Source organism: Ranitomeya variabilis, chromosome 4 (genome assembly GCF_051348905.1).
Source record: "Ranitomeya variabilis isolate aRanVar5 chromosome 4, aRanVar5.hap1, whole genome shotgun sequence".
NCBI classification, from domain to species: domain Eukaryota; kingdom Metazoa; phylum Chordata; class Amphibia; order Anura; family Dendrobatidae; genus Ranitomeya; species Ranitomeya variabilis.
The window spans coordinates 210,965,011-211,037,099 of NC_135235.1; the positions used below are offsets into that span (position 1 = coordinate 210,965,011).

Consider the following 72,089-nt stretch of genomic DNA (forward strand, 5'->3'; position numbering starts at 1 on the left):
GCTTTTTTTTACATCCAGACAACTCATTTAGAGCACATCCATTTTGACAATTAAAAATCTTTTTTTTAACAAATTCTAGCCTCTTTTTTTTTCTTGTTGCAAGATGACAAGACATACATCTTTTTTAATCAGTTACAGAGTGAATTTGTCTCCCGGACTCCATAGACATACATAACCCTTGTTGTCTTCCGCCATCTTCTTCCTTCTCACCTGGAGTGCCACGAAATCTATTTGGTTCTATAGGTTCTGCCTTCATAACCCTAAGTACACGAGTCTGCCGAGTCAATGCTCTCTTGTTTCTGCAAGCACCTTAACAAAATAAAGTAGTGCTTGCCCGAGGATGGCAGCAATTATGTGTTATAGGATTAACAGATTAGTTATTCGAGATATTCTCACAGGAGGTGTTTGGATTTTTTTGTTTTTATTTGACAAGTTTCAATGGTTTCAGCTTTCATTACTTTAAGGTTAGCTGTAATTTCAAGTAACAATTCAGTGTAGGAACCAGAGTAATAACACTTTCCGACCATCATACGATTTGTGTTCTACATTTAACCAGTTTTCCCCTTTGCAGGCTATAGCTCTTACTTTGAGCTGGTGGGAGACTAGCTGACATGATGTCTCCCATACAACAGCACATACAGACGGATTACCGCTTTCAAATTTTTGCTTCCTAGTTAGCTCACAGACAGAATCAGCAGCAGAACAAAATAAATTATTTGTCAGCACTGAGCTGTGTAGCTGTGAATCCAGCATTGTGATTAGGTAAAAGACTAGTTAGAAAAGCTCAGCTTGATCTTTCTGTGTGTACTTCTGACTGCTATTTTTTTTTAACTCTGCTTCTAATACCTCCTACCCAGTCCCTCCATGACCCTTCACTGTGCTGGCAGTCCCTCTTGACAGTAAGATAAAAAACTATACGTGTTTGCTATCTCCATATTCATACTGACCTGATAATTTGCATTGCCAGGTTATTTTTTTTACCAAACATTGAACACCATAAAAATGAAACCCTCCAAAAACAATTTGTGGAATTGAGTGCTTTGCACTATTTCATCTCACTTTAAGTTTTTTCTAGCACATACATCATATGGTAAAATGAATGGTGTCATTCGAAACCAAAACTCGCCCTGAAAAAAACAAGACCGTATATAACTTTTTTTATCCAGTATTTTTTAAATCTTTGGCCCCATTCACCCTGCATACCAGTCAGTTTCCCAAAACTGGCTGTAATTCCTATTAATATTCACAGTATCCGGTCACGCTCCAGCTTTATGACCTTACCAGTTGACACCTCTTTGCTTTCAGTTTTTCCTCTTTGCTTTCCAAGTGCTTTAACTTATTTTTTAGCATCAGGGCTTGTTTTCTGGGGTAGTAGTTGCAGTCTTCATCAGTGCTCATTTTGGGGTCCAAAGTACTTTTCAATCTCTCTAAATTCCATTTACGGTATTTGGGAGTTGAAGTGACCAAAAAATAACAATACTGTAATTTTAACTTACTTTTTTTCATTTTAACATTCACTCTATGAGATATATTGTAGCATTTCATAAAGTGCGGACAGTTACATGTGTGGCAATACTAAATGGTTTCTGTTTATGTTCTTTTTTGTAGATTTTTACTTTACAGGAAAAGTGCACGATGTGAACTTTTTTTTTCTTTAATATTTACATTATTTTTGTACTTTTTACAATATTTGGTGTGACCTCCTGTTAGGTGTTGAGTTCCCGCTGCACAGGGGGAATCTCAAACCATGTCTGCTGCCATTCTCCCATTCTCCTCCAGCTGCAGTGGAACCTGCTCAGCAGAGACGTCGGTCCCAGCGTCTGGCTCAGCCTGATACAGTGCAAATGGTTATTGTTGTCTTTCCAGGCTCTGCCCTTGTAGCCAGCACTGGTCAGCGGCGAGCAGGCTTTTCTGGGACGAAGTTCTGCTTTTCATGCACTGAGCATGCCCACGGGAGGACCTCCCATTGGAGGTCAGGGGTCACACGCTCAGGCCCTGATGCAGCTCCTATTGGTCCACCAGGAAGGTCCTGTAGAGCTGCAACTATAAAAGGTTTGCATGGCCGCACTGCCATGCGCTAGTATCAAATGTGTTTGGCTTATGCCAGTTGATATTATACCACTCTATACATATGTGGTTTGAGGCTGTAGCTTTGGGACTGTACACTCAGGCAGGCAGCTAGCATCAGTGGGGGCAATTAGCTTTGGCTTAGCATCTGGGTCCTTCATGTGTGCGGTTAGCACAGAAGAGTTCCAGAGCAAGAACAACCCTTAGTTGGGGTAATAGTTTTGTGTACAGCGCGACTCTGTGAGTCAACAGAGATCGCATCCAGTTCACAAGGGGTGAAGCTTAACTCACATGTGAACTCAGAGGTTATCCGCCGTTACTTTGCAGCAGATATCTCTGCACGGTGGACCCCAGGCTGCGAGCGCACCTTGTGGCTACCTATCTATACTCGGTGCATTCCGCTAGCACTGACAGTATACTAGTGCCAGGGTCTGGCTAAGTAATGGCAGACATACAGCGATTGCAGGGGTACATCCAGCAGCTAGAGGGCAGGTTGGCGGCTCTCGAGCGTGCAACCTCAGCTGTGGATGTTACCGCAATAGCTGTTCAGGCTGCTAGCGTGGCTGCAGCAACTTTAACCACTGCCACCCTTGTTCCAACCTTATCCCACCTCCCACTGTCAGAGAAATACTCTGGTGACAGTAAATCATGTAGGGGTTTCGTGAGGCAGTGTGGTATACACCTCGAGCTCCTGGCTGCATGTTTTCCCACAGAGCGGACAACGGTGGGATTCATTATTTCTCTTCTGTCGGACAGTTCGTTGGTGTGGGCTACGCCGCTGTGGGAGCGTGGCGATCATGTGGTGCAGAGTGCTCCTCGGTTTTTGAGCTCTCTGAAACAGGTCTTTTTAGGACCTCGAGTCACCCATGATATGGCGCTGCAACTGCTGGTATTGACTCAGGGTTCGACCATGGTCAGCCATTTTGCCGTCCACTTTCGGACTTTAGCATCCGAGCTCGAGTGGCCGGATAAAGCCCTCATCCCGGAGGTGTCACGAGCGGGATCTAAGTCCCAGACCACTCGTGCACTTAAGGTCTGTCATGTTTGCTGGCAGTCAGGACACCTTGCCTCCAGGTGTTCTCAGCAGTCAGGAAAACGTCAGTGTCTAGTGGTAGTTGGAGGAGGTACACTAGACACGGCGACGCTTTCCTCCAAATTGTCCTTCAAGGGGACAATTATCATAGGCCCAGGGCGGGCTCCAGGTTTCTGAGGGCCCCGGGCGAAAGAGTCTCAGTGGGCCCCCACCCCTCTTACACATACCACGATTCATAATGCACAGATACAGGAGAGAAATATAGCACAGCCCACGTAGCATATAACACAGCCCACGTAGTATATAGCACAGCCCACGTAGTATATAGCACAGCCCACGTGGTATATAGCACAGCCACATAGTGTATAACAGCCCACATAGCATATAACACAACCCACGTAGTATATAGCACAGCCACGTAGTATATAGCACAGCCCACGTAGTGTATAACAGCCCACGTAGTATATAGTACAGCCCATGTAGTGTATAACAGCCCACATAGCATATAACACAGCCCACGAAGTATATAGCACAGCCACATAGTATATAGCACAGCCACGTAGTATATAAATAGCACAGCCATGTAGTGTATAGCACAGCCACGTAGTCTATAGCACAGCCACGTAGTGTATAGCACAGCCCACGTAGTGTATAGCACAGCCCCGTAGTGTACAGCACAGCCCACGTAGTGTATAGCACAGCCCACGTAGTGTATAGCACAGCCCACGTAGTGTATAGCACAGCCCACGTAGTGTATAGCACAGCCACGTAGTGTATAGCACAGCAACGAAGTGTATAGCACAGCGCATGTAGGATATAGCACAGCCCACAGAGTATATAACACATCCATGTAGTATATAGCACAGCTAGTCATGTAGTATATAGTCTATAAGTCCCACCCAGCATCACTCAGATGCCATACTGTAGGTCTGTGGTGGCCCCGTACAGTCGCACCTTGTCCTCCCAGGCTGCATCCCCTGCAATGCTTTGGGACCAGCCTGGAACTTGGAAGGAAGACTCACTGCTTTCACCGTCACTCACGTTGTACAGGAACGGCCCAGGTGCACCGTTCACTGACTGCTGGCTGCTCGTGCTTGTCATCGTCTTCCTGCTTGGCGCTGGACCTAGCTGGACAGTGGACGATCGCTGAGCACCTGAGCTCACCTGGAAGTGACAACACAGACGACCGCCGGCCCGGAAGTGACTCTTCATATCCATGGTGACGGTGTGGTGAGTATTCCAGCACCTGCGCAGCGAAACTCAGTCACAGAGAGCTCTGTGCCGCACCTGCTGCCAGGGATGGCTCCGCCTCCGAGTCCTGGCTGGGAGACGGAGATCACGGAGCTCAGCTGATCTTGTAATACACACACAGCACAGCCGGATGTAGTCTGGCTGTGGGGGCCCCCCGGCTCCAGGTCATCAGTGTAGTACCGTCCGTGTCTGTACTGTTACTACCTTAAATGGGCCCCCCCCGTCTCGCCAGGGCCCCGGCACTTGCCCGGGTACACCGGGTGCTGACACCGGCCCTGCATAGGCCCATCCACTCTTAGGGTAGAGCTTTGCGTGGACTCCGGGGCGGAGGGCAATTTTATGTCATCTGCTTTCGCCCAATGACAAGCAGTACCCCTGGTGATGCTCGCCAAACCTGTGACCGTTCGAGTGGTAAATGGGTCGAAACTACCCTCACAGATTACACACCAAACCATTCCATTCACTCTTTCCATGTCTCCATCTCATAAGGAGATTATTTCCCAACCAGTCGTTCCCGAGGGAATTGATGAGGTCTTGTTGGGGATACCATGGCTACGCTACTACTCTCCTCATATAGAGTGGTCAAGGAAAATTCTGGGATGGAGTAAATCCTGTGAGGGTAGATGTCAGAGGGAGTGCGTTCAGGTTGCTACAACTGAGGTACCCGCAGATCTTTCCTCTCTCCCCAAACACTGTTGGCCCTATGCGGACGTGTTCTCCAAAAGGGCTGCGGAGACCCTTCTGCCTCACCGCCCCAATGACTGTCCTATTGATCTCTTGCCTGGTGCAGAGCCTCCCTGGGGTCGAGTCTATCCGTTATCTCTTCCGGAGATGGAGGCGATGTTCCAGTACATCCAAGAGAATCTGGCAAGAGGATTCATTATGAAGTCAGTGTCACCTGCAGGGGCTGGGTTCTTCTTTGTGCAGAAGAAGAGTGGAGAACTACGTCCATGCATAGACTACAGGGGTCTTAACGCCATCACCGTTAAGAATAAGTACCCACTACCCCTGATATCTGAGCTCTTTGATAGGCTATGGGGAGCAAGGATAATTTACTAAATTAGATCTGCGGGGGGTTACAACCTGATTTGCATCCGTTAGGGGGACAATTGGAAGATGGCTTTTAACACCAGGGATGGGCACTATGAATATCTGGTGATGCCCTTCAGGCTCTGTAATGCCCCAGCCGTTTTCCACGACTTTGTGAACGACATCTTCTGGGATATGCTCACCACCTCGGTCGTAGTCTATCTGGATGAAATTCTCATCTACTCTCCAGATATTGACTCCCACCGGAGAGATGTTTTCAAAGTCTTCGACCTCTTACGGGCAAACTCCCTCTAAGCCAAGTTGGAAAAGTGTGTGTTTGAGCAGGAGTCCTTGCCTTTCCTTGGCTATATCATCTCTGCCCAGGGGTTGGCTGTGGATCCTGCCAATCTACAGGCTGTGATGGACTGGCAGGAACCTCATTCTCTTAAAGCCGTGCAGCGCTTTATGGGGTTCATTAATTACTATCACCAGTTCATTCCACACTTCTCAACTTTGGTAGCTCCCATGGTTGCCCTCACCAAGAAGGGAGCAAATCCCAAATTGTGGTCGGAGGAGGTCTCCAAGGCCTTTCTTGCTACTAAGTCACACTTCGCTAGCGCTCCCATCCTACATCGCCCCGATGTAGATAAGCCGTTTATAATGGTAGTTGATGCCTCATCCGTTGGTGCTGGAGCAGTCCTCTTCCAAAAGGATGCTCAAGGTCAGAAGCATCCTTCCTTCTTCTTTTCCAAGACCTTCTCACCAGCGGAGAAGAATTATTCCATCTGGGACAGGGAGTTGCTAGCTATGAAGTTGGCTTTCTCAGAGTGGAGACACGTCCTGGAGGGGGCTCGCTTTCCCTTCCAGGTTTTTCCAGACCACAAAAATTTGGTGTACTTACAGAGAGCACAGCGGCTAAATTCTCGCCAGGGCAGATGGTCCCTGTTCTTCTCCCGGTTCCATTTCACCCTCCATTTTCTCTCCGGGGAGAAGAACATTCATGCCGACGCTCTCTCCCACTCCGTAGCGTCATCATCAGATGAGGAGGAGGAGCCTTAGCTTATTGTCCCTTCTGAGAGCCTGAGAACTGTGGCTCCGGTTTCGCTAGAGTCTGTGCCCCCGGGCAAGACTTTTGTACCATCAAATTTGTGACTGGAGGTTCTCTCTTGGGCTCATTCATCCAAGGTGGGTGGACATTTTGGGACCAAGAGGACATTTGAGCTTCTGGCGAGGACATACTGGTGGCCGCATATGGCTTGTGATGTTGGGGATTATATTCGGGCATGTGTCTCCTGCTCCAAGAATCGGTCTCCTCGGCAACAGCCTGCTGGGCTACTTTACTCCCTGCCGGTGGCAGACAGGCCCTGGGAGATGGTTGGGATGGACTTCGTGGTGGGCTTACCTAAGTCTTGTAGCTGCACTGTTATCTGGGTAGTCACCGATCATTTTTCTAAAATGGTGCACTTGGTGCCGCTTCCACTTTTACCTTCTGCACGGGCCTTGGTGGTGTTGTTCATTAAACATATTTTCCGTCTACATGGCATGCCTGACAAAATTGTCAGTGACCAGGGTCCCCAGTTCGCATCTCGGTTTTGAAGAGAGCTCTGTCGTTTACTCAGCATTGAGCTGAATCTCTCTTCTGCATACCATCCCGAGATGAATGTGTTGGTAGAGAGGGCCAACCAGACTCTGGTGACATACCTGCGACATTTTGTCTCTGCTAGGCAGGATGACTGGGCATCTTTGCTACCTTGGGCGGAATTTGCTTTGAACAACGCTGTAGCCGACTCCACTGGGCAGACTCCATTTGTCTTTAATTACGGCCAGCATCCGCGTGCCCTTGTACCCATGCCCGTGTCATCTACTAATTCCAGGTTGGCAGACTGGGTAGTGGAGGCACGTGACATTTGGGACCGCACACAGAATGCCATTCGGGCCTCCAAGGAGAGAACGAGGGTTTCTGCCGATCCACACCTGCGCCCCACTCCGACCTTCACTCCTGGCGACTTAGTGTGGCTCTCCACCCGTAACATCAGGCTGCGAGTTGAGTCCACTAAGTTTGCACCTCACTATATTGGTCCTTTCAAGGTTCTGGAACAGGTTAACCCTGTGGTCTACCATTTGGCTATTCCTTTGCACCTTGGTATCACCGACACCTTTCATGTTTCCCTCTTAAAGCCCTTCTATATGTCCTGCTTTTCTGAGTCATCTGCCGGGAGATTGGGTTCATCCACGGATGAGTACGAGGTGAACTCTATCTTGGGGTGCAAGGTGGTATGTGGCAAGTTGTACTATCTGGTTGACTTTAAGGGTCACGGCCCAGAGGACAGAACCTGGGAACCTGTGGAGGACATTCGAGCTCCGTTGCTCATTGCAGCCTTTGAGCGTAGCGAGGCTCAAGGAGGAGGGGGCCATAGGAAGGGGGGTAATGTTAGGTATCGAATTCCCGCCGCTGCACAGGGGGAATCTCGAACTATGTCTGCTGCGGTTTCCCATTCTCCTCTAGCCGCAGTGGAACCTGCTAAGCGGAGACGTCGGTCCCAGCGTCTGGCTCAGCCTGATACTGTGCGAATGGTTACTGTTGCCCTTCCAGGCTCTGCCCTTGTTGCCAGCACTGGTCACCGGCGAGCAGGCTTTTCTGGGATGAAGTCCTGCTTTTCACGCACTGAGCATGCCCACGGGAGGACCTCGTTGGAGGTCGGTGGTCACACGCTCAGGCCCAGTTGCAGCTCCTGATGGTCCACCAGGAAGGTCCTGTAGAGCTGCAACTATAAAAGGTTTGCATGGCCGCACGGCCATGCGCTAGTATCAAATGTTTTTGGCTTATGCCAGTGGATACTATACCACTCTATACATATGTGGTTTGAGGCTGTAGCTTTGGGGCTGTACACTCAGGCGAGCAGCTAGCATCAGTAAGGGCAATTAGCCTTGGCTTAGCATCTGGTTCCTTCATGTGTGCGGTTAGCACAGAATAGTTCCAGAGCAAGCACAACCCTTAGTTAGGGTAATAGTTTTGTGTACAGCGTGACTCTGTGAGTCAACAGAGATCGCTTCCAGTTCACACGGGGTGAAGCTTAACCCACGTGTGAGCTCAGAGTTTATCCGCCATTACTTTGCAGCAGATATCTCTGCACGGTGGACCCCAGGCTGCAAACGCACCTTGTAGCTAAGTATCTATACTCGGTGTGTTCCGCTAGCCCTAACACCTCCTTTCGTCTTCATCAGTTCTTCTAGGTACACTTAATCATGGGGCCACATAGCTGAAGTCCTAATTGGGCTAGAGTCCTTGCCGGCCAGTGTACTAGCCAGTGTTAATAGTGGTGACATTCAGGGACTAGGTACATGACAGCGGTGGGGGGAAGGACCCACATAGGGCTTTAGGGAAGCTTAGGGACAGGCACAGGTTTGTGTCAGGAGATGTCCCATCCTCCACTCCCTACCCTTAGGGCCTTCCCCTCCTTTTTCCATCAAGTCTAATTTATATGCTGTGTCGTCCACCTGACTTACCCGTGTCAGAGCATGACATCAGCCCTCCAAATAGTTTGATGGCCCCCACTCAGCCCTCCAAATAGTATGATGGACCTAACACAGCACTTCAAATGGTATGGTGGCCAGAATGCAGATACAGTTGAAAGGCAGGTGGAAGAGCCCAATGTGGGTATCGCACCTCCCTGACTCACATGCACCTTAGCAGCTGCATGGTCTCCACTATTAGAAGTAAGCTATTGGTTTCTCTAAGTGAAAATTTGGATAAAGATGTGAAAACATCTTTAACTCCTATGTAACTAGTGGAATGACTATGGTCTTAAAAAAGCAGAGGGATATATTTGAAAAGCTGTGCACCACTTTAGATAAACTTTTTTACATACATATTTATTACATAATACTATTGATGCGAAACCAGGACTGAAAATGAAGTATACACTGTTACAAACAAAACACAATGCAGAAAGATTATTCTTTTGGATTAGGCTTGTTCTGTTTTCCACCTGGCCCAGACCACCATGAAGCCTTCTTCCAGCCATAACTTGTGTCTACCTATTTCCAATCTATATAAACTACCCATCCTCCTGATAACCCCGATTCTCTGTATTGCCACATTTATATCACCATAAAATAAAACTACCCGATCCTTATCTCCACTTACATCTACCTGTACAGGCACCCTTGATACTATAGGATCGATTAAGATTAGTGATCTGAAATTACGACTCCCAAGAAATGGGATGGAAAGGCCAAAATAGCTTCCTTCAAGGGAACCTGTCACCACGTTTTTGGAAGATGGGATAAAAATAGCGTTAAATAGGGGCAGAGGTGGGCGTTACATTAGTGTGTGTGTTATGCGTTTATTACCCACCTAAGTTGCCGAAATAACTTTGCAAAGTCTCCGTTTTCGCCTGTCAATCAGGCTGGTCAGGTCGCATGGGCGTTGTCTTCCCCCAGATTTGGCGTAGTTTTCCGTTGGTGGCGTAGTGGTGTGCGCATGCCCAAAGTCCGGAATCCTCTTCCAGGGGATTTAAAATAGCGCGGTGTTCGTTATTGCATTGGTGATCGGTGGGCGCGGCCATCTTCCTTTGGCCGCGCGTGCGCAGAAGCGGCGCTCTGCTGGCCGCGGCTTCAGGAAAATGGCCGCCGCGATATCCATCTGCGCACGCGCGGCATCCCGCGGCCATTTTCCTGAAGCCGCGGCCAGCAGAGCGCCGCTTCTGCGCACGCGCGGCCAAAGGAAGATGGCCGCGCCCACCGATCACCAATGCAATAACGAACACCGCGCTATTTTAAATCCCCTGGAAGAGGATTCCGGACTTTGGGCATGCGCACACCACTACGCCACCAACGGAAAACTACGCCAAATCTGGGTGAAGACACCACGCCCATGTGACCTGACCAGCCTGATTGACAGGCGAAAACGGAGACTTTGCAAAGTTATTTCGGCAACTTAGGTGGGTAATAAACGCATAACACACACACTAATGTAACGCCCACCTCTGCCCCTATTTAACGCTATTTTTATCCCATCTTCCAAAAACGTGGTGACAGGTTCCCTTTCAGCTCACTGATGTGCCTTTTAGTTTAGGTTAAATGAAGTATGTGCACGCTTTTGGTAATTTAGTGTTGGATTTGGAAATATTTTATTGCTTAACTTCCTTCTCTGCCTTTGTTATTTTAGGCTACAAGTAATCAGTTCTGTGATTTGTGGTAAAGGCGAAGGATTACATCAGCCCAGTGTTAGCGGAGGGGGATGTGGATGCAACCTTTGTACTTGTTTCCTAAACCTCTGGACAAAGCCATGATTTCATGTCTAATAATCTACTTATTTCTTGCAATTCCTCCCCCACTGTCAAATAATGGCGACCTTAAGTAAACTTTCCACGGATACACATTAGGAAACATTTATTTCTAGTAGGTCTGTGGCGTAAAGTTACTTTTTGTGGAGCGTTTTAGCCTATGCCATGCTCCCCAGAAAATTTGCAAATTTAGAGAGGAAGAGGACTGGAACTCTAGCGCCACGTATTGGAGGCAGCAATCCTAAAAGTCATTGGCAACTCTCAAAAGGGCCATGGCTTAAAGGGGTTGTCCACTACTTTCAATTAACCCCCCAATGTATCCCCCCAGGGCCCCTGATGAATTGTGCAAATACCTTCCGTTGCCGTTTTCGCCTGTGAGCGGCGCTATGCTGGCGGCTGAGTCTGGGTCACGTGACCCCCAGGCTGCAGCCACCGATTATTTCCGCCAATGTCACATCAATTTCCAGACTCTGGAAATTGAAGTGACGTCATGAGCAGGTGTGAGCCAGCCTCCACAGGCAGCAGTTGGAGGGCCCCCACTGCCGCAGGGCCGAGGGGTACCTGGTACTGGGCCTCTGAGTCTCTGTTCTGGGGTTGTCACGGTGGCTAGACCCGGTCCGTGGTGGTGCGGTGCAGGTCGCAGTAAATAACGAGGACACCAGGTTGCAGTCTCTTTACCTCTTTACTGAAGGCTTCGGGATCCTCAGTCCGGAATACGGTTAACCGGGCTGCGCAAGTCCGGCCGGTCCAATGGCACCTCCAGGGTTCCCTTTGCAGGTGGAAATCTGTGCCTACCTTCTAGCGCTTGTGTGTTTTGGTCCTCCCCTGCTGTGCTTACGGGATAGTCCCCACAACTGTTGTGTCTGTTTCTGAAGTTCCCTCACAACTCAATTATGATGTTCTGCTTCGTCCCCCAGATGATATGGCTAGGACGCACCCGTATGACGGGTAGGCTCGGAGGTCTTCCGGGACCCTAGAGTCGCCCCTCTCCAAATGTTGCCCCCTATGTCTTCTTAGGTGATTTGAGTGAGACAGCCCGCCTATAACTGACTGTCCTGCCGTAGGTTTGAAGTAAGGCCTGGAGCTTAATACTTCCTCGGCGTTCCGGCCACCGGCTGCGCGCCTCAGTAGGATGTTGCCTCGACTTACAGCACGACTCCTACTGGTGTTTCTCCTTGTTCCGTTGATCTCGTTTCTCACTCAGCACAATAAACCTCGCTTCTTGTCCTTTCTTGGGGTACCGCCGCAACGAAGTGCAGGCGCGGTCCCGTAACGTTCTTTCTGTTCGCTAGGCCTCTGTCAGGATCCCACCCCTGACAGGGACCCCCCTGAATCTTCCCCTGCAACACCCTCTGCCACAGGATGTTGCCTGGTTCCAACCCAGTCAGCTTCTGACTAACTTCCTCTCTAACCCCCAGTTTTACCAGATTGTGAGGAGTGGCCTAATACATAGTGCCCATAGCTCCCCCTGGAGGCCAGACTGTGAAGTGTATTGGTGTCTGTGATACCTGGTCAGATGAACTCCTTCAGTGCCATCAGACGTACCATAGCCCCCCTTAGCGGCGGAGCATCAGTACTGCAACGACCAGGACTCTGGGGCGCTGCACAGTCACTCATCAAGAGTGACTGGGCTGTGGGCGGGGCTGGGGCTGCCTGCGGGGCTGTGCTGGGGTGGGCGGGGCTAAGCAGGGATGTGCGGGTGGGGCTAGGCAGGGATGTGCAGGCGGGGCTAGGCAGGGATGATTGTGCAGGCGTCGGGGGTCTGCCTGCCGGTGCTGGTATGTGCGTGCCGGTGCCGGTATGTGCGGGCCGTGCTGGGGTCAGCGGTGGGTCTGCAGGCCATGCTGGGGTCTGCTGCGGGGCGGGGCGGTGCGGTGGTGGTGGTGGCGGCGGGGGTGTCTCTGTGTGCAGGCTTCGTCCGATGGGACTACAAGTCCCATCGGGCTCTGCCTGCTACAGTGACAGTAAGTGACACATTAGCCAATGATGGGACAGTAGTAGTCTCATCATCCGGCTAATGTGTTGAATGTAAAAAAACCAAACGCATACACATATACAGTACATACATACAACACACACCATGTGACATGTAACATGTGACATCATGCGACAACATGCATAATACAACATGGAATGACATGCGACGTGACAACATGCAACATGCGACATGCACCATGCGACATGCAACATAAGACATGCAACATGCGACGACATGCGACATGCACCATGCGATGACATGCGACATGTGACAACATGCGACGACATGCACCATGTGATGACATGCGACATGTGACAACATGCGTCAACATGCAACATGCGGCAACATGTAACATATGACATGCAACGACATGCAACATGTGACATGCACCATGCGACATGCACCATGCGATGACATGTGACATGTGACAACATGCGACAACATGCACCATGCGACATGCACCATGCGACGACATGCAACATGCAACATATGACATGCAACATGCGATGACATGCAACATGCACCATTCGACGACATGCAACATATGACGACATGCACCATGCGGCGACATGCAACATGCGATAACATGCGACACATGCCATGCAACATGCGACATGCGGCATGCAATGACATGCAACATGCAATGACATGCGATGGCATGCAACATGTGACATGCGGCGACATGCAACATGCGATGACATGCAGCATGCGACATGCAATGACATGCAACGACATGCAGCATGCGACGACATGCATAATACGACATGGAATGACATGCGACATGTGACAACATGCAACATGCGACATGCACCATGCGACATGCAACATAAGACATGCAACATGCGACGACATGCGACATGCACCATGCGATGACATGCGACATGTGACAACATGCGACGACATGCACCATGTGATGACATGCGACATGTGACAACATGCGACAACATGCAACATGCAGCAACATGTAACATATGACATGCAATGACATGCAACATGTGACATGCACCATGCGACATGCACCATGCGATGACATGTGACATGTGACAACATGCGACAACATGCACCATGCAACATGCACCATGCGACGACATGCAACATGCAACATATGACATGCAACATGCGATGACATGCAACATGCACCATGCGACGACATGCAACATATGACGACATGCACCATGCGGCGACATGCAACATGCGACGACTTGCGACACATGCCATGCAACATGCGACATGCGGCATGCAATGACATGCAACATGCAATGACATGCGACGGCATGCAACATGTGACATGCGGTGACATGCGACATGCAACATGCGATGACATGCAGCATGCGACATGCAATGACATGCAACGACATGCAGCATGCGACGACATGCAACATGTGACATGCAACATGTGGCATGCAACATGCCACATACAGTACATACATACAGTACATACATACAACATACATACAGACATACAGTACATATAACATAGAGTACATACTCACCATCACTTGTCACCTCGATCCCCGAAGCCAGTGTCATCTGTAAAAAATATTATAATAATAAACAAACACTATACTCCCTGATCCGCAGAAATCCAATTAAGACAAGTGTCCCTCGACGATCTCCTGTGGAGAGCAGGAGCATCAGCTGATGCGACCGCTCTCCAGGGGTTCCAGGAATACAATGATGGAAGGTATCCTTCTACAATGTATTCCTCACAATGTATTCCTACGCCCCTGTGAGAAAATAGTTCCTAGTGTCACTTTATGCCATTGCTGTGTGAGAAATTTTCCCAGGCAACAATTGCCATAAAGTGAGACTTTGTCCTAAGGTAACCTCTCAGTGATGCACTGCAGGAGCCATTGTCTCCTGTCAGTGTGTCACTGAGGGTCCTATAGAGCAGTGACATCACCCAATGTCACTGTTCTATAGGGGAGATCATCGTGGGACACTCGTTATTAATTGGACTACGGCGGACAGGTAGTATACGGTTTATTATTTTACATTTTTTGCAGGCGCTGAAGTATGGTGAGTATGGTTAAATGAAGAATATTAAAATACTTTTTTCCTAATGTGTATGTGTTTTATTAACCCTTTATTACTATTGGATTAATAACGGATAGGCGTCTTATTGACGCCTCTCCGTTATTAACCCGGCTTAATGTCACCTTACAATAGCAAGGTGACATTAACCCCTTATTACCCCATATCCCACTGCTACACGGGAGTGGGAAGAGAGTGGCTAAGTGCCGGATTTGGCACATCTTACAGATGCGCCATTTCTGGGGAGGCTGCGGACTGGTATTTGTAGCCGGGGGGACCAATATCCATAGCCCCTCTCTAGGCTATGAATATCAGCCCGCAGCTGTCTGCGTAGTCTTTCTGGCTATAAAATATAGGGGGACCCCACGTCATTTTTTTGGGGGGTCCCCCTATTTTAATAGCCAGTAAAGGCTATGCAGACAGCTGCAGGCTGATATTCATAGCAGGCTACAAATATTGGCCCCCGGCCGTCGGCTTTCCCCCTCTGGTGCAGAAAATTGCGTGGGAGCCCACACCGTTTTTTCCTTTTTTTATTAAATTAAACGCTCGTTAAGGCCTTTTTTACACTTGCGTCGGTACGGGTCCGTCGCTATGCGTCGGGCCAACGTACTGACGCACGTTGTGAAATTTGTGCACGACGTGGGCAGCGGATGCAGCTTTTCAACGCATCCGCTGCCCATTCTGAAGTCCAGGGAGGAGGGGGTGGAGTTTTGGCCACGCATGCGCGGTAGAAAATGGCGGACGCGACGGACAAAAAAACGTTCACTTGAACGTTTTTTTCGTGCCAACGGTCCGCCAAAACACAACGGATCCATTGCACGAGGGATGCGACGTGTGGCCATCCATCGCAATCCGTTGCTAATACAAGTCTATGGTTAAAAATTTAAATGTTAAAATTCTGTGCGGCAAAAAACGCTGCGGATCTGCAATCAAATCCGCAACGTGTGCACACAGCCTTAGCATTTAGTGAACCTAGCAAAAAAGCCAAGCAAAAAACAAGTGTGGGATTGCACTTTATTTGCAATTTCATTGCACTTTGAATTTTTTTCACATTTTCTGTTACACGACACGGTAAAACCAACGGTGTCAATCAAAATTAGAACTTGTCCCGCAAAAAATAAGCCCTCACATGGCCATATTGACGGAAAAATTATGGCTCTGGAAAGAAGGGGAGCGATAAATGAAAACAAAAAAGTTCCAGGGGTGAAGGGGTTTAGAAACATGGATATGGACATATCTATGGAAATAGACATAGATATATAGATATATCTGTATGTATTCATCTATATCTATCTATCTATCTATCTATCTATCTATCTATCTATTCAGGTGTAATGGAGTGTGGGTTGGACAGATGTAAAAGAGGAGGTTGGACAGAAATGACATCACAAATCTTTTTGAAGATAGAGGGGGGAGAGGAGGGAGGGGTTGGGGTGTGTTTTGGAGTGGGTGTGCCAGGTGCAGAGTTACAGGCGAGTGCAATGCATCATGGAACTTGTAGTATTAGAGCACAATAACTCAGGAGAAAGGAAGCTGTCGATTAACCCCATGAGAGCTGGATCCAGCACTAAAAATGTGCTGCTACTGCATGATAAAAGGTAATATTGCTAAAATAAACACAGTAGATTTTTTCAGTGGCACATAATAGCAAGATTTATAAAAAAAAAAGTTATAGTAGTGGACAACTTCTTTAAGATAAAAAGGTAGTAAAGAAGAAAATAGGGCGCACTCTCACCTAAATACCCAAAGTAATAATGAAACCATTAAAGTCATAGTGGGGTGCAACACCTAGTATGGAAGACTGAATCAATGTACAAAAGAAAAAGACCAAACAAATAAACGGTGTGCACACCCAACACAATATGAGTAGATATATCAGATTAAATTTTATTTGAACACCTAAAGACACTATAAAGATTAAAACCATTTAAAAACAAATGCAAAAATACATAACAATAATGAAACACCCCCTCTAGTCATGACCCATATAGGGAATATACGATACCAGGCTCCAAAATGGAGCTCAAAGATTCGACCAGAGACCGTGCTATAGAATGTAAATGTGCATCAATTAGCCACGATCAGCATGCACATGTCCCAATATGATAATAATCATTCAAGAGAAAAGATGTATCCAAAATAATAGGCAACACATCCCTATATGGGTCATGCTTAGGGGGTGTTTCATTATTGTTATGTATTTTTGCATTTGTTTTTAAATGGTTTTAATCTTTGTAGTGTCTTTAGGTGTTCAAATAAAATGTAATCTGATATATCTACTCATATTGTATTGGCTGTGCACACCATTTTTTGTTTGCTCTTTTTTATTTTGTACATTAAGATAAAAAGGTAGTCAAAAAGTTGAAAGGACAAGGCCCCTTAGCCATTTACAATGTAAGAGGAAGCGATGGTACCCCTGAAGAGTGCCTGTGTGATGTGGTATTAGTGAGGAAAGATTGCCATCTGCTGGCTGGGCGAAACCATGCGGAACCAACAGGCACAAGAAGAGTTGCAGGGGAAACAAGTTAATGTGCAGTATCAGGTCAGGTGCCTTGCATGATGGAGTTCTCAGATACAAAAGTCCTGGGTGCCACACCATGGAGGGATTTGGTGCAAAGGAGAGTAGCAGTGCAGACTTGGGCCAGAGATGACTCTGAAGCCAGCATGACATGCGTGAGCAGAGAGCGTGCATCAGCAGGGTGCTGGCTACCATCAGACGAGGTCCGGACACAAAGACCCCACTTCTTCAAAGACCAGAAGAACCAACCTGTGCCGGTCAAGTCCCAGAGCCCACAAAGTTGTTTTTACATCTTCACTTTATCTGAGAGAATCGGATCACACTGTAATCACACTCTGATTAAACTCTCGTGAGTTTGATCAGAGTGTCATTTACATAATCGACCCGATTTTCTCGGATGAGAAAATACATGGTCGTCTGCACCTGCCATAAGTTGTCCCTATGCCTCAACTGCTTTGAGAAAAATAAAATATGTCGGCAACGCGCCTCAGCAGGAATTTCTCTTTAGGCACCAGCGGACAAGAAAATGTCACACAACTCAGGATCAATAGAAGAAAGGGAAACCGATGTATTTAGAAAGTTCTTCCACTTTTTCTTCATTTTTCTCGGAAGCTTTTACATGTGGAATGTTGTAAATTGTAGTTTTGGATGCATCATCACTTTAATTAGTTAACTTGAAAAGGACAAATTTCATAGAAAACAGATCAGGACAGGAGGGCACAGAACATGATGTCCTCCTCATTATCCTTGTACTGACCCCTCAGCTGCTATCATTGCGGTGCCCCCCTACCGAGTAGAGAGTGCATCCCCAAAATATATCACTTATCCTCAGGATTGATGGTTGTGGGGTTCCAGCTGCTGACACCCCCATAGATCCTGAGAACGGGGCACCCAAAGTCACCTGTGTGAATGTCATGGTAATGAGCATGTGCCACCATCGCTCCTATAGAATGTTCGCACATGCTCACTACTGCTCTGTTAACACAGAAGACTTTTGATTCCCCTGTTCTCAGGATCTATGGTGGCCTCACCAGCGACCATACAATTGTCATCTAGTCCATGATTAGGTAACATATGTTGCTTATGGGACCACCCCTTTAAATATGATTTTCCCAGCGTCGGTAATTATTTATATTGTTTATATTCATAAACTGTACACTTTTTTAATGTACTCTGTATCCGTTCCTTACAGTTCTTAAGATCTCTGGTTGCTGTCATGTAATAGTTGCTGTACATAGAAATCTTGGGTCCCCCCAAAAAATAAAATATTCTCCTATTCTGCATAGCTGGAAGAGTCAGTCATAGAAGAGTGTACCTCCCAATTTTTTTTAACTCCAAGGGAGGTACATGTATTGCAACCCTTTGTGGTCTCATCCACTGCAACACCATTTTTAAAGCCTCCATAATGTCCCCCAAAATTTGCAACTGCAGATGTTTCCAAAATACTACATCAGAGGTGAAACCAATGACTATTCTAATGAAGTTTGCATTCATGTCTCATGAGCGCCCCCTATTGTTCATTACCTGGATAGCATGAAGTTTCTTGCTTCATGTAAATCCATGTCTGACCTCAGGCAAGTTTCTCTTACGTACACTACCTATCTGGCTAATAGAGTTGAATCTAGACATGAGAACTTTCTTAGTCTCAAAGCAGAGAAAATAAAAAGTTGTATGTGAATAGCAGATTTTCTCCCATCAATCGTGTCCTGCTGGTACGGCGGCATGGCTTGTTACAGTGGGGTCTGATCAGAAATGAAAGCCAAAATGCAGCAGCAGATCAGTCACAGAACCGATATTAACAAAGCCTGGTAAACCCCATTCTGGCCGATCACCATCTTAGACGCTTCGGTCAATAGTGACTGTAGCATCTAAGGCATTTGACAAAGGTAAGGGGAATAGTCATCAATGATGTGATTTGATTAAATCATTTCTCTTGTTATACGACTACAACTCTGCACTAGAGCTCCAAGTACACAAGATGTGACCATCAGGACGTTTATCTGTAGCCATCTGTAGAGCAGGTGCTGGGCAGAGCCTTTGCCATTATTGTCATTATTTTGGTCTCACACTTCCCTAACAGTATAAAACATGGTTAAAATGTCATACACATCTCCAAATGATGTCAACAAAAATGGCAAAAAAGAGGGTATGGCTCCCAAAAGAAGGGAACTAAATCCTTACTGGTGGGGCGTCCAAAGTTCCAGGAGGCATCTGGGTCGCAGCTGAATGATCAGCCCCATGCTGTTTTCTGTTGCAGGTGTCATGCCCTTGGCCATATAGCCACCTGGTGTCCAATGAACTCTGAGTCAATGGACTGCACCATAGGCCGGCGTTGCTCCAATTTTGCCTATGTCACCTGCAGCGCCATTGCTCAACCTGACGAGGGCCCATGGGCATGCCCAGTGTCTGTAAACGGGGTGCGAGTGACTAGGACTGTCTGCTTCCCTATCTGTTATTCTCCATCAGGGAAGTTGCTCAAGCTTCCAGATGCTTCTCTCCTTTTCGGCTACTCTATGGCCAACACCCTCGAAGGCTCTTGGATGTGATGAAAGAGTCCTGGATAGTTTAGATCACATCCTATCGAAACATGGTAGAGCATATGACCAGAGGCAAGAGAGGATTGCCTATGTGATGCCCATTTTGAAGGAGCACCTCCTCAAGGCACAGCAAGCACAGTCCAGGATGTATAATAGGTCATCCACGATGAGATAGTTCAACTCAGGGGATCGAGTACTTGTGCTGGTCCCCACGCTGGAGAGCAAGTTCTTGGCCAAGTGGCAGTGCCCCTATGAGGTGGTAGAGAAAATTGGTGAAGTCAACTATAAAGCATATCTGTATTATATCTGTCCCTTACACTAAATAGATCATTGTGCTACCCGGTGTAAATGGCGTTGTTCTCCTGAATCCAGAGCTGTTTTTCTTCTGTTTCTGCTCCTCTCAGTTCCTGAGATATGTCCCTCTCTTCCATATATATAAATGTAGTCTTTTATATTCAATTGGGTGTGGTCCTCAAAAAACACCCACACCGGAGAGTTAAGGATAACGCCTACTTCATTGAACGGTCTAGAATTATAATCAGCGAAGAGGAGGCCATATCTCAGGAAAGGAGGGTCGCAGGAAGAAGAGAAAAACAGCTCCGGATTCAGGAGGACAACTATATTTACACCGGGTAATACAATTACACATTTATGAGTAGTGAAAGGTCCCCTTTAAGCAGCCCTTTCTGTGCTACCGAACACACTCCATGGTAATTGGTAACCAGGTTTTGAACAGAATCTCTGGCAATGACTCACTAAGTACTGAGTACAGTTTGTCCCTGTGGTTACTAGGTATTGAGTATAATCTGACTCAAGTCAAGAATGGTGCAGCCTCTATACTACTGAGAATCTGGAGTAACTCAGCGGTTACATATCTAGACTATATTGGACATTTCTCATGCATGTGTCCCCGCCATTCCTGCAAAAGACACTTCACACGGAGTTGTTTGAGGCTGTTAATAAAACAATAAAACAACTAGTTTTCTAGTGAAAATCTCTTTTTGGGAGAAGTGTTTTGATTCCTGCAGAAGTTTTGAAGAGTTTTTAAGCATTTTTAAGAGTTTCTTTTTGTAACCAACAGATTGGACAGTGCCTAGCTGGGAGCTGGATTCCATTAGGAGCAACTTCCTAGAAATGACACACACTTTCTTTTTTTCCAACCAGGCGTTTTTCAAAACCTGATGTGGAGAAAAAAATACTCAAAAAATTGAGCAGCAAAGAGATTCTAAAATAGAAATGAATAGCAAAAGTCTTTCAAGCATTTTTTCAGATTTTTTTTCCGTGCTCCAAAAGACTTTATGTTCCCATACCCTTAGGCTTTGTGCACAATGAGTCTTTGGGCTGAGATTTTAGAACAGAAACTGAGCGGAAATTCAAGTTTTTAAGAAGTTTTGCATCTTTGAAGAGAACTTTGAAAGATTCCGCTTAATTTCCACTCCACAGACTCCTCAATAAACTCAGTGTCCACATATCCTTCAATGACTTTTCTAAAAGTACAAAAACTTAGCTTCTTCATTCTAATAACGGGAAGAAGCTGTGTCCACGGGTTATTTGTGGAAATGTGGTTTGCCTCAATCCTTTATAATAGGCCTTAGCTGGAAAATTAGGCCCAAACCATGGACAGGTGTGATGTTGTGCCGTGGATGTAGATGACAATCACGATAATGTAATGTATGGCCCCATAAGGAGCAATGAGATGCATTGAAGACCCTCACATGTGATAACTTGTCTCATACTGCTCTATGTACATGCTTCCAGGAAGAGGTTAGTTCTTCTCGAGAAAGTTTCTGTATTACAAAGGACAATAATATGTGATTACACCAGAACAAATTTATGACCCGTGCCCGATAATCTCTGGGATAAACCGGCACAGCCTCATTCTGTAACCTTTGACTAGTCCACATTGGGTCAGCTCAGGGAATAGCGCCATTTCCTGCTAATAAATACACATTGAGTCATGAAGTCTTCTTCCATGATGGATTTACTGTAAGATACATTTACAGAAGAACCGTGTCATATCTTAGTCTACAATATGAATTCTAAAAGCTCTTGATCAAAAGGTTTCGACACGCGGATCCAAATGCTGAAAAACAAACGTTGAACATGTGTTATGCTTTGTTTTATGCCAACACTTTTTTTCTTTTTTTTTAGAGTTCTGGAAAAGTACTGTATTTTCCATATCTGTTGTTTCCTGGACCACTCTGCGGCTTTTTTATCGTTCTTCGATATTGGACTTTTTTGTTTTGAGCGCCAAATTCATCCAACTTGTGAAACTTGTTCATGAATTTTTGCGCAAAATTAAAAATGCTCTTTATTTTTATTTTTTTTAATCATTTTTGCAACTTTTAGAACAAATAGTCTTCAATGGAGTCAAAAATGAAAATCCGCTGAAGGCTTTACTACAGTCAAGGACCGGAGCAAGAGGCAGTAAAAAAATCCGACATTTTAAAAGGTTGCATTTCATGAATCTGTCCAAAACACTTGGAAAAGCAAAGTTGTTAAGAAAAAAATTAAAGAATAATTAAAAGATAGCTTAAAAATCAGTGTATAACGTAATAATAATAATAAGGCGTAAACACTAAAGCCACAAATTACTCCATAAAAGTTGAGAAACAACAATAAGGAATCAGGGCCACAGGCATCAACCAAATGTTTGACTGACAGCTCATTCTGTTGACTTCACCATTAGCGTGCATGCTCTCCTCGGCCAAGCATGCATTTTTATTTCTATGGGAGTAGGGTAACGATCAGCTGCCAGACACCAGTCAGAGACTATATGCCCACAGAAGCAAATAGTTGGACATGTTTAATTCAAATATGCTTCAAGGTGAGTCAGGAGGCATCTGAACTCAATCCATAGTTGGCCCGTTCTGGTTGATTCCCCAATTTTCAATCAATGTGCGCGAGCATGCCAAAAAGGGTGTAGCACTAACTCAAGGAAGACAACTAAAAAGTAATAAATTAGGGAAACTTTTAAGTATAGTGGCCATGATGCTACAATAACGTTTGGAATAAGAGCTATAGCCAAAGGAGTTAGAAGAAGACCTCTTTGGACAACACAAAATTCTTGATGTCTAGGATAAAAGAAAAATGCAGGGATTCAAAAACCGCTAAAAATAATTCCACCATGTCATTTGTGATAAGGGTGTAGATACTTTGCTCTATTAGAAGTAGTTTGTATATTAGTGTGATATCATATGTTGGCCGATGGTCTTCATCTTCAGGAGTCCGTGTTTGCTTTCTCATTTGGAACATACTTACCATGGAGAATCTTGTCCACTTTTCTCTGGAAAGTTTTTTGCTCTCACTTAATATATATTTTATGGTTAACGATTACAGGGATTTGGATTTTCCAGGAATGTTTCCTTCATGGTCTATTCATAGGAGTTTCTAAACCTGGGACAGGAACCAATCAGTCCAAATTAGGTGCAGCGGCACTCACTGGTACACAGTTGTCCCAATTTTGCATTAAACCCTTATAATTGTGACCTTGCCTAGTCTCCATTTGGCCGAACTGGAGTACCATCACTTTGTGCGGGCTGTGCTCATGGAAAGGATGAGATACGAAGAGTATAAGCAAGGTTTCACACCAAGCCATTTCGACACAGGACCAGTAACCACTTGGTCTTTCACCTTGAGAACGGTGCCGAAACACATTGGTGTGAAACCTTGTTTATGCTCTCCAGTTATCATCCTTTTCGTGAGAGCAGCACACACATCGTGATAGTCTCCGTTTTGCCAAACTGTTATCTGGGTGATACTTTTCTCCATCCATGGGTCTGCAGCTACGACACATCAAGTGTTGTGTCCATACACAACCCTTATCAGTGACCGCTACCATCACCCTCACCCAAACCTGTTCCTTATGGTACTGCCCTATCTGTGCGCATTTTTCCCTTCCAGATCTTCCTTGGTATTCCCGTTTAGCTCATTTATGTGGAGCTGTAGCACCAGACTCGGTCACATTTATATGGACGTCACTATGGGGCTGTGGTGCATCAACAAGAATTACTGGAACCATACATAATATACATTGGGGTAGGGCATCATATCCATGAAAACCCCTGTAATGCAAAGGAGCATATGATCCTGTCATGTCGGACGCTGTTCATACCAGGGCGTTCGACAGTCAGCGGTAATTCCGCTTTTGTCCACTATGCGCTCAGTGGCGCCGGCTAGTTTTTATCTAGCTGGTCCGGGGTTAATTTAGCTGGTGCTTGGATTGGAAGCTGGGTCACGCCCACTGCCTTTAAATAGTTCTTCTGAACATTGGGCGTCGCCGATTATAGCTTCTGTCTTGTGCGTGGTTATCTCGGTCTGGAGTGGTGGTCTAGGAGAAGGAGTATCGTATCTGGTGGTGTATTTCCCTTTGTCTTATTTTCTCCTTCCTTTATTTGTATTTTTTTTGCCCTGTGCACTTATAGTGTATTCCTGTGTGACTGCGGCGTGGTGCATATTTTCCATTATCCTTGTCTGTGCTAACTGTGGGTATTGGTGTGTGGTCTCTTCACTGGGCGGTGTGTGGAGGTTTCAGCCTAGGGTTGAAACAGGAGACAGGGTGAGGATGGAGGCCCAGACATGCACACCATCAGTGTAAACTCTGGGAGAGTGTCAGTCAGGGTTTCCCACAGTTGAGGGAAATCGCAGGGGCTTGGGTTATTAGCTCTTGCCTACCTAGGCTTCCCGTGAGAGATCCATAGAGTTTTTCTTGGTAGTGCCAATATAGGAAGACCCTCTCCGCACAAAACATGTCAGCCGTTGTTTTTATTTTAAAAATATTGATCACAATTGGTAAAATCTCTATAATGTACAGCTGACAGGTATTATATAAGTAGCTCCTGGATAGTAGAAGCCATAAGAAGATATTACAAAAAAACACATAAAATAACGTAAAACAATATAAAGACACAAAGTAGTAATAAAGAAAAGCATTAGAAATACTATTTGGGTATGATGAAGTCCTGTACACGGTCGGAGATATCCAGGACACATAGTCATTGAGCTCAGCTTAGTCCACAAAAGTAGGTTCCAGAGGATGCGGTACTATCACTAATGGGGTTGTCCAAGGATTCTTTTAAAAAAATGAACAGATAAAATTAAAAAAAAAAATTAAACTTACCTGTTCAATCTCCTGTAGCTCCAGTGACAATGCTCTGGTGGTCCTCACTGATCTGTGTTTAGTTCCTGGCAGCAATGACATCACCTATATCCATCTGACCGCTGCAGCCAATCACTGGCCTCAGCGGTGATGACTGTGGGTATTCATTGGCTGTAGAAGTCCTCTGGATGTACATGATGTCACCATTGCAGGGAAGTAGAACACAGACCTGCAGGGACCACCCGAGTCATTGCTTGAGATTGAACAGTTGAGTATGTTTTTTCTTTTGATATATCAACTTTAAAAAAAAATCCTAAACAATGCAGTTAACACAATGAACTTAATCCTCATTTAGTTAGCAGTTTTTACTATTGTCCTCAAAGGTACCTAGATGGAGCTCCAGACCTTCACACTCTTGAAGTTGAAAAGCAATGTTCTCCTAGTTTCTTATCAAATATCTTCAGACCCTGGTCATGAAGGGCAATGACTCTGGACTTCAAGGTCTCCACATCTGGAGCGATTAGGAATGTAACTATTTTGCTGGTACATAGTGTCTTTGATGATGAATTTGGTGGGATTGCGGAAAATGTTGGCCTTGTATCTACAGCTTAATGCGGGCTGCAAGCTTTTAGTTCCAGGATTAGCAGCTATTCGCAGAACCGTTACATGTGGGAAACTATGAGTGTAGTGGTTCAAGTCCAAGAACATGGGTCAACATCTTATTGCTTTTTGTTCTGGAGACTCTTGGCTAGGTTTTGAAGCTGGTTACGGAGGTTGTCTATGGAAGGATTGAACCACTTTTTCATCTGGTCGGTCACCTTGTCTACACTGCTCTTCAGATCAGAGGCCATTTTCTTTACTTTGTTCTGGACGTCTTTGGCCACTGAGGCAAATCTATCCCGGAGTTGCTTTCCTTGTTCATCCATGACATCTTTCAGAGACTGAAGACGTTCCTCTCCCTTTTTCTTCAGGCTGGACACATAGGGTTCAATGTTTTTACGGAGGCTTTCTACCTTCTCCTGAGTGTTCTTGTTGAGGTCTTCCCCATACTGGCCGAGCTTTTGCTTAAGATCATCGCTATCTTTTGCAAGACGTTTCTTTAGCTTTTTCATGTACATACTGACTTTTCCTTGAACGTCTTCAATGTTCTGGTCGAACATGGAGCGCAAGTCTCCTGAGTATTGGATGGCCCGAGACTTGGTGTCTTCCATGTCGCTCTTGAGTTTATCAGCCAGAGCGGAGACCTCATCGTTAAACCTTTCCTGAGCATCCTGGGCCATGGGGCCAACCCTGCTCTTCAAGTCATCGGCGTAATTGCTTAGTTCTTCCATCGTGTCTTTGATAAGTCCACTAAAAAACAAAAAGTGTTATGCAAAGGAATTAATAAGGAACACAAGCACTAGTAGTAAAGTAGAGCGAAAGGTCAACAAGTCAAACAAACACATCGTGTATTTATGATGAGTCTTATGAGTTTATTACTTATAATGAACTTGCAAATCATCTATTATCTATCTAACCAAGAAGGAAGCACTCAAATGGATAAAAGCAAAAACCTTCTATTAGCCAAAACACAAAACACATGTTAGGGGTTGAGTTCCCGCCTCTGTACAGGGGGAATCTCGAACCATCTCCGCTGCGGTCTCCCATTCTTCTCCTGCCGCAGTGTAGTCTGCTCAGAGGAGACATTGGCCCCAGCGTCTCGCTCAGTCTGACTCTGTGCAGAGAGTTACTGCTGCCTTTCTAGCTTCTGCCATTGTAGCCAGTACTGGGCAGCGGCGAGCAGATGTGTTTGGGACTAAGTCCTGCTCTTCCCCTTCTGAGCATGCCCAGGGTAAGATCTCTCTTTGGAGATCAAGGGTCACATGCTTAGATACTGCAGCAAATCCCATGGGTCCTCTAGGAAGGTCCTGAAGGTGCTCAACTTATGTGGCAGCCTCCCATTGGTCCTTTCGGGAAGGTCCTGTACATGCTGCAGCTATAATAATAATAATCTTTATTTATATAGCGCCAACATATTCCGCAGCGCTTTACAGTTTAACAGTTTCAAACACAACAGTCATGGGTAACAATGTTAACAATACAGTAATAAAGCAAAATAAGACAAAATAAGACGAAATAAGATGACCCTGCTCGTGAGAGCTTACAATCTACAATGAGGTGGGGGATATACAAAGTACAGGTGTGTATTTACAATGATGTATTTACAATGATGGTCCGGCCATCTTCAGGGAGTGGGGGGTAGTTGGAGATAGTGTGTGAGTGAATGGGCTACACACACACAAACATAAAATGAGTTTGATTAGGGAACGTGATAGGCCGCTCTGAACAAATGTGTTTTGAGCGAGCGCCTAAAACTAGGCAAGTTGTGGATGGTCCTAATATCTTGGGGTAGAGCATTCCAGAGGATTGGCGCAGCACGGGAGAAGTCTTGGAGTCGGGAGTGGGAGGTACGGATTAGTGCAGAGGTTAGTCGAAAGTCGTTTGCAGAGCGCAGTGGTCGGCTAGGCCGATAGACAGAAATGAGGGAGGAGATGTAAGGGGGTGCCGCACTGTGGAGAGCTTTGTGGGTGAGAACAAGTACTTTGAATTGTATCCTGTAATGAATGGGCAGCCAGTGTAATGACTGGCGAAGAGCAGACACGTCCGAGTAACGATTAGCCAGATGGACAACCCTGGCTGCCGCATTAAGGATAGACTGGAGAGGGGAAAGTCGCGTGAGGGGGAGGCCAATTAATAGAGCGTTACAGTAGTCCAGATGGGAGTGGATTAGGGCGACAGTGAGAGTTTTTGTTGTCTCCATGGTGAGAAAAAGGCAGATTCTAGAGATGTTCTTTAGGTATAAGCGGCACGAGCGGGCAAGAGATTGTATGTGGGAGGTGAAGGAGAGATCATAGTCAAACATAACACCCAGACAGCGTGCCTGCTGCCGGGGTGTTATTATGGTGCCACCCACGGAGAGGGAAATGTCAGATTTAGGGAGGTTAGTAGAAGGCGGGAGCAGAAGAAGTTCAGTTTTGGAGAGGTTGAGTTTCAGATAGAGAGCGGACATGATGTCAGAGACTGCGGACAGACAGTCAGTGGCGTTCTGTAGTACAGCGGGGGTAAGGTCAGGGGATGACGTGTTTAGTTGTGTGTCATCAGCATAAAGATGGTACTGAAAGCCAAATCTGCTGATGGTCTGTCCAATTGGGGTTATGTAGAGAGAGAAGAGAAGGGGGCCAATGACTGAGCCCTGAGGTACCCCGACAGTGAGAGGAAGAGGAGATGAAGTGGAGCCGGAGAACTGAAAACTGAAGGAGTGTTCAGAAAGATAGGAAGAGAACCAGGAGAGAGCAGTGTCCTTAATGCCTAGTGACTGGAGCCTAGAGAGTAGGAGAGGGTGGTCAACCGTGTCAAAAGCTGCAGAAAGATCGAGGAGAATGAGCAGAGAGTGGTCACCATTACATTTTGCTGTCAGAAGGTCATTGGTCACCTTGATGAGTGCAGTTTCTGTCGAATGTAGGGGGCGGAACCCGGACTGTGAAGGGTCTAGGAGGGAATGAGTGGAGAGGTAACTGGTAAGGTGGGAGTATACTAGGCTCTCCAGGAGTTTTGAGATGAAGGGGAGATTGGAGACCGGTCTGTAGTTGTTTGTGCATGATGGGTCAAGGGTGGCTTTTTTTTAGTAATGGAGTAATGATAGAGTGTTTGAAAAAGGAGGGAAAAATGCCAGAGGAAAGGGAGAGATTAAAAATTGTAGTTAGGTGAGTTGTGACGACTGGAGAGAGAGACTGGAGGAGGTGTGAGGGAATGGGGTCGGTGGTGCATGTAGTCGGACGAGAAGAGGAGAGGAGCTTGGAGACTTCTTCTTCTGTGATGGGATCGAATGCAGAGAGTGAGCCAGGGCTGTTTCACTCTGTGTTTGGAGGTTCTGAGGGTGAGGGGAGCTACTTGGTCTAGGGTGCTTCTAAGAGTGTCATTGTAGTGATGTACAGCCAGATCAGGACAGGAAAAAGAAGAGATTGGGGACAGTGATGAGTGTAAGGAGTCTGAAAGTGTATGAGGGTTAATGGCTTGTAGATTTCTGAATGTGTGGTAGGTAGGAGAGTGCTGGGGTGGGCGGGTGAGTGTGAAGGAGAGAATGTTGTGGTCAGAGAGGGGAAGTGGTGAGTTATCTAGGTAAGAGATTGAACAGAGCCGGACAAAGACCAGGTCCAGGGTGTTACCGTCTTTGTGTGTTTCAGAGGTGGAGAGCTGTGAGAGGCCTTGGGAAGTGGTTAGTGATAGAAGCTGGGATGCAGATGTGGAAGTGGGGCTGTTAATGGGAATGTTGAAGTCTCCCAGGATAAGGGTTGGTAGTTCTGAGGACATGAAGTGCGGCAGCCAGGCTGAAAAGTGGTCCAGGAAGTGGGTGGGTGAGCCTGGGGGCCGGTATATGACCGCTACTCTAAGGGAGAGGGGACGGAAGAGCCTGATGGTGTGGACCTCAAAAGAAGGGAATGAAAGTGAAGGAACTGGGGGTATAACCTGGAACGTGCATTTGGGGGACAAAAGCATGCCGACTGCACCACCAGGTCTGTTTGTGGGTCTTGGGGAATGGGAGAATTGTAAGCCACCATGGGAAATGGCAGCAGGGGAGACAGTGTCCAGAGTCCAGTGTCAGAGTCCAGAGATAAAAGGTTCGCATGACCGCATGGCCATGCGCTAGTGTACATTTGAAAACGTGTGTGTGTTGATGAGTGCAAGTCGTTCTTTAAACATCCCCTCCCTTGTGTATGACTGTTCGCATAAGGTGGATGTCTGCTATCTAGCGCCCGGCTGAGCTATCAGCATTAAAACACACAATACAGCGTCTACTGCTGTGACCGCCAGTGCGGCGCCGCGCGCTATTAGAGCGCTTCCTTAACCCAAGTCTGGGTGGTTAGTGGCGTCCGCCAGTGTGGCACTGCTCGCACTCTTGTGCTCAAAACTACTATTTCAGTTATTCTCTAACACCCAATAGTCATGTCGAGCGCAAGTGGTCTAGACGAACTCAAATCCCGAGTCTTGGCATTGAATTCTGTGACTCCTTGCTTGGCTCTTTGTGCGGTACCGCGGCCCTGTGACTTAACAGAGTTCGCTTCCACCTCCATATAGCGCCACCATTTGCTAGCAGCAGGTTCTCTCCTGCACCGTGGACCCCGGACTGCGAATGTACCAAATATCATCTCACTATTTACTTGGTGCATTCCGCCAGTCCTAACAACACATCTATCTATCTTTGTTCTACCTATCTGTCAATCTATCCATTCACCTATCCATCCATTTATCTGTTCATCCATCTGTCTGTCTGTCTATTCATCAGTCCATCCTTCTAACAAACCACTTGTCCCTCCAACCATCTATCCACTCGTCTGTCCATCCATCTATTTTTTCATCAGTCTATCCATTCATACATGCATCTATCTATCTATCTATCTATCTATCTATCATCTATCTATTATCTATCTATTTATTATCTATCTATAATCTATTATCTATCTATCTATCCATCTATTATCTATCTATCTATTATCTATCTATATATCTATCTATCTATCCATCTATTATCTATCTATTTATCTATGTTCTATCTATCTATCAATCTATTATCTATCTATATTTCTATCCATCTATTATCTATCTATCTATTATCTATCTATATATCATCTAACTATCATCTATCCATCTATTATCTATCTATCTACCTATTATCCATCTATCATCTATCATCTATCTATATTTTATCTATCTATCTATCTATCTATCTATCATCTATTGTCTATCTATTTATCCATCTATCATCTATCTATCATCTTTTATCTATCTATCTATCATCTATTATCTATCTATCTATCTATCATCTATTATCTATCTATCTATCTATCTATCATCTATCTATTATCTATTTATTATTTATCTATCTATCTATATATCTATCTATCATCTATTATCTATCTACTATCTATTTATTAGCTATCTATTATCTATCTATCTATCTATCATCTATCTATTATCTATTTATCTATCTATCTATCTATCATCTATCTATTATCTATCATCTATTATCTATTTATTTTCTATCTATTATCTATCTATCTATCTATTATCTATCTACTATCTATTTATTATCTATCTAGTCTGACACTGTCAAAATATGAAAGTTGAGTTTCATCTTTGCAAGTTACTTTGGAACATGTTCTGACTGATCGGTTTGGGTGACATTCCATGTTCCTACAGATGAATTGCTGAGTCTGACTTTTAGTGTCCTGCAGGCAAACACCACAAACAACACTCCCCGCTCTCAGCAGTCAGTAGAGAATGTGCTTTATAGGGGACTGACAATATTCCAAAACAAGTATCCTGAATGAGTCACACAGACTTGCATCCAAATATTGCTTTAGATACTTATTTTTTCACCCCTTATTTCATGCACATTTTCATATTATTTAATTTATCTATTTATATATGTTGTTGAAGCTCTGTTACTTTAATACTAATTTTCTTCCATACATCTAGGGCAGCATTTATTATTTGATTTGGACCATTTTACAGGGGGTTGAGAGAATAGTGTGAGGCCGCAGGGCCACCATCATTGATTTATTAACCCCTGTAGTCACCACTAGGGGGAGCACATTGCATACTGAATATACAAGAATTGCAATGATAAAAGGGTGCGGTGCTAGAGGTGATTGAACGGTCTCTTTGCTCTTGGAGCGGCGTCGAGAGATTTCTAAAGTATATTTTATCTGAAATGCCGAAGTGTTCAACTTTTAATCTCTGCATGTAATATTTCAATTTGCTGACAGCAAGCAGAAGTATTGAAATTGCCTGCAATCGTGGTTTCAATTGTGCACCCACACAAACCGTGCTTTTTTCTAGCTGCCATTGAATGGAAACATCTGCAGGACTTGCTACAGTGTATCCAAGCCTCCTCCTATAACTGGATTTCATTTTCACTGACAGCAAGCAGAGATTTAGCAAATGTTAAAAAAAATTGGAAAATATTCATAAAATATATTACACAGTTTGGGAATTTATGACATATAACCAGAATAATCCAGTTATAATATTTTATATGTAATTATAGGGGGTAGCGGCAGATGTTCGAGAACCGTCAGGATAGAACATCATGTGCATTTTTTATCACCTGCCTTAAGGCTACTGTCACAGGCACAGGCTATGTCACCCAGGTCTACATGCCCCGTCCTGTCCTGCTCATTCCTACAAGCTCTCATTGCAATCGCTCATAAACTGCTGCACCCGGTGACATCTGCGCATGGCGCAGAGAGGAGGCGAGAAAGGACATGCATTAATTAAATCATATAAAAAGTTTTATGGAGATGATGAAATTCCAATATTAGAAATTAGTTTTTTTTTTTAAGGAACAGCGCCACCTTTGTCAGCAGGTTGTGTCTGGTATTGCATCACTTTACTGGGGTGGGCTGCAATGCCAAACGCAGTGTATGGGTAAATGTAGTGCTGTTTCTGATTTTAAATAATACCCTTTTTGCGATTTAATAAATCCCTTCCTATGTAACTATATAGATTGTGTATAGACATATTATTGCTAGAAATAAGATTTGTATTTATTTAGATATTTTTATTTATTAATTTACTTTAAGTTTTTTTATTTTATTTATTTTTATTTTTTCTAATTTATATATTTTTGTATTATTTTTTTGCTATTTAAATATTTTTTATTTATTTACTTTTTTAGTTTAAGCTTTGAGTGCTATTTATTTTTATTTATTTTTACTAACATATTTTTATATTATTATTTTTTTACCAGTTAAATAATTTTTATTTATTTACTTTAAGCTTTCAATGTTATTTATTTTTATTTATTTTTACGCATTTATATATTTTTATATTATTTTTTACTAGCTAAAATTTTTTTATTTATATACTTATTTACTTTAAGCTTTCAATGCTATTTATTTTTATTTATTTTTACGCATTTATATATTTTTATATTATTTTTTACTTTTTAAATAATTTGTATTTATTTACATACTTACTTTCAGCTTTGAATGTTATTTATTTTTATTTGTAATATTTTAGATATTTTTATATTATTATTTTTTACTATTTAAATATTTTTTATTTTTTTACTTATTTTAAATTTTTTTTAGTTTTTTACTATTTTAGATCTTTTTATAATTTTTGTTAGTATTAAATATTTTGATTCATGTACTTTGTTTTGAATTGCATTTATTTTTGTCTTTTTCACTATTTAAATAGTTTCATTTACTTATTCACTTTGAAATTTTTTTTTTCTATTTTATATATTTTTATATATTTTTCTACTATAAGTGTTGAATTTAATTTAATTTTTTTACTATTTAAATATTCTTATTTATTTACTTTAAGTTTTGAATTTTATTTATTTTTTATTATTTTATATATTTTTAATTATTTTTTTACTATTTAAATATATTAAGTCTACGTTCACATTTGCGGTCTGCGCCGCAGCGTCGGGCGCCGCAGCGTCGCCGCATGCGTCATGCGCCCCTATATTTAACATGGGGGCGCATGGACATGCGTCGCACTTGCGTTTTGCGCCGCATGCGTCCCTGCGGCGCCCGCGTCCGGGCGCAGAGGACGCAGCAAGTTGCATTTTTGCTGCGTCCAAAATCAATCAAAAAAAGGACGCATGCGGCGCAAAACGCAGCGTTGTGCATGCGTTTTGCTGCGTTTTTGTTTGCGTTGTGCGTTGCGGCGCCGACGCTGCGGCGCACAACGCAAATGTGAACGTAGCCTAAGGCTAGGTTCACATTGAGTTAGGGCAATCCGTTTAGCGCTAGCGCTAGCGGATTGCGCTAACGCAATGTATTTTTATGGATCGCGTTTGTGGGTCGCGTTAACGTCCCCGCTCTCGCAGATCCCCGATCTGCGAGAGCGGGGAACGGACCTCGGGCGCGCCGCGGACGCTGCAAGCAGCGTCCGAGGCGCGTCACAGAAGAACGGCACATCACTAGCGCGAGCCGAAAAAGGCACGCGCTAGTGATGCGCTGCTGGCGAAATTAACATTGCTGTCAATGGGTGCGCTAACGGACCCGTTGCACGGCGTTAATTGCGACATTTTCGCCGTGCAACGCTGTCCGTTAGCGATCACCCATTAACGCAATGTGAACCCAGCCTTATTGTATTTATTTTATTTTATTTTTTATTTTATTTATTTTTATTTTTTATTATTTGTTTTTTACTTTCAACTTTGAAAATAAATTAGGAATCATCTCCTAAAGACAAAAAAAAACTTGTTTATAGAGTATTTAATTTAATTAAAGGTTTAGATGTTTTTCCATCCTTTAAAAATCAGGTCAGTGGTTGTAAATTGCGTGAATTTTTGCAGCTAAAATTGGGTTTCTCATTGGCTCATAATAGCTGTACATTTTGCAATAGCTGAATGATCTCTGCATGGAGTAGAATGTCAGACACCCAACCAGGCACCCTTAGTAAAAGGATGTCAAGCACTCTCCCTTTGATGTGGGCTCCGGCAGTGAGCCCACATCTTTCTGGCACATGTCAGCTCTTTTGAACAGCTGACATGTGCCGCTAACAGCCACGGGAGGAATAACAATCCACCCGCGGCTGTTAAGCCATTAAATGCCACTGTCAAACTCTGACAGCGGCATTTAACACGCGCTTTCGGCAAATGCCAGAAATCCCTCCCATCGGTGGCCGGCGCTTGTAGCAAGTCAGCATTTCTGCTACATACAGGCAATCTGATCATTGCCTGTATGTAGCTGTGCTGATCGAGTTGTGCCAGCTTCTAGTTTCCCATGGAGACTATTGAAGCATGCTAAAAGTTTTAAAAAACTGTTTTTAAAAATATAAATAATATAAAAATATAAAAGTTCAAATCACCCCTCTTTGCCCCACTCAAAATAAAGCAATACATTTTTTTTAAACATACACATATTTGGTATCTCCGCATTCAGAATCACCCGAATCTATCATTAAAAAAACAAGCAAACAAGATCGCTAAACGGCGTAATAATAAGAAAAAGTAAAAATGACAAAATTACGTATTTTTGGTTGTCACGACATTGCATTAAAATGCAATAACAGTCGATCAAAAGATCATATCTGCACCAAAATGGTATCATTAAAAATGTCAGCTCAGCACGCAAAAAAAAAAGCCCTCACCCTACCCGAGATCACGAAAAATGGAGACGCTACGGGTATCGGAAAATGGCACCATTGGTTTTTTTTTAACAAACTTTGGAATTTTTTTTCACCACTTAGATAAAAAAGAACCTAGACATGTTTGGTGTCTATGAACTCATAGTAATGACCTAGAGAATCATAATGGCAGGTCAGTTTTAGCATTTAGTGAACCTAGCAAAAAAGCCAAACAAAAAACAAGTGTGGCATTGCACTTTTTTTGCAATTTCACCACACTTGGAATTTTTTTTCCCATTTTCCAGTACACATTATGTTAAAACCAATGGTGTCGTTCAAAAGAACAACTCATCCTGCAAAAAAACAAGCCCTCACATAGCCATATTGACGGAAAAAATAAAAAAGTTATGGCTTTGGGAAGAAGGGCAGCAAAAAATGAAAACGCAAAAATGAAAATACCTCCGGCCATGAAGGTGTTTAATCCTTATCCACCCCTGGGGTATTAGGTTACTAAGTCATAAAACCCAGTCTAATGCTTGATTTTACTAATACATTGCACATTACCACCACCATAACTTCAATTCTTCTTTTGTCATACTACTCACTCAAGTTCCTTGCCAATCTCAGAATCTCTCATCTTTAATGAGGCTTCATCTGCGGCTTCTTCCACTTTGTTCAGGGTCTGCCAAAAGCTGTCCAGGGCAGACTCCCATTTTGTCTGGGGTGCATCCTTAAAAAGTGATCGGGCCTGGGCTCCTGTGGGAATAAGATTAGTGAGTGGTGTCCAAGCCTAGAGGTCATAGTGATGCTAGAGTATGAGGATAATATTTGAGTCAGTGGTATGGCTTCAGTAGTTGGGCCACCATTGGTGAGTAGCACCACCATTAATTTACTCCATACCACTAAGGCCCACCAATATCATCAAGCATTATATAAATTACCTGCCAGGAGCCCAATGGTCAACAGTACAAATGTCCACATCATGGTTCTCCTATAGGATCCTAGAAGAGAAAATGGATATTGAATACGATGACAGGACAGCCTCAATCCTCCAAGAAGCTTCTACGTTCCTCTCGTAGACTCTTTCCTAAAAATACCCAAGTTCAAGAAAAGTCCGAAATCATAAAGTTGACTTACTGGTCTTCATCTATCGATACCAACCATATAAGACTAACTATTCCTACTTCCCCCACTACCACCATCACCACCACCATTAATCCTTCTTACCTTCTCAGTAGCAACTGCTCCCCCACTCTTCGTCTGCCTTTATATAAGCTGCCGGCTGTGAGTCGTAATGGTTGCACTATTGCACCTTGAAGCTGGAGGCAGACACATGATCAGCATTAGGTTGGAGGGGGCGAAGTCTAATGAGCAATCTACTCTCTGTACAGGGTTAACCCTAAGATAGCCGAAAAGTGACAGAATGGGAAGTAATGAATATAGGCCAGATGTTGCAATAAGTCATCCCAGCACCAGTCAGGATCAGCTGGTGCCTGCATGCTCAGTGGTGCTTGAAAGTTTGTGAACTCTTCAGAATTTTTTTTTCAGATTTCTGCTTAAATTTGACCTAATACTTCATTATCTGATGAAAATTACATCATTTCACACAAGTTCTAAAAGTAGATAAAGAACCAACTCAAACAAATGGGTCAAAAATATTAGATTTTGTCTTTTTTTTTAATAAAAAATGATCCATTATGGCACGTCTGTGAGTGGCAAAAGTATGTGAACCTTTGATTTCAGTATCAGTTTTCACCTCCATGTGCAGAAATTGCTACATCTAACTGTTTCTGCTAATTGCTGATTAGTCTTGCACATTGGCTTGAAGGAATTTTAGCCCATTCCTCGCTACAAAACAGCTTCCATGGTATTATGCTGGTAGATTTTTCCCCATGAACCTGTCACTTTGGGTCAACTGTGGCAAAGAAATGTATCCAGCAGTGGGATCCTCTTCTAAAAATTGGATATGTTTTCCTTTCCATAATTGATCTCTAGAAAACCGAACAACAAAAGATTGTGGAAGCTGTTTTGTAGTGAGGAATGAGCTAAAATTCAGTGGGGAAAATAAGTATTTGATACACTTCCGGTTTGGCAAGTTTTCCCACCTACAAAGAATAGAGAGATCTGTAATTTTTATCATAGGTACACTTCACCTATGAGAGACAGAATCTAAAAATAAAAAACAGGAAATCACATTGTACGATTTTTACATAATTAATTTGCATTTTATTGCATAAAATAAGAATGTGATACAATGGAAAAACAGAACTTTAATATTTAGTACATAAACCTTTGTTTGCAATTACAGAGGTCAAACATTTCCTGTAGAAATGCAAACTACAAGGAATTGGTGGAATGGACGAGTTCCTAAATATGGTTTAATTAAGATTTATTAAAGGAGTCTATGTCATTCTTTCAATTAAGGACTTTATTCTGGGTGTCTGTGTTTTTATACAGCATGACAATGGGGTTAGTAATGGGGGCGTCTTATTGACACCTCTCCATTACTAACTTCGGGCTTGATGTCACCTGACAATGCAAAGGTGACATTACCCTCCCAACTATCACCCCACTTGCCACCGCTACAGGGCAAGTGGGAAGAGTGAAGCTAAGTGCCAGAAATGGTGCATCTTAGAGATGCGCCTTTTCTGGGGTGGCTAAGAGCTGATGTTTTTAGCCTGGGGGCCAGTATCCATGGCCCCTTCCTAGGCTATTAATATCAGCCCACAGCTGTCAGCATAGCCTTTGCTGGTTATTAATTATATAGGGACCCTAAGTTATTTTTTTAGGGTCCCCCATGTTAAGAGTAAAGGCTAAGTATACATTTGTGGTCTGATATTAATAGCCTGGGAAGCTCCATGGGTATTACCCCCTTCCCAGGCTATAAACATCGGCTCGCAGTCGTCGGCTTTCCCTGTGCTGGTTAAGAAAATTACGCGGGAGCCAACACCATTTTTTTCCAAAAAATAATCTTTTATTAAATACATGTACAGAAAGCTGCACACACACACTGTACTGATTCTATTTGTCATAGACATCTCTATATCTATCTATTCTATGTACATATACTGTGTGTAATCCATCTATTCTATCCTGTTGGCTCCTGCAATGATTTTACAGTACGCAGCAGATGAATTGCCAGCTTTTCTTCTATGTATCTATGTAACATAACTACATATATATATATATATGTGTGTGTGTCACTGACATCTATATATCTATGTATTCTATGTGTATATATCTATTCTATCTATTCTATTCTAACCTGTCAGTGTGATTTTACTGTACCTGCATATGAATTGCCGGCTTTTCCAAGGAGATTGGTGTGTAAAAATCAAAAAATCAGACTGCACTCTCATGGTCCGAGTGACGTGTGATTTTTTTCTCGCACCCATTGACTTCTATTGTGGATGCGATCTGATTAGGAAGGAGGAATGAGCCCTTACCCCAGGTCTCCCAAGAGGATGTGACCCGCTCGGGCACCTTGGTAATGAGACACCTTTTTATGGGCCATCAGTTGAACTATTATTTGTCACTACGTGGCATGATTGCTTTCTAATTACTGATTGATTTCAGCTGGTGTCAGGAATTTTATGGCTTTTTACATGTCTCTTGCTTCACGCGTTCAACACTTTTTCCTTGCGCCATTTCTCATTATTACACATAATTTCTGGACATCTGTGGTTGGATTTCTTTGCCTGTATGGATTGGATGTGTTGTTTCCGACATTTGGTGAGAATTTCATATCAGTAGCACCTTTAGAAATATATTTACTTAGAAAATTGGTGAATTGGTGGAGCCTGACTCTATTCAATGCCTGAAAATTCTCAATTTACATGCGTGGGTTTGCCTCTAGGAGACAATTACAGGGCAGTGTACTATAAGGACCACACATTCATGCTGCTTACAAAACAGACATGGAGGTCACTGGGAATAATCAAGAATGGCTACTCCCCATTCTTTCATTCTGTGGAGATAACTGATCATTCATTATCAAAATTCACAATTCACGTGTGAAATCTGTCTTCAGTGAAAACAGATTGTCCCATTACTGAGATAGGAGATGACAGTTGGTGCTCATAAAGTTCTATGGAGAACCGTAACTGCCATTTCAGGAGAGGAAGGTCTGTCTCTGCCTCTGGCTCCTCCCCTCTCCATAGAACCTCATAAGCACCAACTGTCATCTCTGTTGTGAATTCCGCTCTTGGGCTCCCTCCGGTGGTTGTAAGTGGCATTTTTGCGAGTTCTGCTCTTGGGCTCCCTCCGGTGGTTTTAAGTGGTACTGCTGCTCCTTGGATTTAGTAGTCAGCAGCTGCTTCCACTGATTGTCTTTCTGGCTCGACTATTTAGCCTGGTTCTATCCTTCAGCCTGTGGCAGTTGTCAATGGTTCCTGGTTGAATTCACATCTCTGCTTGGATTTCCCTGATATTCTGACCAGTTCAGCAAAGATAAGTCCTTGCTTTGTTCTTTTGCAGTCCACTTGTTGTGGACTTAATCTTTCTGCACTTTCTATGTTTTTTCTAGTCCAGCTTGTCAGTATGGATTTATTCAGTTAAGCTGGAAGCTCTGGGAAGCAGATTTACCTTCCACACCTTTAGTCAGGTGTGGAGATTTTTGTAATCTCTGTGGTGGATTTTTCTAGTTTTTAATACTGACCGCACAGTATTCTTTCATGTTCTATTTATCTAGTTAGACTGGCCTCCTTTGCTACATCCTGGTTTCATTCTGCGTATGTCATTTCCCTCTCCACTCACAGTCAATATTTGTGGGGGGCTGTCCTATCCTTTGGGGATTTTCTCTGAGGCAAGATAGCTTTCCTGTTTCTATCTTTAGGGGTAGTTACAGTTAGTCCTCCGGCTGTGACGAGGTGTCTAGGGAGTGACAGGAACATCCCACGGCTACTTCTAGTGTTGTGTTAAGCTCAGGAACTGCGGTCACTACAGGTACCACCTCCTCCAGAGCAAGTCCCATGTTGCTCCTAAACCACCAGCTCATAACACATCTCCTATCTCAGTCATTTGATTATCTGTCTTCACTGGATATAGATTTTACCAATGATTTAAGAGTAAAAGTTCAGTCCAGGGAGGAGAAGGAATATTTCTCTGATGAGATGTATTACAAAGCTTCTTATTTTCATGTGTACTATCGATTTATTAAATAAAAATTAAAACAATGGTGAGTCTTTAAGAAAGAGATGTATTACCACACTGGGAGTCTTCACTGCCGAAATGTGTGGGAAATGCAAAACTAAATATACCCTAAAGTAATGCAATAATATGTAATAGACCCAGAATCCGAGTTCCAGGGATCATCTGCAGATCAGACAGATGTTTGTGAATAATAATACTTGGAATTTGCTTTGACTGGTATTTAGTATTCAGACAGCTGCAACATTTGTACTACAGACATGAAAACAGCGCTGAGAAGCGACAGTGCAAACCAGTGAGCCACCGTACTGCCCATGCTTACTTGTTACCATCCATAATTGTCCCCTATTACAGGTGGAATTAGCAGCAGTCAGACATCTCTGACATCACCTATCCAGAAAGGACTGGAACTATATCCTGCAGTGTTCACTAGTTTTCCCCCCTGCAGGCTGTATCTCTAATTTTCAGTTGACTCTGAGCTAGTAGGTAAAGACATAGCACAGTGATACCTGCTCTCCTATGTAGCACATGTTGAGAAACGGCAGCAGCATGGAGGACATTATACAACAGTATTGAGCAGTGTAGCTGTGAATCCAGTACTAGGATTAGATAAACCCTTACTAGAAAGCTGTAACTTGATCTTTCTATATCTCTTCTTCATTCCATCCTCCTCCCCTTCCATAGACTTCTGTAAGAAACAGTAATCTGATCTCTCAGTGAACTGGATTTTTTTTTTCTTTTTTTTTAACCAAGGCATACTATAGCAGTTTCTCAGAGTGAATGATGAGTAATGTAGGCAGGGAGAACAGAGAAAAAATGTCTCATAAATTGAGATAGAAGCAGATTTCTCTGATAAGATATATTGCAAAATTTTCTTATATTGATTTGATTTATTAAAAAGTTGAAACAATGGCGACTATTTAAAATTAATTTTCTAAAGAATCGTACAATGTATTGAATGCAAAAGTGATCGAAAATCGACTGGGGCTGTGTAACAAAAGGAATTTCCCCCCTTAGTGGTTCGGTCATAATGATATATATAAATACTAGCTGAAGAGACCGGCGTTGCCTGGGCATAGTAAATATCTGTGGTTAGTTATAGCACCTCACTTCTCTTATTTTCCCATCACGCCTCTCATTTTCCCCCTCACATCTTTCATTTTCCCCCTCACATCTCTCATTTTCTCCCTCACACCTCTCATTTTCCCCCTCACTCCTCTTATTTTCCCCTTCACTCCTCTCATTGCCCCCTAACACTTGTCATTTCGACCTCACATCTGTCATTTTCCGATCACTCCACTATTTTCCCTCACTCCTCTCATTTTGCACTCACACCTTTTCATTTTCACCTCACACCTCTCATTTTCACCTCAGTATATACATGTTTGTCATCTCCCTTATATATAGTATACACCTGTATGTCATCTCCTGTATATAGTATATACCTGTATGTCATCTCCCCTGTATATAGTATATACCTGCTGTGTGTCATCTCCCCTGTATATAGTATATACGTGTATGTCATCTCCTCCTATATATAGTATATACCTGTATGTAATCTCTTCCTGTATATAGTATTTACCTGTGTGTCATCTCACCTATATATAGTATATATCTGTGTGTCATCTCCTCCTGTATATAGTATATACCTGTATGTCATCTCCTCCTATACATAGCACATACCTGTATGTCATCTCCTCCTGTATATACTATATACCTGTAGGTAATCTGCTCCTGTATATAGTATATACCTGTGTGTCATCTCCTCCTGTATATAGTATATACCTGTATGTCATCTCCTCCTGTATGTAGTATGTACCTGTATGTCATCTCCTCCTGTATATAGTATATACCTGTGTGTCATCTCTCCTGTATATAGTATATATCTGTGTGTCATCTCCTCCTGTATATAGTATATACCTGTGTGTCATCTCCCCTATAAATAGTATATACCTGTGTGTCATCTCCTCCTGTATATAGTATATATCTGTATGTCATCTCCTCCTGTATTAGACCTCGTTCACACGTTATTTGGTCAGTATTTTTACCTCAGTATTTGTAAGCTAAATTGGCAGCCTGATAAATCCCCAGCCAACAGTAAGCCCACCCCCTGACAGTATATATTAGCTCACACATACACATAATAGACTGGTCATGTGACTGACAGCTGCCGGATTCCTATATGGTACATTTGTTGCTCTTGTAGTTTGTCTGCTTATTAATCAGATTTTTATTTTTGAAGGATAATACCAGACTTGTGTGTGTTTTAGGGCGAGTTTCGTGTGTCAAGTTGTGTGTGTTGAGTTGCGTGTGGCGACATGAATGTAGCGACTTTTGTGAGATGAGTTTTGTGTGGCGACATGCGTGTAGCAACTTTTTGTGTGTCGAGTTGCATGTGACAGGTTAGTGTAGCAAGTTGTGTGCAGCAAGTTTTGCGCATGGCGAGTTTTGCGCGTGGCGAGTTTTATGTGTGGTGCCTTTTGAGTATGTGCAAGTTTTGTGTGAGGCAACTTTTGCATGTGTTGCAACTTTTGTGCATGTGGCAATTTTTCCGCGTGTGCAAGTTTTGTGTGTGGCGAGTTTTCCATGAGGTGAGTTTTGCACGTGTGGCGAGTTTTGCATGTGGAGAGTTTTGCGCGTGGCGAGTTTTGAGCGGCGACTTTTGTGTTTCCACTTTTATGTGGCGAGGTTGGTGTATGTGTGGTGAAATGTGCGCTGAGGGTGGTATATGTGTTCGAGCACGTGGTAGTGTGTGGCGCATTTTGTGTGTGTGTTCATATCCCCGTGGTGGTGTGGTGATTATCCCATGTCGGGGCCCCACCTTAGCAACTGTACAGTATATACTCTTTGGCGCCATCGCTCTCATTCTTTAAGTCCCCCTTGTTCACATCTGGCAGCTGTTAATTTGCCTCCAACACTTTTCCTTTCACTTTTTCCCCATTATGTAGATAGGGGCAAAATTGTTTGGTGAATTGGAAAGCGCGGGGTTAAAATTTCACCTCACAACATAGCTTTGATGCTCTCGGGGTCCAGACGTGTGACTGTGCAAAATTTTGTGCCTGTAGCTGCGACGCCTCCAACACTTTTCCTTTCACTTTTTCCCCATTATGTAGATAGGGGCAAAATTGTTTGGTGAATTGGAAAGCGCGGGGTTAAAATTTCACCTCACAACATAGCCTATGACGCTCTCGGGGTCCAGACGTGTGACTGTGCAAAATTTTGTGGCTGTAGCTGCGACGGTTCAGATGCCAATCCCGGACATACACACATACATACATACATACACACATTCAGCTTTATATATTTTATATATATATATATATATATATATATATATATATATATATATATATATATATATATATATATATAAATATATATATATATATATATATATATATATATATATTATTTTGCCCGAGGGTGCAAATGATTGTTGGCGTGGTCGTGTGTCAGACCCATACTGATCAGATATTGATCCCCTACCCTTAAGTCAAGAGTGGAGAAACATCTACAAGACTTGTAGACATTTTGGTAACCCTCCACTTATGAACATTATCATTAGCTAATGTGAGAGAGGCCTTTAGATGCTTAGACGTTACCTTGAGTTCCTTTGTGACCTGGCGTATGATTATATGCCTTGCTCTTGGAGTGATGTGAGATCTTCCACCATTCTTCCAAGAATGCCATAAAAACATAGAATAACCCAGACGTCTGGGGAACTGTAGGGTTCACTTTCTTGAGATAAGGTCTGGAAAAACAAGGAAGTTGTGGTTTTTTCATCAGACACGAAGAACATTTCTTAATCAGGGGATAGACTTCGGTGTGCTGCTGTCCACATGCTGGAAAAATGAGAATGTCCATTATCATCGCACAGATGGAACCACATCCACTTACTGCAGCTTTTTATAGGGCCAAAACCAAGACCGTGATGAGAATTGCTACAGGGCAAATGGTACAGAAAGTGCTGAGAACGCGTCATGGGGTGATCAAGTCTGGGATCTGCCTTAGTTCAGAGGATCTTGTCTTGGGTCTGTATTAGTTAAAGGATCTGGTCTGACATTGATATTTGTTTACTGGATCCGTGGTTGGTATTTATTCCGGTGTATATAAGTTTAGAGGGTCTTTATACATTTTAGGGTGGGATAAGGGGCTGATGTGTATTATATTTGTTTTCCATTCCACATGTTGGAGTGAGCAGAACATAACCGAAACATTTTGTTTCATTTGTCACTTTAGGATCCCTGATTCTCTTCTGAGAAGTTCTAGGATTTTCTCACTTCTTGCAGTAAACATTATCAGAAGAAGAGGATTGCAAAAACCAACCCGCAGGGTTATTACTTTTGTAAAGAATGTAACCTTCCCGCTGACTCAGAGGCTACGCCGAGGTTTCCATTCTGCTACTTTGAAATAGTTGCTGAATGCAGAACTTTGCTATCATGTGGCATAGAGGATAACTCAATACAGGTACGGCACAAACACGAAATCAATTGAAAAGATTTAAAAAATGCCAGAGGGAGTAGACCGGAAAATAGACCTTAGGGCGAGACTGGCAGCCAGGTGCGTTCGGCATTGGCCATAAACTTTGCTTAGAGCCAGGGACTCTCCTCTATGGCGTCCATGTGGTCTAAAAGGATGTTTGTCCATGTGGTCTAAAAGGATGTTCGTCATGTGGTCTAAAAGGACAGTCGTCCAGGTGGTCTAAAAGGACAATCGTCCAGGTGGTCTAAAAGGACAGTGGTCCAGGTGGTCTAAAAGGACAATTGTCCAGGTGGTCTAAAATGAAATTCATCCAGGTGGTCTAAAAGGACATATAGTGAGTCATCTTCATGAAATCTCCCCTTTTAATATAATTTTTAATATTCACGTCTGTCAATTCATGCTGCCCAAACCAGGGGTGGGATGAACCGGAGCCTGATGGCACAATTGCTGCCAGGTATGTTGTTCTATGAGCTATGAGAAACCCTGTGCCACCACTGGTTCACAGTAGTAACACCCATTACTAGTATAATGACAGCCAGAGAAAGCAGTCCAAGACCTCGTACCCCCTCCCATATAGGCAGTGTTCTTACGTCCAGGGGTTCCCATTTTACCCCCATTCAGTATTCTCACATCAGGAATATTGCTTCTATTTTTTCCTCTTATTTTCTCTTTAGAATTTTCTATATTTTTTAGCATAAATTTGACCTAAAACCACATCAGATTTTCACACAAGTCCTACAATTGCTAAATATTAGATTATAAGCGATGTAGTTACTAGAGTCCAATGGGCCCTGGTATAAACTTTGGACATGCCTCCCAACCGAACATGTTGGCCAGCCATATAGGCTCTTGTAGCATACTAAATCATATAAACACATACGTGTTGCCTCCCCTGATTATATAGCAATGTCGCACATCCTGATATATATGTCCCCCATCCTGGGCCCCTTTCTGGTATATACATCATCCATCCCTGGTCACTTCCCGGTATATGTCTCTAAATCTGGGCCCTCTCCTGGTATACATATCCCTTATCCTGAGCCCCATACTGGTATATACAGTATGTCTCTTATTCTGGGACCCATCCTGATATATTGTGTATATACACTGCACAGTACCACTGCTCCTGTCCTGTATATATACACTGCACAGTACCACTCCTCCTGTCCTGTATATCAGGGCCGGACTAGCCATCGGGCAGTTCTGGCAAATGCCAGAACGACCGGTCCCTGTAGTGGGCCGCTCGATCTTTTGCCCTCCTTCATGCCGTCAGCTCCTGCAGTCAGAAGCGATCGAGCTGCCCTGCTCTATTAAAATCACTGCCGCCACACAGGATGAAGTTTGCGGCTGCCCTCTGATGTCCTGATCACCAGCTACAGTGAGGTAACACAGGCAGGGGGAGGGGGGGGGGACGCGCTCTTCTCTTCTGTGCTGCTCAGACTCTGCCACTTACTGCAGCTGGTGATCAGGACATCAGACCGCCCCTTCCTCCTATCCAGCGCGGTGGCAGGGACAGAAAAGATTTAGGAGCTGCTGATAAACGAGTGTCCTGAGCAGAAGTACAGAAAGCCCCGGAGATTTACCTAGGAGAAAAGAAGCTGTTGAAAGGCAAGCATTAATAGAATTAAGAAGAAAAAAAAAAGCTGTGTCCTCTCTGCTCCCACACCACTAAGGCTATGTTTCCACGGTCGGAATTAGCAGCACTTTGGACGCAGCTCCGTCCTAAGCGCTGCTGGCTTCTGTACGTGCGGTGATTCCGCATGTGTTCATAGAACCGTGCGGAATCACCGCATCCTATACATTGGACTGTGCTATTTATCTTGCAGAGACTGAGCGTCTCCACAAGATAAATAGACGTGCTGCGGTCTGGAAAGAAGCCCCGCATGTCCATTTACATAGGGAGGCCGGAGGCGTCTTTGTACACATAGTGGAGATGGGATTTCATAAAATCCCCTCCACTATGGTGTAACATCTGGACGCTGCGGATTGGACACTACGGCTGTACACAGCGTCCAATCCACAGCGTTTACTGACTGTAGAAATGTACCCAAACTCAAAAGAAAATCACCACTCCTGTGGTGAACTATAACGCCCAGCATGCCATAGGAGCTATTATACACGCTGGGAGTTATAGTTCTCCTCAAAGGGATAAGGATAATAGTCAAACATATAATAATCGCCAGTTAGGACTTCCGGCCGCTGTCCCCAAATCTCATAAGGCAGCGCGGCAGTGTCACTCTGGCCTGGCCCAACACCCTACACTGCAGCCCCACTCACCTCACAGCCTTCTCCTTCACCACCAGCTCGGATGCGGAGCCTGCGACACCTCTCGTCAGCCTCCTAGTGAAGCCAACTCGGCCCAGCGGGGAGGGGGACAAGCATCGCCTCTGCTGTCCCGATCTGGCAATCTCACCGCCACCTCTCCCCCTCAGCCACACTGCAAAGCCCCAGCCTCAAAATCAGTCCAGAATGTCCAGTGGAACCAAGCGCCTCTGATGTCACAGGTCCCGGAACGTAACAGTCCTTCCTTTAGCTGCAGTTCTGTCTATGACTCCTCTGCTTCCAGGCAGGACACAAAACCAAAATACTAGCAGGGCAAAATATGGCAGACGAGGGCCCAGCGAGATCCCACGAGAGGATGCTGTGCTGAAGAGACTGTCTCAGTGCTGTGCTGCCGCCTGTGCAAGTGACATACACATCTCCGCTATTCCCACTGTGTCGTTACTACGCATGCTCGGGAATAGCGGTGACGTGTATGGCACTTGCGCAGGCGCAGCTCATGGCCGCAAGGCCACGAACTGCGCCTGCACAAAAATGCAGAGGGATGATATAAAACAGATATGTTGGAAAGCGCAAACGGTGTGAGACATGTCCCAGTTTACCCACTATGGTGGGGAGTGGCCTAATGAATAGAACCCTTAGCTCCCCCCGGAGGCCCGACTGTGAAATGTATTGGTGTCTGTGATACCTGATCAGATGAACTCCTTCAGTGCCATCAGACGTACCATAGCTCCCCTTAGTGGCGGAGCCACAGTACTGCAACGACCAGGACTCTGGGGCGCTGCACTCCCCCCTGGTTAAACACAGTACTCCGGGACTGGGAAGAAAACAACAATACAAGTTAGCAAAAAGACATACAGTTTTGTTGAGTGTAATAACAATAAGCATATTTAAACAGGCTTCCCTTTATGGGAGGTAAGGACACTTGAACGTTACAAACGTGGCTAGATATCATAGCAACATGCTACAAATAACTTTTCTTACCCAACCGGGTATTCTACTAAGTGCAAAATTGGTTGAACATTAATTTAACATTGCCTTTAAGGACATACACTCTGCATCCACTAAAGACCTTCCTATAATCACATTATAAGGTAATTTAACTTTTTCATTCTCCTCTAAATCTGCAGGACCGCCTGTCCTATCGGCACCAGACCTACTGCCTCTCCTTTCAGTTACAGGACCGCCCCGTTCAGCCAGGGCCTACTGCCTTTTCAACTACTATACACAGTATAGAACATAACATTTCTTTCAGTTTAAGAGCACTGAGCCATCTCTACATGACTCCTATGAGGACTCAGGGTTTACCTTCTATCCTAACTATCTACATTATCAAAACATTTTCTATCGAACATTAAGCCTTCTCATTATCTTTCTTTCTTTCTTTCATGCCTGCTGGACACCACGTCTATCCCTACGGGCCCACTGCATCCTTCTTCTATCTTTCACCTTTTTCTTCTCAGAGAACATCATCACTATTTCTTCACAATTAACTAGTTAAATACATATAACTTTCTCATGTAAACATTATCATCACTTTCTTTGGTCAAGACATTATTGCTTCCAATCTTAAAGCAATACCACAGTTTAAGCGCAACAAATGAACATCCCCTTTAAGAGGGGACCAAGTCTCCGTGAGGTAGCGTATCTTCTCAAGCTACCAGTCCATACTCAGCAAAGGTTCCAGTGCGGTATCTTCACAAAGAGTCCTTCTTTAAGTAAAACCAGTAGGGAGCGCCTTTAATAAGGTGCAAACTATATACAAGAAGTTCGGATCATGCACTGTTCATGATTTCAGCAGTTTTTAAATAACGTAGAAAAATAGAAAATAACCAAAAACAATAGGGATCCCGGGTCAACAAAGGGATCCCTTTAAAAGTTTACCCTGAACGGGTTTAGCAGAACACAGGAAAACAGCAACTATTTACAGATTCATGGTATCGAGGTTTATCCTTCTAAGTCTGGGGGCGGCTTCCGCGAGTACCAGTCTCCCCCCGCCACCACATAGAGGGCGTCCGCACCCTGAATAGGGGTCTGGGTACTCACGGTTCTCCCTGGAGTGATGGCCCGCAGGCATTTGGCGCACAGGGAAATCGGGGCAATAATCGCCGGCCTTGGTGAATCATCAGAGGATGGTACTGTCACTTCCGGCTTGTATTTGCGCACATGCAGGGCATACCACCCCTTATCCCCCCAGTGGCGGGTGTACCGAACCCGGTCGCCTGGGTAAAGATCCCGGCCTGGGTGTCCCTCAATGAGGTGCGCCTCTACATCCCGCCGGTTTACAAACACTTCCAAGGCAAGACCGGGCTCCTTAATGAAGCCCCAACCTCCCTGCAGCCGAAAGGTGTTGATCACGCCATAGCGCTGCGGGCCCCAGTTCTCCTCAGCAACTTGCCTGACTTGGGCTTTATTCTGAAGGTCCTTCTCTCGCTCAGCCTGACGCCGGAGTTCCTTCTTGCGGGCCCACTCTTCCTCTTGCTGGCGCAGCTGTTGGCGGTACTCTCTCTGGCGGATGACCTCGATACTCTCCCCCTCCTCCTGGGCATCCCCTGGAAACCCCATCAGATTGGTAGTGGCCGCGCGGGTCCATTTGAAGGTAACCCATTCTCCCTGGAGCTGTGTGGGTTGTTTGATGGGCCGTAGGGGGCGATCGGCCGTCTGCAGAGTTTCCCAGGGCCTCTCGCATTCAAGACGGCTACACACTCGCCCGGGTGGTCGTGGTGGGGGTGAGTCTACATCCACCAGCAGGGGCTCTTCAATCGCTACCCTGGGATCGGCGCGGTTACCTGCTTCCGATGCATCTCCGGTGCCGGCCTCCTCCGTTATCGGCTGCAGGACCGATACCTGGTGCGGGTACGGCTCCTCGCCAGGGGTGGTTGCTCGCTGGCACAGACTCCGGAACTGCCGGCACAGCTCCTCCACTTCCGCCCCGAGGATTTCCTGATTAGCGCAGCCTGGTAAGGACTCCACCGGCTCCCATTGGTAGAACCTGGCACAGGTCTTCTCTCCCTCTCCGGGGTGACTTCCGCGCTCCATGCTGCCAATCGGATTCTGCCTCGTGGCCTCCAGAGGCTCTTGCCCCTCCCCGTCCGGAGGGCGGCCTTTCTCTCCTCCACCATCCCACACTAGGAGGCGGGCCCTTCTCCTTGATGGGCATACTCTCTGGACATAGTAATATCAGTGAGGGGCGGGTTCCATCTTCGCGCCACTTTTCCAAGCTACGCCCACGAGGACACGCCCCATGCTCCCTGCGCGCCACATAGTGTTATAATGGCGGCGGTTTTGGCGGGGAATGTCGTAACACAGTCTTTGCAACATAGTACAGTCCTAGCACAATAAGCCACAGTTCCAAGGCACACATGACCTGATTCTCCAGGCTTAAGTAGATCCTGTTCGTGACGCCAAGTTGTAGCGCCCCCACCCGCCGCAGGGCCGAGGGGTACCCGGTACCGGGCCACTGAGTCTCTGCTCTGGGGTTGTCACGGCGGCTAGGCCCCGGTCCGTGACCCTGCCGTGGGGCGCACAGTGAATAAGAAATGTAGAAGACGGTGGTGGTGGTGCGGTGCAGTAAATAACGAGGACACCAGGTTGCAGTCTCTTTACCTCTTTACTGAAGATCTCTGGGTCCTCAGTCCAGAATACGGTTCACCAGGCTGCGCAAGTCCGGCCGGTCCAATGGCACCTCCAGAGCTCTCTTCACAGGTGGAAATCGGTGCCTTCCTTCTAGCGCTATGTGTTGTGGTCCTCCCCTGCTGTGCTTACGGAGAGTCCCCACAACCGTTGTGTCTGTTTCTTAAGTTCCCTCACAACTCGATTAAATGATGTTCTTCTAATCCTCCGTCCCTCCCTGGTGTTCTGGTTGGGACAGCACCCGTTTGACGGGTAGGCTCGGAGCTCTTCCGGGACCGTAGAGTCGCCCCTCTCCACAAGGTGCCCCCCAAGACTTCATAGGTGATTTGTGTGAGACAGCCCGCCTTAGACTGACTGTCCTGCCGCTGTTTAGAGCATTGCTTGAAGCTGAATGTTGAAATACTCTCTCGGCGTTCCGGCCACCGGTAGTGCGCCTCAGCAGGGTGTTGCTCCGGTCTTACAGCACGACCCCTACTGGTATTCTCCTATCGCTTGATCTCGTTTCTCACTCAGCACAATCTATTTCTCTTCTAATCTTTTCTTGGGCACCGCCGCTACCCAGAGCAGGTGCGGTCCCTTTACGTTCTTTCTCGTTGCCAAGCCTCTGTCAGGATCGCACCCCTGACAGAGACCCTACTGTCTCTTCCTCCACAACACCCTCTGCCACCAGGTGTTGCTTCGTCCAATCCAGTCAGCTTTCTGATCTAACTTCCGGCCTGACCCCCAGTTTACCCACTATGGTGGGGAGTGGCCTAATGAATAGAACCCTTAGCTCCCCCCGGAGGCCCGACTGTGAAATGTATTGGTGTCTGTGATACCTGATCAGATGAACTCCTTCAGTGCCATCAGACGTACCATAGCTCCCCTTAGTGGCGGAGCCACAGTACTGCAACGACCAGGACTCTGGGGCGCTGCACTAGCACCACTAAGCATCCACAGATGTTAATTTCACCGCACTCCCGATGCCATAGCACCTATGGAATCTTAAAGGGAATTTGATGGCTGATGTATGCTGCTGGCTCCACAGGCCGCATGTGTCAGACATTGGCTGTATGATTCCAGAAAGGTATGTTTGACTCTGAAATGCTGCATTGCAGGGAAAAACATACTGTAAAAGCCACTAAGGACCAAGGCCACACGGGTGACTAGTCAGACAGGCGGGTCCCTGGTGGCTTCACCCCATCCGCTCCCACTGAGCGACAAGTTTCTTCCTGCGTGCGAATACAGAAACACACCAGTCATTGGCAGCCAGAGGGGAGAAGTCAGACATGTTTTTCTCTGTGATGCCGTAGCGTTTCAAAGACAAACATACCTCACTTAGATCGTACAGCCAGTGCCGGACACATGCTGCCCATGGGTCACACAGCAGATATCAACGGTCAGGTTCACTTTAAGGGTATGTGTAACCATTCAGTATTAGGCAGTGCTTTGGACGCAGTGCATGTCCGCGGTGTCCAAAACGCTGCCGGCTTCTGAGCGCAGGTGAATCCGCATGTGTTCACTGAACTGTGCGGAATCACCACGTCCAATACATGGTATGGGTGATATTTATCTTGTGGAGACTCACGTCTTGGCAAGAAAAATTGACATGCTGCGGTCTGGAGCGACGCGCCACATGTCCATCTCCGTAGGGAAGCCGCGGGCACCGGTGCACGCATAGTGGACATGGGATTTCTTGAAATCCCATCCACTATGCTGTAACATCTGGACGCTGCGGGCTGGATGCTGCACGTATATGCAGCGTCCAACCCGCAGCGTTTACTGACCATAGGAACATACCCTAAGCACTGCTTACTTCTGCATTGGGAGGTGAGCAGCATTGAAGACATAGTCTACAGATACCTCACAGGACAGATGCATGAATGGCAGCTTCGTAGTACTACTGTATATATAAGTGGTGCACTCCTGCACATCTCATGAAAAGGGGTGCAAAACCTGGTCAGTAATATGAATACCAGAAATACGAGAGAAAAAGACTAGGCCAATAACGGTATGCACACCCATAAAGTATACGAAAATACAAAAAATGTTTAATTACACCTCAAAAAAAGACAAATACAGTAAAACCATTTAAAAAGGCCTGAATACAGAACCATGAACCAACACCCCTATGCACATATCCCATGAAGTAATACAAACACATGAATACAGTGCTGGAAAATGCATAATGCCCCCTGTCTATACAGATAATGGCTCAATATAGCATGCATAAACATATAAAGAACTGAACAGAGATATACATTGACTAATAGTCATACACAAGCGAATGGTCAGGTCAAAAGATAACTGTAGTTCAGTGTACTAAATACAGAGATATAAAGTGTTAAATCAGCATGCTGTTTACTCAGGACAATGAAAATATCAATGTTGACATATTAGGCTTCTTTCACACTAGCGTCGGGCCGACGCTAGCGTTGTCTCCGCTGCACAACGGGGGCAGCGGATGCATTTTTCCAGCGCATCCGCTGCCCCATTGTGAGGTGCGGGGAAGCGTGGGGAAGTGGGGGCGGAGTTCCGGCCGCGCATGCGCGGTCGGAAAAAGCGGACCGTCGTGAGCAAAAAACGTTACATGTAGCGTTTTTTGCTCCCGACGGTCCGCCACTGCACGACGCATCCGTCGCACGACGGGTGCGACGTGTGGCAATCCGTCACAATGCGTCGCTTAATGTTAATCAATGGCGAAAAAACGCATCCTGCAAACACTTTTTCAGGATGCGTTTTTTCGGCAAAACGACGCATTGTGACGGAATGCAGTTAACGCTAGTGTGAAAGTAGCCTAAGTCTGGGCTTCGGTTGTATGCCAAAAGAGCTCAATCAGGTATATACTAGGAACCCCATGTTATCTAGAGTACAAAGTAATGCAAATGCAAAACCCATCCTGCGTGATAATATAGGTGAATCTAATGAAAATGTAGAGTCTCTGTGGGTGGAGATAAGGGGAGGGGGAAAAATAATAAATTACTGATAGGGGTTTGTTATAAATCTCCAAAAATAATGGAAGCAATGGAGAATATCCTCGTAAAGCAAATAGATGAAGCTGCGACTCAAGGAGAAGTCATTATTATGGGGGACTTCAACTACCCTGAAATAGATTGGGGAACAGAAACCTGCAGTTCCAGCAAAGGTAATCGGTTTTTGACAACTATGAGAGACAATTACCTTTCACAACTGGTTCAGGACCCAACAAGGAGGGGGGCACTGCTAGACCTAATATTAACCAACAGGCCAGACCGCATATCAAATATAAGGGTTGGGGGTCACTTGGGGAATAGTGATCACAAAATAATAAGTTTTCATGTAACCTTTAATAAGATGGGTAGTAGGGGGGTGACAAGGACACTAAACTTCAGGAGGGCAAATTTCCAACGGATGAGAGAGGATCTTGGTGCAATTAACTGGGACGATATCCTGAGACACAAAAATACACAAAGAAAATGGGAGACGTTTATTAGCATCCTGGATAGGACCTGTGCACAGTATATACCGTATGGGAATAAACATACTAGAAATAGGAGGAAACCAATATGGCTAAATAGAGCTGTAAGGGGCGCAATAAGGGACAAAAAGAAAGCATTTAGAGAATTAAAGGAAGTAGGTAGTGAGGAGGCATTAAATAAATACAGAAAATTAAATACATTCTGTAAAAAGCAAATCAAGGCAGCAAAGATTGAGACAGAGAGACTCATTGCCAGAGAGAGTAAAAATAATCCCAAAATATTCTTTAACTATATAAATAGTAAGAAACTAAAAAATGACAGTGTTGGCCCCCTTAAAAATAGTCTGGGTGAAATGGTGGATGAGGATGAGGAAAAAGCCAATATGCTAAATGACTTTTTTTCATCAGTATTTACAAAAGAAAATCCCATGGCAGCCAATATGACTAGTGATAAAAATTCCCCATTAAATGTCACCTGCTTAACCCAGCAGGAAGTACAGCGGCGTCTAAAAATAACTAAAATTGACAAATCTCCGGGCCCGGATGGGATACACCCCCGAGTACTGCAGGAACTAAGTACAGTCATTGATAGACCATTATTTTTAATCTTTAAAGACTCCATAATAACAGGGTCTGTACCACAGGACTGGCGTATAGCAAATGTGGTGCCAATATTCAAAAAAGGGGCAAAAACTGAACTCGGTAATTATAGGCCAGTAAGTTTAACCTCTACTGTGGGTAAAATCCTGGAGGTCATGCTAAGGGATGCTATGCTGGAGTATCTGAAGAGGAATAACCTCATGACCCAGTATCAGCACGGGTTTACTAGGGACCGTTCATGTCAGACTAATTTGATCAGCTTCTATGAAGAGGTAAGTTCAGGACTGGACCAAGGGAACCCAGTGGACGTAGTATATATGGACTTTTCCAAAGCTTTTGATACGGTGCCACACAAAAGGTTGTTACATAAAATGAGAGTAATGGGGATAGGGGAAAATATGTGTAAGTGGGTTGAGAGCTGGCTCAGGGATAGGAAACAAAGGGTGGTTATTAATGGAGCACACTCGGACTGGGTCACGGTTAGCAGTGGGGTACCACAGGGGTCAGTATTGGGCCCTCTTCTTTTTAACATATTTATTAATGACCTTGTAGGGGGCATTCAGAGTAGAATTTCAATATTTGCAGATGACACTAAACTCTGCAGGGTAATCAATACAGGGGAGGACAATTTTATATTACAGGATGATTTATGTAAACTAGAAGCTTGGGCTGATAAATGGCAAATGAGCTTTAATGGGGATAAATGTAAGGTCATGCACTTGGGTAGAAGTAATAAGATGTATAACTATGTGCTTAATTCTAAAACTCTGGGCAAAACCGTCAATGAAAAAGACCTGGGTGTATGGGTGGATGACAAACTCATATTCAGTGGCCAGTGTCAGGCAGCTGCTACAAAGGCAAATAAAATAATGGGATGTATTAAAAGAGGCATAGATGCTCATGAGGAGAACATAATTTTACCTCTATACAAGTCACTAGTTCGACCACACTTAGAATACTGTGCACAGTTCTGGTCTCCGGTGTATAAGAAACACATAGCTGAACTAGAGCGGGTGCAGAGAAGAGCGACCAAGGTTATTAGAGGACTGAGGGGTCTGCAATACCAAGATAGATTATTACACTTGGGGCTATTTAGTTTGGAAAAACGAAGGCTAAGGGGTGATCTTATGTTAATGTATAAATATATGAGGGGACAGTACAAAGACCTTTCTGATGATCTTTTTAATCATAGACCTGAGACAGGGACAAGGGGGCATCCTCTACGTCTGGAGGAAAGAAGGTTTAAGCATAATAACAGACGCGGATTCTTTACTGTAAGAGCAGTGAGACTATGGAACTCTCTGCCGTATGATGTTGTAATGAGTGATTCATTAATTAAATTTAAGAGGGGACTGGATACCTTTCTGGAAAAGTATAATGTTACAGGGTATATACACTAGATTCCTTGATAAGGCGTTGATCCAGGGAACTAGTCTGATTGCCGTATGTGGAGTCGGGAAGGAATTTTTTTCCCCATGGTGGAGTTACTCTTTGCCACATGGGGTTTTTTTGCCTTCCCCTGGATCAACATGTTAGGGCATGCTAGGTTAGGCTATGGGTTGAACTAGATGGACTTACAGTCTTCCTTCAACCTTAATAACTATGTAACTATGTAAAATGCAGCATGATAGATGCCTAGTTATAAGAGAAATGAAAAGGAGGAAGGGAATATCCAGCAAGGACAATACCAACGCTGAACAATGGTATACCATAGACCCAGATGCCTGAGAGAGACAGGAGACAGGCTGGGGGGTGAGGCAGAGGCAGAGTTGGGTCTTTTTCTCTCGTATTTCTGGCATGAATGGCAGCTATCATGGCCGTGTCTTGTGGGTATGGTTTCACACAGGATATCAGCACCAATCAGTTCCCAATCAGGAAATAATCAGAGCTGGAGAAACCCTTTAACCCAACTGTAAACAATAACAACTCGAAAAAAAAAAAAATCATTGACCACTAACTGTAATTTTTCTGTTTAATTTCTTTTTTGTAGAAACGAAAAATGTAAAGAAAAATATATATATAAATTTGATATCTTTGTAATCGTACGAAAAGCCAGAATTAAGTTAACTTGTCATTTATACTTCACAAAACAAATATATATATATATATATATATATAATATATAATATGCATATATATTACCGTATATTGCACATACATATATACAATTGAAGACTTACCCCTCTGCAGTTTATTGTAAAAGAATACAAACTTCTGCTGCGCTGGCGCCTATTATTGTCTGCATCTCTGATATCACGTCAGTAGTGCTACAGAGGATTAGCTGCTGAGCTCCCTGATTGGCTGCAGCACTATTGACGTGACATCAGGACTGTAGACACTAGATCTGTGGAGTGTGAATAAAGTGCAGTTTGTTTGGGGCGTAGTGCTATGTGATATTTTATCGTATAGCACTTGGCCCAGTGTTATTCTATGGGGCAGAGCAGTTCAGCGATTATTTTCTCATGCTGAATCGGCATGAGAGAACAATGGCAGCATACTGCGATTGGTAGCGCACAAATATATATTCACCATGCGACAAGTGGGCCTGTGTAACTTCATAGTCAGGGCTGAATGTTAGTCCCAGTCCGGCCCTGCTGTATATGTACACTGCACAGTACCACTCCTCCTGTCCTGTATATATACACTGCACAGTACCACTCCTCCTGTCCTGTATATATACACTGCACAGTACCACTCCTCCTGTCCTGTATATATACACTGCACAGTACCACTCCTCCTGTCCTGTATATATACACTGCAGAGTACCACTCCTCCTGTCCTGTATATATACACTGCAGAGTACCACTCCTCCTGTCCTGTATATATGCACTGCACAATACCACTCCTCCTGTCCTGTATATATACACTGCAGAGTACCACTCCTCCTGTCCTGTATATATATACTGCACAGTACCACTCCTCCTGTCCTGTATATATACACTGCAGAGTACCACTCCTCCTGTCCTGTATATGTACACTGCACAGTACCACTGCTCCTATCCTGTATATAGACACTGTATATACACTGCACAGTAACACTTCTCCTGTCCTGTATATATATACTGCACACTACCACTTCTCCTGTCCTGCATATATACACTGCACAGTACCAGTCCTCCTGTCCTGTATACAGTTAGGTCCATATATATTTGGACAGAGACGACATTTTTCTAATTTTGGTTATAGACATTACCACAATGAATTTTAAGCAAAACAATTCAGATGCAGTTGAAGTTCAGACTTTCAGCTTTCATTTGAGGGCATCCACATTAAAATTGGATGAAGGGTTTAGGAGTTTCAGCTCCTTAACAAGTGCCACCCTGTTTTTAAAGGGACCAAAAGTAATTGGACAATTGACTCCAAGGCTCTTTCATGGACAGTTGTGGGAAATCCCTTCGTTATGTCATTCTAAATTAAGCAGATAAAAGGCCTGGAGTTGATTTGAGGTGTGGTGCTTGCATTTGGAAGGTTTTGCTGTGAAGTAAACATGCGGTCAAAGGAGCTCTCCATGCAGGTGAAACAAGCCATCCTTAAGCTGCGAAAACAGAAAAAAAAAACATCCGAGAAATTGCTACAATATTAGGAGTGGCAAAATCTACAGTTTGGTGCATCCTGAGAAAGAAAGAAAGCACTGGTGAACTCATCAATGCAAAAAGACCTGGGCGCCCACGTAAGACAACAGTGGGGGATGATCGCAGAATAATCTCCATGGTGAAGAGAAACCCCTTCACAACAGCCAACCAAGTGAACAACACCCTCCAGGAGGTCGGCGTATCAATATCCAAATCTACCATAAAGAGAAGACTGCATGAAAGTAAATACAGAGGGTTCACTGCACGGTGCAAGCCACTCATAAGCATCAAGAATAAAAAGGCTAGACTGGACTTTGCTAAAAAAAACAACTAAAAAAGCCAGAACAGTTCTGGAAGAACATTCTTTGGACAGATGAAACCAAGATCATCCTCTACCAGAATGATGGAAAGAGAAAAGTATGGCGAAGGCATGGTACAGCTCATGATCCAAAGCATACCACATCATCTGTAAAACACGGCGGAGGCAGTGTGATGGCTTGGGCATGCATGGCTGCCAGTGGCACTGGGTCACTAGTGATTATTGATGATGTGACACAGGACAGAAGCAGCAGAATGAATTCTGAGGTATTCAGAGCCATACTGTGTGCTCAGATCCAGCCAAATGCAGCCAAACTGATTGGTCGTCATTTCATACTACAGATGGACAACGACTCAAAACATAAAGCTAAAGCAACCCAGGAGTTTATTAAAGCAAAGAAGTGGAATATTCTTGAAAGGCCAAGTCAGTCACCTGATCTCAACCCAATTGAGCATGCATTTCACTTGTTAAAGACTAAACTTCAGACAGAAAGGCCTACAAACAAACAGCAACTGAAAACCACCACAGTGAAGGCCTGGCAGAGCATCAAAAAGGAGGAAACACAGCGTCTGGTGATGTCCATGAGTTCAAGACTTCAGGCAGTCATTGCCAACAAAGGGTTTTCAACCAAGTACTAGAAATGAACATTTTATTTAAAATTATTTAATCTGTCCAATGACTTTTGGTCCCTTTAAAAACAGGGAGGCACATGTTAAGGAGTTGAAACTCCTAAAATCTTCATCCAATTTTAATGTGGATACCCTCAAATAAAAGCTGAAAGTCTGAACTTCAACTGCATCGGAATTGTTTTGTTTAAAATTCATTGTGGTAATGTCTATAACCAAAATTAGAAAAATGTTGTCTGTGTCCAAATATATATGGACCTAACTGTATATACACTGCACAGTAAGGCTACTTTCACACTAGCGTCAGGCCGAGGTTCCCGACGCTAGCGTTGTCTCCACCGCACAACGGGGGCAGCGAATGCATTTTTCCAGCGCATCCGCTGCCCCATTGTGAGGTGCGGGGAAGTGCGGGGAGGTGGAGGCGGAGTTCCGCATGCGCGGTCGGAAAAAGCGGACCGTCGTGAGCAAAAAACGTTACATGTAGCGTTTTTTGGTCCCGACGGTCCGCCACAACACGGCGCAACTGTCGCACAACGGTTGCGACGTGTGTCAATCCGTCGCAATACGTCGCTTAATGTAAGTCTATGGGGAAAAAACGCATCCTGCAAGCACTTTTGCAGGATGCGTTTTTTCGGCAAAACGACGCATTGTGGCGGATTACAGTTAACGCTAGTGTGAAAGTAGCCTAACACTTCTCCAGGAGGGGGCAGGAATAAGCACAGCTCGATGTAGGCCCCCCATGACTGTGCTTGGACATAGGCTTTATTCAAAATTGTGCTGGGGTTAAGTGATTGGGTGATAGGAGAGCTTAGAGAGGGGTTTTAGTGGGAGGCGTGGGCTATATAGGGGGAAAAGTGCGGGAAATGTGGCACTTTTACATCAGGAAAGCCTGTGTGCAGAGAGAGCAGCCCCCCCCCCCCCTCGTGGCTGTCTGGATTACCTGATCGCTGTATGGAGTCGGTGGACGCATTGGTGGGGCGCCTGAGGGACGTTGCCAGGTCCAAAAGGGGAGGATGGCTGGAGGAGCAGCTGTCGGCACTGCTCGGAGCCACAGGAGCACAGGAGGCCAGCAGCAGGCGCACAAGGCCCCCGCAGAGACTCTCACCTGAGGTGAGCACGCGCGGCAGGCGCAGGCCTAGGAGCCCCTCCGGGGCCCCTGCGGAGGCCGGGTGCAGCGGTGCAGCGTTCCCCCGCTGTGCCCCCTCCGGCAAGAATCCTCCTCGCCGTCCGGCTGGCGCAGGTTCCAGCAGCAGTGTGCAGTTAGAAAGAGCCGCACCGGAAGTGAGGCCTGCAGCACCACAGCAGGCCGCATCGAGGACCCGGAGCGCAGCTGGAAGGAGACCAGATCTCAGGAGCAGTACCGCTGCATCGAGGGCAAGCAGGAGCACGCCGGCGGTGGCGGACAACAGCAGCGTGGCAGACACCAGCATCATGGCCGCAAGATCGGGGCCCGTTAGCAGGAGCGCGGATTCCGGCGGCTCTGCTTTACAGGAGACGTCCAGGCGGCGAGGAGCAGATGAGGTGCATTGCACGGAAGGTGCGGCGGGCAGTGGGGCCCCACTGTCTGGCAGACATGGAGGACGTGAGCCGGAAAGGGAGCTGTGGCATACGGAACAAACAAGGTTCAGATCCAGGATGAGGTCGGTCGGGCGAGGTTCGGCAGACGCTGCGGTCCCCCCTGGTGATGTGGAGGCCAGGGGCGCGGGCCAGGAGCAGCGCAGTGGCGCTGAAGACTCGTTTTCTGACAACGAGCCAGATGGGGAGCGTCGGGATTCGGGACATACAGCTGGCAGGGACACAGCACCTGCGCAGCTTGGTGAGTACCAATCCATGTCTGGTTTGTTGCCCGGGGGGGGTTTAGCAGCGGAGGTTAGGGGTACTCGGGCGCCGAGTGAGAGGGCGACAGATGTTGGAGGTAGCGGTGGGTCAGTTGAGCCTGGGCTGCGAGATTTATTGGTGAGCGTGTCACAATTGTTGAGCAGTTTGCAGAGCGGGGCAGCAAGAGAGGCAATGGCTCTGCCGGCTGGGGCATGGCTTCTGGGGGCGGGGGTTACAGCGCAGTTGTTACCTGAATCTGGTAGATCGTTAGTGGTTGAGCAGTCGCCGTCGGTGTCCGGTGTGTCCGTATTTGTGCAAACGGAGAAGGATAAAGGGGACACGGTGAAGTTGGACGATAGGGCTAAGGGCGAGGTGTACGTCTGTTTTGAGGGGCCGTTGGGGGCCCATTTGAAGAAATAGGTTAAGGAAAAGATTTGGCGCTACGATTATGTGGAGATTTTTTCCCTACTCCCGTTAGAGAAGTTTAATCTTGATAAGGGGAAAAAGGATGATAGCAAGAAGGAGGATGAAGAAAAGAGGAGGTGACGGCTTATTCCGCAGACGTTTACTAATTGGTTACAAACGTTTGCAATCCTAGCGAGCGTAATAGGTGAGAATTCTCCGGAGAATTGTACCGGCTTATTTTGCTATCTTGATGCGATTGGGGAAGCTCACCGTACTTATGGCGGGCAGGCCTGGTTGCGTTATGATGAGCAGTTCAGGCAAAGGAAGGTGGTCAGGCCTGAGATACGTTGGGACCAAAAGGACATTGGGCTTTGGTTAAAAGTAATGGCGCCAGTCAGGTACAGGCAGTCCTTTCACGGGAGCGGAGGCAGTGCCAACCAGCAGGCAGTCCATGCCAGTAGTGGTCAGGGGTCACAGGGAGCGAAAGAGAAAACGGGAACGTGCTGGCAATTTAACGAGGGCCAGTGCAAATTCGGGAATACCTGCAAGTTTAAACGTGTGCTCCCACTGTAATGGAGGTTCCCATGGGGCCTCTAAATGTTTTAAAAAAGCAAGAGGCAAGCCGGCATTGGGTGCTGGTCAAGGGGGAGATGCCGGTGAGGCTTCAAAAGATGGCCCCTTTCTAAGTAGGTATCCTGATCAGGAGAAGGCTGGAGTTCTTAGTAAGGGTTTTGCGGACGGTTTTCACATCCCCCCCCCCCGACCACGTGGTTCCGTTTTCAGTTAAGAATTTGAGGTCGGCTGCGGTTCATGCAGCAGTGGTCAGTGAAAAGTAAAAAAAAGAGGTGGAGTTGGGGAGAATGGCTGGTCCGTTTACATGTTTACCAGTTGAAGGGATGATCGTTTCCCCGTTGGGGGTGGTCCCAAAAAAGGAACCGAATAAATTTCGTTCAATTCACCATTTGTCGTACCCAAAAGGGTTGTCTGTTAACGATGGCATTTCGCAAGAGTTGTGTTCGGTGGTTTATACGTCATTCGACATGGCGGTGCACTGGGTGCGCAGTTACGGTATGGGAGCTTTGTTGGCAAAGACGGATGTAGAGTCGGCCTTTAGATTACTTCCGATTCACCCGGACAGTATTCCGTTGTTGGGATGTTTTTGGAATGACGGTTATTATCTAGACAGATGTTTGCCGATGGGTTGTGCCATTTCTTGCTCCTTGTTCGAGACGTTTAGTACCTTTCTAGAATGGGTTGTCAGAGAGGTGTCTGGTATTCCGTCCGTCATTCATTACTTGGAAGATTTTTGTTTATAGGTCCTCCCGATTCGAATGTGTGCAGAAATACTTTGGCCGCCATTGAGTGGGTGGCGGAGCTTTTTGGTGTCCCCTTGTTAGGGAAAAAAACGAAGGCCCTTGTACTGTTTTAAGTTTTCTGGGTATTCTGATTGACTCAGAGAAAATGGAATGCCGGTTGCCAGAGGATAAATTGTTGTCCCTGAAACAGGAGGTTGGTCGCGTTGTCAGGCTCAAAAAGGTGACTTTGAAAGAGTTACAGTCTTTGCTTGGGCGGTTGAATTTTGCGTGTAGGATTATGCCCATGGGACGAATTTTTTGCCGTAGGTTGTCCAGGGCGACGGCGGGGGTGCGGGCCCCGCATCATTTTATTCGACTTGGTCAAGAGCACAAGGACGATTTGTTGGTATGGCAGAGTTTTTTGGTGCATTACAATGGTCGCTCTCTGATACAGCAGCAGTTAACTGGTTAACAATGTTGATTGTGAGATTTTCACGGACGCAGCAGGCAGCGTTGGTTATGGGGCCTATTGCGCAGGACAGTGGAGCGTTGGAACGTGGCCGGACAGTTGGCATAAGAGCGGTTTCACAAAAAATCTAGCTCTGTTGGAGTTGTTTCCCATTGTGGTTGCTGTGTTCATTTGGGGTGACGCGTTTGCGAATCGCAGAATTAGATTCCATTGCGACAACATGAGCGTGGTTTCGGTGATCAACACGCTGTCAGCGTCATCCCCTCCTGTGGTAAAGTTGGTGAGAGAGCTTGTCTTAAGATGTCTTGAGATCAACTAATGGATTTCAGCGGTGCATGTACCTGGCGTGCAAAATTCGTTAGCAGATGCCTTATCTCGTTTACAGTGGGACCATTTCCGGGAGCTGGCACCAGAAGCAGACGCAACAGGAGTGTTATGCCCTTCGCGCTTGTGGATGATTCCTACGGAGGAGTGGGACGGTTGATTCGGGCCTCGGTTATGAGTCAGACTTGGGCAGCATACGAAGCATCGTGGAATATTTGGCAGGGTTCGTTTTTACAGTGGGGTGGGGCAGGGTCGGAAAACGACAAGTTGTTAGCCGTTTTGTGTTTGGTTGGTAGGGCGGCAGACTTTGGCCGGTCTATCTCTAAGGTGAACAGATTTGTGGCCGGCTTAGCTTTTGGTTTCAAGCTAGAGGGCTCGGTGGATGTGACAAAAAATTTTCTTGTACGGCAAGCATTGAAAGATTTTCGGAAGGGTGTGAGAAGTCTCGATGGGCGCCGGCCTATGTCGTTTAATATACTTGAGCGTTTGGGTGGCATATTGGAAGGCATTTGCTGCTCTCATTTTGAAACGGTATTGTTTCGTTTGGCTTTTTCTTTGGCCTTTTTTGGGGCCTTACGAATAGGGGAGTTGGTGTCCCGTAGCAGGGTGAGTGCGGGTGGTTTATTGGTGCAAGATGTTGATTTTTGGGCAGGTGGTATTGTGTTTTGGATCCGCCGCTCCAAGACAGATCAAGCTGGGGCGGGAAAAAGGGTAGTGCTGGGCAGAGTGGCTGGGTCATTGATGTGCCCGGAACAGTGTTTAAAGGCTTATTGGAGTTTGTGGGCTGGTCGGGTGGGCCCATTGTTGTGCCATCAAGACGGGGTTTTCCTGTCCCGTTTTCAGTTCATTGCGATTCTTCACAAGTGTTTAGGGGCTTTGGGTTTTTCGCGGGCCGAGTTCGGATCGCATTCGTTCAGGATCGGGGCAGCGTCGGAGGCTGATAGCCTTGGCCTTGGGTCAAGAGGATTGGTCGTTGGAGCTCAGGCCGTTATTTGTCTTATGTTCGGCATTAATTGCTGTTACTGTGTAGTTTAATGAGAATTACCTAACGGTTACTGTTATTGTTATATTTCAGGTCGTGACCCGTATCTTGTTTGGATTTTTGGACATTCGTTTGTCTATTGGGGGGCGCTTCGGGCGGATGCCAGGCCGGACGGTAGGCAGTTGGGTTTTAGTAGGATGCAAGTTGTCGTTCGGTGGCTCGGTTTTCGGGGTATGGTTTGGAGCAGGGCGATTTCTTATTTTTCACGTGCTGCCCGCTTGGATAGAGCGCCAGATATACTGGTGGTTCATTTGGGCGGGAATGACTTGGGCTCCAAACCGGTAAGAGATTTGATAAGGGACATTCGATTTGATTTTCTCCGGTTGTGGACGGCATTCCCGGGGGTGTTAACGGTTTGGTCAGACATTGTCCCTAGCAAGAAGTGGAGGTTGGCGCGATCCTTTAAGGGGATCAATAGGGCTCGGGTGAAGTTAAACAGGGCGGTTGCAAAGTTTGTATCCAGAAATGGGGGTATAAGTGTTCGGCACTTTGACTTGGAGTCGGGTGTTGGTAATTTTTGGAGGGAGGACGGGGCTCACCTGAATGAGATTGGCAGTGATTTGTGGGCCTTGTCAATACAGGAAGGAATTGAGAAAGCAGTGGTGGCGTTGGGGCACTCACAGGCCTGAGTTATTCAGGGCTGTGAGTTTGTGGCGGGGGGTGGGGTTCTTGGAGTTGATGCGGATTCTGCGGCGAAGGAATTTGAAGGAAATTCCGGACTGTTAAACGGGATTTGTTGTTCTGGCATTTTGGTTACAGGCTCTGGACGGGGTTTTTACCCTGGGAGCTGGTGGTGATTAATTTTCCCAAAACGGGAATTATGGTGCCCTCGAGCTGGTGGTACAGCTGAGGGTAAGTTGAGGTGTTTAAGTTCTGTTTTTGGTTTTGCCAAAATATTTTAAGCCAGAATTTTTCCCGGTGGGCTCCAAGAACCCTCCCCTCAAATTTTTACATAAATTATGCTAATGCTAAAAGAAAATGTTTGTTATTGTTTGTTAATAAACTGGCTGCTGTGGCCAAAATTATCCAAAGAAACTATTGTGTTATGTTTTTATCTAAGTATGGTGTTTTTGTTTACACGGGGTGTGGGGGATGGTTTAGGGTTAAGAAAGAGCCATATTGGCCATACACGGTCATGTCCTGTATATATACACTGCACAGTACCACTGCTCCTATCCTGTATATATACACTGCACAGAACCACTCCTCCTGTTCTGTACATATACACTGCACAGTACCACTCCTCCTGTCCTGTATATATACACTGCACAGTAACACCTCTCCTGTCCTGTATATATACACTGCACCATACCACTCCTCCTGTCCTGTATATGTACACTGCACAGTACCACTCCTCCTGTCCTGTATATATACACTTCGCAGTACCACTCCTCCTGTCCTGTGTATATACACTGCACAGAACCACTCCTCCAGTCCTGTATATATACACTGCACAGAACCACTCCTCCTGTCCTGTATATATACACTGCACAGTACCACTCCTCCTGTCCTGTATATATACACTGCACAGTACCACTTCTCCTGTCCTTTATATATACACTGCACAGTACCACTCCTCCTGTCCTGTATATATACACTGCACAGTACCACTCCTCCTGTCCTGTATGTATATATATATATACACTGCACAGTACCACTCCTCCTGTCCTGTATATATACACTGCACAGTACCACTCCTCCTATCCTGTATATATATATACTGCTCAGTACCACTCCTCATGTCCTGTATATATACACACTACACAGTACCACTCCTACTGTTCTGTATGTATACACTGCACAGTACCACTCCTCCTGTCCTGTATATGTACATTGCACAGTACCACTTCTCCTGTCCTGTATATATACACACTGCACAGTACCACTCCTCCTGTCCTGTATATATACAAACTACATAGTACCACTCCTCCTGTTCTGTATATATACACTGCACAGTACCACTCCTCCTATCCTGTATATATACACTGCACAGAACCACTCCTCCTGTCCTGTATATATACACTGCACAGTACCAGTTCTCCTGTCCTGTATATATACACTGCACAGTACCACTCCTCCTGTCCTGTATATATACACTGCACAGTACCGCTCCTCCTGTCCTGTATATATGCACTGCACAGTACCACTCATCCTGTCCTGTATATATACACTACACAGTACCACTCCTCCTGTCCTGTATATATGCACTGCACAGTACCACTCATCCTGTTCTGTATATATACACTGCACAGTACCACTCCTCCTGTCCTGTATATATACACTGCACAGTACCACTCCTCCTGTCTTGTATATGTACACTGCACAGTACCACTCCTCCTGTCTTGTATATATACAAGATTCAAGATTCAAAGAAGCTTTATTGGCAGGACCAAATACACATCAGTTTTGCCAAAGCAAGTGTATAAAGGCAATTGGAATAGGGACTGTGGGGATGTTGGGTAGGAGCTGTAGGGGAGGTGGATGGGGGCAGATCCAGGGTAGGGGCTGTAGTCCATGGCATAGGGGAGGTGGATGGGGGGCAGATCCAGGGTGGGGGCTATAGTCCATGGCATCATGGCTGTCTTTCTCGCTGTCTATGACATTCGCTCACATACCGCGCTGCGATCTCCACTGCTCTCTCTTCTTCTCCCAGCAGGATATATGTCTTCTCTTCCTCCTTCATGGTGATGAAGTCCGGGAAGAGATGTGAGAGTCTCCTGAAGTGAGTGTCCCTCACTGCTGAGTATTTGGAGCAGTGTGACAGGAAGTGGGTTTCGTCCTCTATGGCCTCCTGATCGCAGTGTTGGCACAGTCTTTCCTCCCTGGGCTTGTAGTTCTGCCTGTGTCAGCCACATTCGATGGCCAGACTGTGGGCACTGAGTCTATATCAGCTCAGGATCTTGCGATCTCTGGGGTCCAGGAGTTTCTCCAGATATGGGGCCAGTCTGTAGTCTCTCTGTAGGCTCTGGTACATGATCAGTTTCTGTGAGTTGTTGATATCATTCTTTCAGTCACTGACATACCTCTCCTGGCCTTCTTCTGCCATCTTCCTGATTCCGGCTTTTGTCAGGTTGTTACGATTGGTGTTCTGGTTGGGTTTGGCTTGGCTGTTCCGAGGGTTCTGGTTTTTCTGTTTCACCTACATGTATCAGGGCTTTATGGTGATGGGAGCTTGGATTGCTCCTATGCAGGTGAGCCCGGAATGACAGCGCCCTCTTTAGAACTGTTAGGTGTAGAGGGAATCTGCCCAGCTCGGCCCGACAAGCACTGTTGGAGGTGCTCCGATGGACCTGGAGAAGGTGCTTGCAGAATTCCAGGTGGAATATTTCTGTTGGACTGGAATCCCACCTTGACCAGTCTGGGTAGGTGTGAGGACCCCAGACTTCGCTGCCATACAGGAGGATTGGGGCAATGATGGAGTCGAAGATTTTTAGCCAGACCCTCACTGGTGGCTTCAGATGGTAGAGTTTCCTTTGGATGGCATAGAAGGTTTTGCAGGCCTTGTCTTTCAGGGTCTCTATGGCTTGTTTGAAGCTCCCTGACCGGTGAATCTCTAGGCCCAGGTAGGTATATTTGTCCGTTCCTGTGAGGTCGCAGTTGTTGAGGACAAATGATGGGTGCTGGTCTGATTTTCTCTTTCTCCTCTGGAACACCATGGTGTTGGTTTTCTTTAGGTTGACCGGTAGAGCCCAGGTGGAGCTGAATTTCTCTAGTATTTTCAGGTTGTCCTGGAGGCCTTTCTCGGTTGGTGACAGCAGCAGCAGGTCATCTGCATACAGCAGGAATTTCACCTGCGTGTCGTGGAGAGTGAGACCTGGTGCCGAGGAGGATTCCAGGGTGGTAGCCAGCTCATTGATGTAAATGTTGAAGAGTGTTGGACTTAGGCTGCAGCCTTGTCTGACACCGCGGCTCTGCTGGAAATAAGCCGTTCTTCTGCCGTTCACACTCACGCTGCAGCGGTTCTCGGTGTAGGAGCTTTTGATGACATCATAGGTCTTTCCTCCTATTCCGCTCTCCAGCAGTTTCAGGAATAAGCCCGGGTGCCACACTGAATCAAAGGCCTTTTTAAAGTCCACAAAGCAGGCGTATATCTTCCCATTCTTTGTATTGTAGACTTGTCTCTGAATGAGGCTGTGCAGAGTGTAGATGTGGTCAGTGGTTTGGTGGTTCGGCATGAACCCTGCTTGGCTCTTGCTGAGGACGTTGTGCTCGGTGAGGAAGGTGAGGATTCTCTTGTTCAGGATACTGTTGAACAGTTTTCCCAGGTTGCTGCTGACACATATGCCTCTGTAGTTGGCTGGGTCATACCTGTCCCCACTCTTGTGGATGGGTGTGATGAGGCCTTGGTTCCAGGTACGAGGGAAGTAGCCAGCACTCAGCACAATATTGAAGAATTTAACCATTGCAGCCTGTATTTCTGGTGGGCTGTACTTCAGCATTTCTGGTAGGATTCCATCCAGGCCACCGGCTTTTCTTCATCTTATGGAGGAGAGTCTCTCGGCTACTTCCTGTAGCGTTATAGGTGTATCCACCGGGTTTTGGAAGTTTTTGATTTTTTCCTCCATTGCTTTTAGTTTGGCCATTATGTTTTCCTGTTCTTGGCTTAGTTCTTCCTTTGGAATGTCTTTATAGAGGTCTCTGAAGTATTGGAGCCAGAGGTTGCCATTTTGGATATGGGTGTTGTTTTTCTTGTCTTTGGTGCCCATGTGGTTTCATAGTTCCGAGAAGGAGTTGTCTTGGAGGGCGTCTTGGAGTTGGTTAAGCTTGGTAGAGATGTAACTCTGCTTCTTCCTCCTGAGGAGGGTTTTGTACTGCCTTTGTATGGAGTCATAGGCTTCCCTCAGACCCAGGTGGTTGGGGTCTCTGTGTTTCTTGTTGGAGGCTGTTCTCAGGGTCTTCCGTACAGCTTTACATTCTTTGTCAAACCAGCCATTGACCTGTGTTTCTTTTGGTCTCTTGTAGTCGACTTTTTTAAGGTCGGACAGTCTGGCCATGGCGTAGAATATATTGTTGAGGTCCTTTGCGGCTTGGCTCACTCCCTCTGGGTTTGGCTTGTACTCAAGGTTGTAGAAGTGGTGGAGCATCCGCTGTATTTCAGGTCTGCTGGAAGCTTCTTTATACTTTAGTGCCGACATTTTGGACCATTTATAGGATGGAGGCCAGGTGAAGAGGCCGCTCTGCTGTGGCTTCTGAGTGGATGGTTTCTCTGTAGATTTCATGTACAGAAGAAGTTGGCTGTGGTCTGACAGGTGCGTTTGTGGGGTGACTATGAGGGCGCTGACATCTGCCAGGTTCAGATCTGTAATGGCGTAGCCTACTACACTCCTCCCTACATGGGAGTTTAGTGTATACCTTCCTAAGGAGTCACCCTTGCTACGTCCATTAAGGATATGAAGTCCTAAACTTCTACATACGTTCAGGAGCTTTCTGCCACTTTTGTTGACTGTACTGTCATAGCTGTTTCTCTCAGTGTGTACAGGGTCTTGGCCATCATTCTCTGCTCCAAGAATGTAGATGTTTCCATCCGTGGTCAGGAAGTCTCTCTCTCTCCCTGTTCTTGCATTGAGGTCTCCAAAGATGAGAACTTTGCCCAGGGCCTGATAATGGGCGGCTTCTCTTTGTAAGATCTCGAAGCAGTCTGGATTGAAGTAGGGGGACTCTGGCGGTGGTATATAGGTGGCACAGAGGTGGACATCAGACTGGCAGGTGAGGATGGAGCTGCTGATTCTGATCCATATGTGGCTGCCTCTTTTCTTCACCGGTTTGATGTACTGGTGGAGCTCCTCTTTATACCAGATCAATACTCCTCCTGAGCCTCGGCCCTGTTTGATGTTTTTATTTTTCTGGGAATGGACCGAGAATTCCTTGTATCCATTAGGCACCAGGGATTCGTTTTCGGCTCTGGTCCATGTTTCCAGGAGGATCTGAATGTCTATATTTTTCAGTCTTTGCATAAAATCAGGGTCCTTTGTTTTAGATCCAAAGGTTGAGGCGTTGAGACCCTGGATATTCCAGCTGCTGATTGTAAGTGAAGATATTCTTCTGTGTATTTTGTGTGTATATACCTTGTAATGAGTATAGCTGTGTGGGACAAACTGGATTTCTGACTGTTTTATAGAAGTGCTTAGTTCCATCCAGTCACATTAGTCTTCTGCACAGTGCATTGAGCAGGTTCTTTATCTCATCCCTATCTCTGCTCTGCATGTGTACGTGCGGGCTCGGTGGTCTCCTCCGTGGAGGTCTCCTCCTCTGATGGTCTGACACTGGGTGAAGAGCTTTGTTTCCCGCTTCAGGAGGTAGCGTTGGGGTTTTCTGCTCTTTCGTTCTCGGGGGTCTTTCAGTGTGATTATGGCCACTGTTGGATCCAGGCCTAGGGTCTCTGTTTAGCACGATGTCCTTCAGCTCTTTGGCCAGGAGGCTGACCCCTTGTTTGTTGAGATGTTTATTATCGTGCAGGTGACTGATGTTTATGGAGAGGTGTTGTGCCAGGGTCACGTTTGGCACAGTCTTGATCCTTTCAGTCAGTTCTGTATTGATGGTTTGGGTGGTTTGCCTGGGTATGTCCTTTCTTGGGAGCAGCGATGACAGAATGATTTTACTGTCCGGGAATTTTAGTTTTGCCATCTTTGCCAGTTTGATCAGTTGTTCTGCGATCTGCTGGTGCTGGTCTGGCAGATTGTTTGTACCCGTGTGTATAATAATATGCTTTGGGTTGGTAAACCGTGGTTTACTGATAACCTCCTTCACCTGTTCAATATTTGTACAGCGGATTGTGTATTTAGGTACTTCCCATTTGAGTCCATTATTAGGACAATATCAGGACTTTGTGATGTCTTGGGTGGGCTATGGTGCTGCTGACGGGGGTCTGTGATGCTGGCTTTGCTGGTGGCTGGTTCTCTTCTCTCTTCCATCTCTCTGGTTTCAGGATCAGTCATATTGTTGGTTATTATTTTATTGCTAGTAGGTGTCTCTACATTCTGTTCAGTGGTGGCCATGTTGTCTGCTCTCTGGCTTGTTTCCATTGCCCCCTGCTGGTTCAGATGCCCAGGGCTATGGGCTTTTAATTCTGCAATCTCCTTTCTGAGTTTATCATTGTCTTTTTTCAGTTCACCCATTTCCTGTAGAGCTGCCTTGTGTTGACATTTCAGTTCACCCATTTCTTCCCTTATTTTCTGTAGGGCTGTGTCATTTGTTGCTTGGTAATTTGCATTCCCTTGTGAGTTTCTTTCACATTCTAATTTCAGTTGGGCCAAGTCTCTTTCTAATTGAGATAAGAAGTCTCTGATGTTATCCTGCGAGAGGTGTGAAGTGTGGGGGGATAGGCGGCTCTGTCTGGGAATCTCTATATGAGCATTAGAGGTAGCTGCTGGGGCTTGTAGTCCTTTATAGGTTTGTGCCTGCTCTTTGATATCAGAAAAACAATTTTTAAATTGCTGCAGAATCTCCTCAGTCCCCTGCACCATGACTGTGCCATTGTTGTACAGGCTTATGGTGAGCACATTGGTGTCATCATCGGCTTGGCTAGTAATTTTAATCCGCGGGGCATTATTGGTGTTAGATTTAGATACATGTTTATATCGATTGCACAGGGCAGTGTGCCAGGCTGAGAGTTGGTCTGTATAGAATAATAAATTGTTTTTTCTTTTTGGTTCTTCCTTTGTGAAATCTGCATAAAGAGAGAG

At 45.3% G+C, this 72,089-nt stretch overlaps 1 protein-coding gene across 1 annotated transcript; it reads right to left on the minus strand.

Moving 5' to 3' along the window:
- Positions 1–24,484: 24,484 nt before the first annotated feature.
- On the minus strand, positions 24,485–36,295 carry APOE (apolipoprotein E). Its single transcript, XM_077259828.1, has 4 exons — positions 36,186–36,295; positions 35,900–35,959; positions 35,564–35,714; positions 24,485–26,183 (listed from the first exon to the last, which is right to left on the minus strand). The coding sequence occupies exons 2-4, from the start codon at positions 35,940–35,942 to the stop codon at positions 25,553–25,555; spliced, it is 825 nt and encodes a 274-aa protein (XP_077115943.1). The 5' UTR covers positions 35,943–35,959; positions 36,186–36,295; the 3' UTR covers positions 24,485–25,552.
- Positions 36,296–72,089: the final 35,794 nt, after the last annotated feature.

Excerpts from the sequence above, each read along its gene's own strand:
- APOE (XM_077259828.1), bottom strand. The coding sequence starts at position 35,942 with ATGATGTGGACATTTGTACTGTTGACCATTGGGCTCCTGGCAG. Across the intron at positions 35,715-35,899 it reads GACCATTGGGCTCCTGGCAG|GAGCCCAGGCCCGATCACTT; the intron begins GTAATTTATATA and ends TTATTCCCACAG. Across the intron at positions 26,184-35,563 it reads GAGATTGGCAAGGAACTTGA|TGGACTTATCAAAGACACGA; the intron begins GTGAGTAGTATG and ends TTTGTTTTTTAG.